The 72,089-nt window shown below is 46.2% G+C and overlaps 2 long non-coding RNA genes across 2 annotated transcripts; both read left to right on the plus strand.

Moving 5' to 3' along the window:
- Nucleotides 1-1,769: 1,769 nt before the first annotated feature.
- Nucleotides 1,770-5,540, plus strand: LOC122116001. Its single transcript, XR_006148857.1, has 3 exons — nt 1,770-1,832; nt 2,416-2,471; nt 5,305-5,540. It is a non-coding gene; the product is annotated as an uncharacterized LOC122116001 (long non-coding RNA).
- Nucleotides 5,541-17,377: 11,837 nt separating this feature from the next.
- On the plus strand, nt 17,378-29,150 carry LOC122115916. Its single transcript, XR_006148848.1, has 4 exons — nt 17,378-18,078; nt 19,785-20,143; nt 26,931-27,072; nt 28,676-29,150. It is a non-coding gene; the product is annotated as an uncharacterized LOC122115916 (long non-coding RNA).
- The last annotated feature ends 42,939 nt before the right edge of the window (nt 29,151-72,089 follow it).

The following is a 72,089-nucleotide window of genomic DNA, read 5'->3' on the forward strand; positions in this document are numbered from 1 at the left end:
ACTTTGGGCAAGTGATTGCTATTGGTCTTACAGATGAAGAAGCTGAGTTCTCATGGCCTATAATGTCATTTCTTTTCTTTTTTGCTGTTTGTAATTTGGATTTTTTAAAATTTTATTTTATTGTAAAGGTGCTGTAAAGAGGGGTTACTGTTACATGAGTACATTTCTTGTCCAGCATTGTTACCCCCTCCTTTGTTTTTCTCCTACTATCCCTTCCCTCCCCACCTCCCCAACTCATTATTTCTTTTGATTTCTCTCAAGTTCCATCATAGCAAGAGATCTCCATCCACCCATCCACCCATTTACACACATACACACACACACACACACACACACACACACACACACACTTGCCATGTGCCAGGACAGAAGCAAGAAGCAAGATCTCTGCATAGATCACTGGGTATGGTTGAACCGAATAATTGAAGATGTTGAAGCTGGTGAAACTACCAGAAAGGTGGACCTGGAAAAGTACAGAGTCCTAATTTCCCTGCAGCCTTCTATCTCTTAGATCTCTTTCAATCTTTTAGATCTCTTGAATAACACTGGCTTCTAATCCTCAGCCCCTCAGTCCCAAGCCTAAAGCTGGCAGAGTCCCTGACGGTGTACTTGGCCTCAGGTCCAGAAACTGCCTCACACCCAAGTTCTGTAAGGGAAAAAATTGCACGTAGGGGCAAGGATAGCAGAAGGTCAAGACCCTAAGAGAATCGGAGAAAGGATTTATGGTCACCCTGGCTGGCCCACTAATCCAACAAATTCTTAGTGAGGTCCTTGGCTCACAGGGCCTTACAAAGCAGAGTGAGGTCATTAGTAGCCTTCCAGAGAACAAGTACCCTCATACTGAGAATTTTTAGACAGTGCCCACTTCTGGGCACTTGGAGAATAAGCCCAACTAGTCTTCGAGGAGCAGAAAGCTGCTGGAGGAGTATTAGATATACCAGACACTAAGTCCAGGGCTAGGAATCAAAAGGCATTTTAGATTAGAGCAAGAAACTCCACAGTGCCCTTAATCAGGGTCAAGCCTAAGCATGAGGAACTTGTATCCATGGGCTAGGCAGGACGTGTTCAAGAAAAGAAATAAGGGACCTGGCACTGGTGACCCATGCCTGTAATCCTACCTATGCAGGAGGCTGAGATCTGAGGACTGCAGTTCAAAGCCAGCCCAGACAGAAAAGTCCCCATGAGACTCTTACCTCCAATAACCACTCAAAAACCAGAAATGGCACTGTGTCTCAAAGTGGTAGAGCACTAGCCTTGTGCAAAGAGCTTAGAGACAGCTCCCAGGCCCTGAGTTCAAGCCTAACAATCAAAGAAAGAAAGGAAGGAAGGAAGAAAGAAAGAAAGAAAGGAAGGAAAGAAGGAAGGAAGGAGGGAAGGAAGGAAGGAAGGAAGGAAGCAAGGAATGAAGGAAGGAAGGAAGGAAGGAAGGGGTACAGCAGATGACCCAGCCTCTTCTTCTTTCCTCATAATTCCTAGCTGTGTGATCAGGCAAATGACTCAACCGGCCTCAATGTCTCTTTCTGTAAATAGTCACAATTGCACAATTGCACATATGCTTTTTCCTTCTGAGGATGATTCTGAAGCTCAATTGTAGCAGTCGGTGGACAGGTAAGGTGGCAGGCGCTTTCATACACACTGATGTAATAATCATCGACTCTATGTCTTCCTTTTTCTCCACTCCTCATACAGCCACATTGGGGCCTTCCTGTCCACTGTGTAAGGCCTCCCAGCACAGAGACCACAGGGACAGCGTGGAGGTAGGGTGGGAGCCCTGGCCTGATCACCACCCATGAGTGGCAGGGTCCATCCAGAGCTGGCAGACACCCTACCGGGTGAGTAGACAAGCTGGTACTAGTGTGGGCATCATTACTGAGGGTGCACATCCACCCTGAAGCCCATTAAACCAGTGCCTTGTGTATGGGCTCCTCCCAGCCACCAGGCCTAGGGCCTTGAGGTGATCTGCACGGTGGCTGCCATGGTTCTCAGAGCGTTCCCGGGCTCCTCGGGTGGAGAGGCCACCCGGCACCCTATGGGCTTCTGGGTGGGAACTAGGGAGTCCTGGGGAACAATAGGGACCTGGAGATCTGAAGACACAGTTCCTTCTGGTTGACATATGCTGGCCAGCTTGGGCAAGTCACCTCACCTTTCCCGGCAGATTTGTGCTCAGTGTCAATCCTATGCGTTGCTTTTTAAAAATTATTATTTAAGGATTTATGGTCATGTAAAAGTTGAATATGACATAAGAGGATAAAGTAGAAATGGCTTTTTGTTATAATCCTACAGTCATTGATTAACACTGTAAAAAATGGTCCTAACTATAAATCACTGTGTTTACTTCTTAAGCAGAATTAGACTACAGAGGTAAGTTGTTTCCTTGTTTACTTGCCAATATTTTCTTGCTTTTCCTTCCCTCAGTGAATAGTTCTGGAACATTCACTCGGCCACCTACGCTACCACAGCCTCTGTCTAGAGTAAGTCTTCACACAGGGTTTACTCCCTGAGTGGAAATCCTTGCATCTGATGTATTTCTACACACTCACAATATGCTGAATATTAGCACCTTCTTTTAAAATTTGACAATTGGGAAAGACAATGATGCTCGGTTGTCCTAATTTCTAATGGTTTATTTTAATAGTATGCTTGGTTAAAAAAAGTTTTCCTGTATTTTCCAATTTTTTTGGGGGGGGGGAATGGTAGCTACTCTCTGTTTTCTGTCTGTTGTGGTTTTTTGGTTCTGGGAGCAAACTTTTTTCTTATCTTAGAACAGCACTTTATATAGGAAAGCTCTTTCTCTATTGCTTGTCATAAAAGTTTCATTCCTCCTCTTCTTTGTAGTGAAGTTTAAATATAGAAATATATTATCTTTAATATTGTACTATATTCTGTTATTTGGAAGGAATTATTGGTGTTTTTCTCTCTGCAACTCCTGAAGTTTATCTAATTTTCCAAGAAAAGCCTTTCTTCTTCTCAGGATTATAGAACTACCATTCTTTAGCCTCTTTTAGAACTTTTATAATTTTAAACAATATGTACATCTTTATTGCATTTGGAATTTTTTTTCAATGAATGGCACATTAACAACTGTTCTTTTTTTCCCTCTCCAAATGAGTAACAAATTTTTCCAACATCATTTTGTGGATCATCTAGACATTTTTCCATTTATAGAAAAAACAATCTGTCAAGTGTGAGGCTCTCACTTTTTATTATATTAACCTATCTTTATTCTAGGTTCTATTTGATTCGTTAATGTACTTGGTTTCAACAACACTATGTGCTGTTTAATTAGTGTCACTTTGTAATACCTTTTAAATTGAGTAGGACAAGTCTGTCTCATTTTTCTTTTCGGAAAGTTATCTGTTTTCATGTATCTATTCTCTGAGGTGCTGTTTAGAAAATCAACTTGTCAATTATTCTTATGAGAAATTTTTACCAGAACTGGATAAAATGTACGAACCATTTCACGAGAAGACTACACTTTTACAACCATCAGTTTTCACAACCAGGAGCACAATAATTTATCTAGAACTTCTTTGATATACCTCATTATTCTACATAGGTGTTTTATACTTCTTGTATGAATGAGTCATCGTATTTTCAGTTCTAAAGATAATTTATATTTTTCTTTTTTGCTATTGTAAATGCAACAATTTTTCACTTTGTATTTCTAAGTTAGTACTCTTAGATGAGAAAACTAGTTTGTGTCAAATAATCCTTAGGAACTCTCTTATTGTTTCTATTATGTAATCAGCCACATCTCTCAGATTTTCCATTGAATAGTTGCTTTACTTATTACCAAAGGAAAGCATGACTTGTGTAGAAAATGAAAACATACAGGGCAGGGGGTGTGGCTCAAGTGGTACAGCTCCTGCCTGGCCAGCAGGCCAGGCTTCCCTGAGTTCAAACCCAAGTACTTCAAGAAGAAAAGAAAAGGGCTGGGAAGTTGGCTCAGTGGTAGAGTGCTTGCCTTGCATGCCTGAGGCCCTGGGTTCAATTCCTCAGCACCACATAAGCAAAAAGAAAAAAGCCGGAAGTGGTGCTGTGGCTCAAGTGGTAGAGCGATAGCCTTGAGCTGAAGAGCTGAGGGACAGCGCCCAGGCCCAGAGTTCAAGCCCCACGACTGGACCCAAAAACAAAAAAAAGAAGAAAAGAAAAGAAGGAAAAGGAAGGGGGGAGGGAAGGAGGGAGAGGAGGGAAGGGAAAAAGAGGAGAGGAGAGGAGAGAGGGGAGGAAGAAGAAGGAGAGGGAGAGGAGGGAGGGAAGGAAGACGAAAGGGATGGAAGGGAAGTAGGGGACAGAGGGAGGGAGGGGGCACTAGGAGGGAAGGAAGGAAGGGAGGGAGGGAGGGAGAGAGGGAGGAAGGGAGTGAGGAAGGAAGTGAAAACATACAAGAGGAAAGAAACAAGGAGTGCCTGTGAAATGTACTTTTCAAAGACAATCCCTCCCAGTGTTTCAGGAATATCACTCAAATATATACGTATACAGTGCAAGATATTATCAAAATATATACCTTATAATTATCTACTGCAGTAGGCATAGGTATATATGGTTTCTTGAGACGCAATGTAATCACAATGTTTTATAGTCAACTTTCCCTACTTAATACAACATTATAAACCTTTCCTCCATTAATCTTCTGTATCATAACAGCTGTATCAAACGAATGTATTTATTTAAACAATTCCCCAATCCCACCTTTCAGTTTATCTATGAAAATTATAAACAATCCCATAGGGAACGTCTTGCTGACTCTCTTGAGTATTGATGATTATTTCTTCCCAAGAAAGTTCTAGAGTTGAAATGTCTAAGGCTAAAGTCCCACAGCAATCTAAGTCTTTAGTAACACGTGGACAAAGTATCTCCTAGAAATCCTGTGCCCACATACTCTCCCTACCTCTAAATAGTTCCTCTATACACCCCACCTTCCTCAGGAAACATTTTACCACCGGAATCTCTGGGGTTGTTGCACTAAAGGGCTATAATATCCTGTCCAGGTTAACAATGTTTTGTTGGCTACCAACCCTCAGAAGTCCCCTGTGCAGCGCCATCTGCTGCCTGGGTTACATTTGAGAGTCTCTGGTCTGACCAAGGAGCTTCATTTGATGGTTGGGATCCTCAGTTTTGGGGACCATCATTTAAGACTGAAAATGGTTAACTCAGCCTCAGTCTTTGCTGCCTACAACCCAAAAGGTATTGGGAGGTCCTACGAGATGCCAATCATCTTGAGATTGCTACTTATGAATAGCAGAAGTTATGTGTGTGCTTTAAGTAAAAGATGTCCTTTCCTTGTCATTTTTTTTAAATCAGGGAAGACAATGTCAGATTTCTCCCCATCGGGTGCTGACTTGACAAGAAACTCACTTCATTCACAAACCCTCCTCTCTAGGGAAGGCATTTTTCTAAGCAGCAAATGAGGACAAAACACATCTGCATTGACAAGTCGAAACTTATATCCTTCTATGGTGTTTTTGCTCTTTTGAAAATGTTAATAAAAACTTAATGTGGAAAAAAAACAACTTTTTTTTTCCAAATATGTGTACCAATGGGCCCGAGGCAACTCATACTTTCTTATAAAATAAAGTAGGTCACTCACATCAATCATGTCGTCTTAGCACATTTTTTCCAAATTAGGAATTCTCCATCCATCATACCACGTTATGGCATCCGTTCTCCAAACATTTCCTTTTAATATGCTCTTTAACATGATAAGCAAATCTAATAGAATACATTAGTGTCACTTCCCAGTGATGGAGCACTTCCTTCTGCTGCAATCCTCCAGGAGCTCGGAGAAACATTTTTACTAGCTCTCTCTTTGACAGCATTCACTTACTCAAACTGTAACAGGGCTCCCAATGCTGTCAAAGCCACACTTGGATGGTAGCCTTAGAAAGATTGCAAAGAGGGGTAGCGCGGGAGATGATGTCCCTGCCTCACCCCTCCATACGCTGTACATGTAGAAAGGGAGACACTGTGCCCCAACATAGCTGTAAATCCAGATTCTGTGCACAGGCCAGGGTTGATGTGTCACCTCCACTCAGTGAAGTTGCACACAAACACATACCACCCCATGGAGATCCAAAGCTTCTGCTGGACTGCATTTTAAAACCATCGCTGCTCAGAGAACAAACACTTCCAAATCTAGGTGATGCAGAAGGGCGGGTCCTTGGCTTCCCTTGTGTGCGATTCCTCACTGCTTTCCAGCTCTGGTGTAAAGACATGCTCCGTTTGGAACCCATTTGAGATACGTATATTTGCATGTTTATCCATGATCATGTGACATTTACCTGGCAAAACCCAGGGATGGGTTTTCTCTTGGCTCGCTGGTTCTTCTATGCAGGTGTTCAGTGTTAGTGCTTGAGTCTCTGGTTTTTTTGTTTGTTTTTTGTGTTTGTTTTTTTTTTAATTTGGTTTTACTAGATTTTTTTTTTTTTTGGTACCAGCACTGGGGCTTAAACTCAGGGACTGGCTTTTCTAACTCAAGACTAGCACTCTATCACTTGAGCCATATCTCCACTTCTGGATTTGTGGTGGTTAATAGGAGATAAAGATCTCATGGACTTTTTTGTTCCTAGCTTGCTTTGATCTGTGATCTGCAGATCTCAGCCTCCTGAGTAGCTAGGATTACAATTGTGACCAATGCCTGGAAGTTTCAGACTTTTGGACACCTAGTAGGAAAAGATGAGAATGGAGAAGAGAAAGTGGGGGCTGTGTGGTGTGCCGAGGAGTCTTTTATCTAAAACCATGGGATCATGTGGACAGTGGTTTGGAATGCCCATCTGGGAACCACACCATTGCATCTGTTCAGAGTATGGAAATCTAAAGCTATGGTCTGAACGGCACAGCACTTGATGGCACACCATTTTTGCTCAGAGCTCATGACTTAGGCTTTGTGTCCCTAGTAATATCATCAACTCGTTCATCAACAAAAATGACAGTGCTCAGGGTAGCAGGAGACACAGAAATGAGGCACATTCCTGCCCTTAAGGCAGCTTAAAGTCAAGCTTGAGTCAAACAGGAAAGATGAGGAAAGGAAAAAAATTGCCCAGGGGGGTGGGTTTTGAGGAGGGAGAGGCAGCTGAGGTAGGGGTGGATGTGGTAGACAGTTGGGGAGATCGGCCCTTGATGGATGGTTGCTGGGATTTGGGCATGCACAGACAGGGAAGGGCATTTACCTAATAAGACTGAGGGGCTGGCATGTAAAACGGGAAGGGAAAGGGCAAAGGGCAAACACTCAATACCAGTGGCCAGCAGATGATGATAAGAGGCATGAAAAGGGCTCAGGGAGGGGGTACAAGAGGATCAAGTACAAGAAGAACCTCAAATGCCAAGCTAAGGAGCAAAGTATCTAAGGAGTACTCTCCTTCCATATCTCCAAACTGTTCCAAGGGCATCAGTACCACTTCCTGGAATGGGAGGATTTCATACGAGGGGACAGTGTTATGTAGATGCATTTGAGTCCCCCAACTCTTCTAGCAATTAAGCATTTTTCCTTCTGCAGTTTGGAGCACTCCCCAGGAAACCCCTCCTACACCTCAAATCATGACTCACCGAACTTTAAGGTTGTCCCCAGGTTTCAGAGTGTTCTGTAAGTTGGTTGAAATTTGTGGAAGCTACCACTTGCACAGCTTTTCCTAGAGGGGACAAGGCAGTGCTTTCATGAATTCCTTCATTTGTTCAGCAAATGTTTGCTGATCAGGTACTACGCAGCCAACGTTGTGCGTTAGGTATTAGAGACAATTGTAAACGATGAGTGGAGCCCTGCCTTTATGGGGTTTTGTTTTTGTTTTTGATGGACGAGAAGTAAGTTTTCAAGGAGTAAAAGAAATGATCTGGGTGGTGTGTTGGAGGAGCTACTTAGAGTAAAGGATAGCATGGAGACAGGCAAAGGCAGAGCTGGAAGAACTCACCAAGCAAGGCCCAGCAAGTGCATATGTGGTGTCAGCAGAGGTCAGCAAATGAGCGGAAACAGCTGGGGAGGTGGCAGGAGCCAAGTTGGGATTGGAGGGGCAATCAGCCCCCGCCTCCATTTCAATAGGGCAGTGAAAGAGCTATGAATTTTGGGGTCTCCGCTATAGAGCCACTGTGAGCCACCATATGTCCTTGGCCTTAGTCATACCCACTTTTCCTACAAAGTCAAAACAAGTGCTTTACAGTGCATCAGCTTTTATTTTTACAGCAATCTTTGTACCCAAACCACCGTAGCATTTTTAATAACAAACTGGCAGAGAGTCAGACATCTGTACTTGAAAAAAAAAAGCCCAAGCCAAGTATTTCTAAATGTTTTATATTTACTTGTAACATTAGAATAACCATGAGGTTGCTTTTTGCATAATCGGAACCATTCTCATTAAGGTTCGACAGATCTTCTCCTCTATGGGCCTGGGAGGTGGTTTTCATTATGGCAAAATGACATTGATCTGACAGGAGTGAATCTCTCCTTGAACATTCGTAGGGAAAGAGGCAAGAAGTTGAGAGAAGCCAGGGCAAGCTAGGAAAATGAGAGCTCTAGGAAGATAACCATCAGCTTGGCATGGGGGTACCATGGCAGGGGCTGAAGCTTTGAAGTCTGGTAGGGCTGGCCTAAAAGTCTAGCTGGAGAACCCTGAGCAAGTGACTTAACTGCTCTGAGATTCACTCACAAAATGGTGCTGATTCTGGAACCCTAGAGAAGTCTAAGGGGAACCACACAGGCAGAGGGGTCTGGTCCAAGGCTGCTTTCTGGTTGTCCTCTTGCAGAATTAGTATTTCACTTCACTATCAATTTCTATGTATTTAAGATTTCACCAATAAAAAGACACTCAGCTGAATCTGAACTTTAGATAAATAATAATTATCTTAGTATAATCATGTGTCGTGTAATATGCATGATCTATTTAGGGTCAAAGTATATATCAAGTATCTAAAATTTAAATTTGACCAGGAATCCTATGGTTTGTCTGGAAACTCTATTCGAAAATTTTCATTCTACCCCAAAACATTAAAAACTAGTTGTGAGAGCCAGCCCGGTCTTAACAACACAGACACTTGTATCAGATCTCGCATGAAGGAGACAGTCAGTAAAGATGTGTGGAATAAGTGCTAAGACCCTGTAATGAGCTGTGCACTGGTAGCTCACACCTGTAATCCTAGTTGCTCAGGAAGCAGAGATCTGAGGATCATGGTCCAAAGCCAGCCTAGATAGACAGAAAAGGCCATGAGACTCTCCAATTAATGAGTTGGTAGAGGACTAACCTTGAGCAGAAAAAGCCAAGCCAGAGTAAGAGGCCCCAGTACCAGCCTCTATCCCCAAACCCTGTGCTAAAAAAAAGAAAGAAAGGAAGGAAGGAAGGAAGGAGGGAAGGAGGAAGAAAGAGAAAACTCCAGCACACCATGTCATAAGTCAACAGACTTGGGAAATAAATGCCTTTTAAGTATGTCTTATAGGACAAGCATCAGAGGAAGGCAAGAGAGAGTTCCCCAGTCTGTACGCCCTGCTGCCAGAGTAACCCAGGAATCCAGAAAGACAGAGGTTCTCAGCTGTGACCTTCCCTCAGCCACCTGCAGCCAGGTGGAGCCTGGTTTGTACAATTCCCATCTCAAGTCTCTGAACGCCCCTCCACAACTCCCCTGCCACACCAGGCCAGGCCGCAGGAGTATTTCCTACCCTCCTCACTTCAGCCTTTCTTTTATTACAAAAAGAGATGAAACTTGCAAGGGCTGAGCCTGCTCCATTGGTCCCGTTCCTCTTAGTACACAGAAACATCTGGGCTAGGAGCAGGAGCCAGTGGGGTTTGAGCTGGGAGAAGCCACTGGGGAAGGAAGGACAAGTCAGGTGTCTTGATGTGCAGGGGAGACCATGAATGATATGGATGGCTTCCCCAGCACCCCAGACTGGGCTTGTGAAGAAAGGATTCCAACATCAAGAAAAGCAGCCGGCCAGTAAATTCCTACTTAGTTCATTTTCTAAGACTTCCGAATGTGTTTTGAATTTTCTCTAAATTAAGATAATCATAAAAGGTTAAGATATTTAAACAGAGCGCCACCTGATCCTGGGGCTTGATTTGTATGCTTAATTAGTTCCCGGACATATGGTTCAGAGCTTCTTATGAAAACAGGGTACTGACTCGAAGTATATTTGGGTAGTAGATGGAAGGATGTTAAAGGGACATTCAGACCCATCTCAAAGCTCTTAACCTGCCCTTGATCTGTGCTGGGAGCTTGGGCTGACATCTGTTTCAAAGAGATATTTTTTTTTTTTAAAAATCTTTCCGGGGGCCTCGTGATAAAACAAAACGCCATGTGGAGATAGATATCACGCATTTAAATACTTTGAGGAATGTGTGGCCCTAAAATCTGAGAGTGTGGAGGTGCAGAGATCCTGGGATACTGTTCTTTGCCTGAGCCTGGGAAGGAGCCGATGGGTCACCAATGTCCCCAGGTCCCTTTGTTCTTTGGTCTGTTTCGATCCCTGGTAAGACATCAGGCACTCCAGCATGTAGAACATAATCAGATCACCAAGGTCCTTTGCCAAGTTCCCATGGACCCAGGGACCCCCCCCCCAAAGGGTACTTCCCGGAAGTGAGGTGCTAAACGGACTGCCCCCTCCCTTGCCTGCCAGCTGTACGGCACAAGCCATTCTTCACTCTACATCTCCATTTTAAAAAGAATGTGCTTAGTGTCTAGACAAGCCTTCGCCCCAATTTCCATCAGATTTCTGTCCCTAGAACACTCTTCTCTGAGCACTCCTGTTGGTAAAACAAAAAAACAAACAAACAAAAAAAAAACAATTGAGGCTACACATTGGAAATGTGCCATCGAGGGCCAGTAAAGTGTCTCAGAGGAGATGGATCATCCTACCCCTTTGATGTTGGGACCTCCATACTTCCCCAGGTCACCCATTCATCCACATCCTACCCTGTCCTTTGAGCTAGGGTACTCTAGCAGGTGTCAGGTGAGGAATGGGATGCTATAGGAAGGTGATCTGAGAAGGGGAAAGCTCACTACTTCTCACAAGACAGTGTCTCACAAGACAGTGTATCCTGGGCTCCCAATGATACACCCATCTGGACAATGGTGACACCAGGTGACAGGACATTATAGAGGACCAAATGACCAAAGCCTCAAGAAAGGAGGTGCATGTGGTCCAAAACAAGAGTTGCTTTCCAGGGTACAAACAGCACACACTCGCGCTCATCTGATTCTCTGGCCGCTCTGTTAAGTCATCAGGCCGGATGATCCTTTCTGTTTGGTAAATAAGTAAACCAGAGTGCAGTGAGGTGATCTAGCTTTCCCAGATTCACACTCAGGCTCAGATTTCCCAGGCCCATTGAAGGCCAGGAAGTTCAGACAAAGGTCAGATGGCAAAGGAGCTTTAATAGAGCCTGAAGGAGACCAACTATTTCTTCCACACTCAAGATCCTCAGGGGATGCTGCTGAGCAGAACTGAGGATCAGGAGCTGGAGTGAGGGAAGCTGAGGGTAGAAGTTTAAAGAAGCAGGTATGAGAGGCCCTTTGAGATCTAGAGCAAACTGAGCCAGGGACAGGGAGGGAAATAAGAGGGGTGGAGCCCTGTCGGGCAACCAGGAAGTGGGCTCCCAGGCCCCATGCCGCTTTGTGTCCACAGGACTGACTCCACTCCTTCCACAGCCAGCCAACACCGCAGTGTGGGCAAGAGACACAGTTCCGAGAGGTAGGACACACCGGCTGCGTTCATAAGACCTCATCAACTTCCCACAGCCACCCCCTAACATGAAAATCTTAATGCCCCCATTTCACTGATGAGCAAACTGAGCCACAAAGCGGCTCATGAACTCAGTCATGGTGTGGAGTGGAATGTGTGTGCTACAGCTTGTGTTTCTGACCATGACCTACCTATCACCCGTGAGGCCTCACCTGCCCCTCAGGTGGCCAGCAAGGACTGGCTCCCTACCACCTTTCCAAGTGAGTCTGTCTAGCTCCCCCTAGCTGTAAAACGCTCCCCACTCCAGCCCAAAGTTACCCCTCTCTTTTTCTATTCCCGCCCCAGGCCCCAGAGGGCTGTTGCTGCCCCAGCAAAGCAAGCAGGAGGCCAGATCAGGGCTGTGATAAAGTGAGGGAAAGAGTCCCCGTGAGCTGGAGAGCCATCCCGGGGCTTCACAGCGGGAGACCTCTGAGCTGGGCCAAGCAGAGAGGGGGGCGGGGAGATCAAAGCCAGCAGGGGGTGGCGGAGCAACAAGGAACAGAAGTGCGCAGAGGCAAGGCTGCTCCACTATCATTCCTGTGGCTGGCTGATCTTTGAAGATCGAGGACACCCTGACCCAGGGTGCAGGGTGGAGAGGCTTGAGGCCCCAGCCTTAGCATGGCCGCCTTGCCATCCTGGGCCCAGGCCTAAGACCAGGCGAAGGAGATCAACTTCTTCTTCTGCAGTCCCAGATCCCAGAGATTTCCCCCCCACACATACACACACAAATGGGGGAAGGGAGGGAGAAGCAATAGGAGCTGAGAAGTTGTGAATCAAAGCCTTCCCTCTTCTAGCCCGGCTGTCAGTCTCTTTCCTGGGCACCCCTCCATCCCATCTTGGGGCTCCATGTCCAGCATCTCTGAGATGGCTGCTTTCAGTGTCCTGTGTGGGTATGGGTCCCGCATAGTGGTGTCTGTCACTCTTAATGGCTCTGAGCAGAGTGCTGTCCACTTTGCTGGACTTGCGGAAATCCTCACGCCTGCCAGATGGAGACATACCTCTCTGTAAGGCTCTAGAAGGCTCACTGGGAGTGTCTCATGAGAGGCAGCTCCACAGCCTGGGGTGAGAAATATGAGATGGGGCATGTCACCTCAGTTTCCTCATCTGTGGCCCTAAGGAAAGGCTAGCCTGTCCTAACATTCTGCAGAGCTCTGGGACTAGGCATGATGTCTCGGCATAAATCAGGATTCCTTATTTTTTAACTTGACTCTTGAAATTAAAACAATCAAGGGCAGGGGTTCCTCACCTCTGTCAGCTGACTGCCTCTAGCTCAAGTCTTAGCTCTGTGTTACTTCCCCCAAGCCTTCCTGAGGCACCTGCTCCAACAGCTCCCTCTTGTCTGCCTAACAGTCTCCCACCCACACTGCTGGTTTCTACTGCTCTTACCCAGGGCCCCATGCGTGACTAGTAACTGTTGAATGGGTTTATGGATGGATGGATAAATGGATGGATGGATGAATGAATGAATGAATGAATGAACCATGAGAACATTTCTGTTCTCACATTCTTTAGCAGTGGTAGTCAGATGGGTACATGACAACCCAAAGTGTGGGTATATTAAACCAAGTCCAGATGACGAGATACTCCTATTGTTTCCAGTTCATAGGTACTATTTATTAAGTGCTAGAAAGGTCTCTTTTGCATCCCTACGTACTGTCTCTCTTATTGAATCCATTGTCCAGGGTCTGAGCTTAGCAGACATTTTATTTAAAGGTATTGCAGAAGCCAAATAAAGGGTTTTCCTCTCCCCAAGAATGTATTCCATTATTTTTTTGTGCCCCACCCCCAGTTCTACATCTTCAAGATTATTTGTCTGCTAAATAGCTACCAGTTTCCTAGTGTACGAAGTCAATTCCAGCTATCTTCTGGGCAGCTCTGGCCACTGCAGGAGAATTGATATCTCCATGCCCGGCTGATATCATTTCAGATCACCACAAAGGAATGTGACAGCTCAAGTGAGCTTGCTGGAGGTGGCTACACCATCACCATCAGACTCAGAAATTGCAAACGTTCCTAGGAATCCACGGAACTACTGTTAGCCCTATAATTGTGGGGGCTTGAATAGGTGCATCCTTAGCTAGAAGTCCAAGGTCATTTGCTTCATTCTGAAGGAAAAATCTGTGTCCTATAATTCTCCTAGCTATCAACAGTCACTGGCAAGCCTTGGGTTCCTTGTGGCACTATTATTCTGATCTCTGCCTCAGTTTTCATGTGACCATTTCTTCTCTGTGTCTCTATGTGTCTTCCAAATTCCCTCTTCTGAGAAGGAGCCCGATCATTAGATGAGAGGACACCCTGATGATCACATCTTTACTGGAATACATCTCCACAGACCCTATTTCTCTAACCACAATGTACATGAATTTGTGGGGAGATAACACCTCACCCCAGTATCTCCAGCTCCCAGAGGAGGAAGGAATCGCATGAAGAACTGGATGATGGCAAGGTTCTTCTCCAGCCAGTCTCTTGTGAGATTTCTCCCATGATTCTAGGACCCAAGAGCCTTTGACTAGAAGACATTTGTTCCAGGCTATCAGAGACATCCCTCAGAACAGTCCAGTCTGGCTCATGCGGCTGGCGCCATGAACTGGACCATTGTCTGGCTTCTTTCACTTGAATTACATCAACATCAGACATTACAGTCTTCTGAGCTAATCCACACTGTAGAACAAATCAGTATGTCACTGAGTGAATAGTATTCCATTTATGGATATACCATGTTAGGAACATTTCAGAAAGCCGCTCCTACAACACAAACCAACAGCTCTACTCAACAAATGATGTTTGGTTAACGAAACTCCTTAAGAGGTATTATCTGAAGCCAATAAAACCCTCATAGCTCAGGATCCATTTCACTTAAGTCTGTATTTGTGATCTTTCGAGAAGCTGTGATGGGTGGGCTGCAGTAGGATTTGACTGGCAAATCTTTCTTCACAGAGAAGTAGAAATCAAGTAGAAACAGGACTAGAGCAGGCATTAAGTGTTTTCAAATCTTGGAAATATCAGAATGAGCCAGGTATAGCAATACATGCCTGTAATCCCAGCACTTGGAAGGCAGAGGTAAGAGGCTCACAACTTCAAGACCGGTCAGGACTATATAATCAGACTGTTTCCTCAGATAAATAGATAAATAAACAAAAATTTAAAAGTGTGGAAACAGCTAGGAGCAGGCATGGACAGTCTTAAGGATTCTTGAATCAGGTCTGCTTTGACACAGTAGGCAGCTTTGTTGAGCTGGTCAGTGAGAACACACTCATTTCTGAGTGAACTGTGATGGCGTCCCTAGGAAGTACTCAGGTCTCAGACTATCCCCTCCGATCCTCTGGACACAATGCACATCCCCGAAAGGCTGTTTCTGACCAGCAGTGCTAGGAAGCAAGCGCCCAGTTCTTCCTGAGCCACCCCGGCGGAGAAGCAGAAACCCTAAAATTCTAGAAAGGACCAGCAGGACAAGAGCTCCACTGGAGAGAATTCTGGAGGAGGAGGCAGATGTCTTCTTCCTCTCACAAAACCCTGTTGTTCTTTCCCAGGAGAAATTCTTCCCAGCAGAAAAGTCTGAGGCTGCAGCTGGACAAAAGCCCTCAATACCTTCAGCCTGTTGAGTCCTGGCTGCCTTTGATTCAGGCATTTCCTGTGATCCAGCAAGGGAGAGACAGGGGGGTGTCTACCAGGATCCCAGTCTCCACAGGGGAACTTTCTACTTTCTAAGAATCTGGCTCATAACATGCTATGGGTAGTAGCTATCCCATCCCATTCTGGTATGGGAGTTAATTATTTAAAACTAACAAAGAGACCTGAATCTTCTACAGTCTTCCAAGAGATGCCTTCTATCCTATCTTCAAGCAGCTTCAGTGATATTCAGTTGGGGAAGGGAAGAGACCTAGCAATATACAGAAGTTTATGACCCACTGTGCCTAGCTTGGATGTAAAGGCTACTGGGAAAGGCTTGAGAACTGAGGCTTGAGACCGAGTTCCTGACTGATTTGTTACCAACTTTCTCCCTCTGGGCTCCTGTTTGTTTCTGTTTACAAAATGAAACCTTCAGCTGGAAGGGACTACAACCATCTTTCAACTCATTATGGTGATCCATTGCCTGGAGGGCTATGTTGAGAAGATTTCTGAAGACAAACAGGAGATCTGGGATCGATTAGCAATGTCTACACTGTAGAAGGAATAGAAAACATGCACACATTTACTTGCTACCTATTTGCCATTGCTGGCATTGATATGAAAGTTCTCTTGGGCTCAAGTCCCGTCTGATTTTATGAATCCTCTTGCCTTTGTTGTGTTCGTCCTTCCTTTCTTCCTTCCTTCCTTCCTTCCTTCCTTCCTTCCTTCCTTCCTTCCTTCCTTCCTTCCTTCCTTCCTTTCTTTCTCTCTCTCTCTCTCTCTCTCTCTCTTTGGTCGGTTGTGGGGCCTGAACACTGGGCCTGGGCACTGTTCCTCAGCTCTTCAGCTCAAGGCTAGCACTCTACCACTTGAGCCATAGCACCACTTCTGGCTTTTTCTGCTTATGATGTGCTGAGGAATCAAACCCAGGGCCTCATGCATGCAAGGCAAGCACTCTACCACTGAGCCACCTTCCCAGCCTGCTTTGCTGTTTTCTTTGCCTTGTACAAGCTCCTAGTTAGTTCCCATCCCTGAGTAAGTGACAGATAATTGCTTATAGGGTTGTGCCATGAAGCTACAGACAACTAAGGCCAGAGAAGCTAAACTAGAAATGAGCCTAAAAGAGAAGCTTTTTCTGCTCTAAACTGAAACCCTCAGAGCATGAAGCAGCCAATGTGGAAACGTCTTCCTCGGTTATCTTCCACAAGACAAGTACAATATGTAACCTCCATCCACCTGGCTCAGCCATGGAGAACGGAGAAAGCAAAGAGCCATCTTAAAAAAATGAAAAGCATTTGAAGGCATGTACAAAATGGGGTAGTTTCCCTGTCTGTGAGGTGACAATAACAACTTATCCTCTTGGGGCCATTGTGACCATAGGATGACAAAACCTTGCAAAGTGTGCAACAGGGTGCTTGACACCCAGTGTCCTGTTGCATCCATGTGACCCAGTGATCTGGTACTGTTCTTCGGGCCATTCGGATAGCACTGGGCCACAGAATATGAAACATCATGTGCTGGTGGCTCATGCCTTTAGTCTTAGCTACTCAGGAGACTGAGATCTAAAGAGGATAGTTCAAAACCAGTCTAGGCAGACAAGTCCCTGAGACTCTTTTATTTCCTATTAACCAGCAAAAAGCCAGAAGGGGAGCTGGAGTGTTCAACTAGTAGAGTACCAGACGAGCAAAAAAGCTAAACAATAGCTCCAGGGCCTCAATTCAAGACCCAGAACCGACACTCACACACACACACACACACACACACACACACACACACACACACACACACACACACACACACAATAAAACCAGCTCTTCTCTCTTGTAGGGCAGGAACAAACACGGCCACGTGTTTGCCAGTTCTGATATTATGATTAATCATTTTTCATTCCTGAGATATCTATCCGTGTGTGTGTGTGTGTGTGTGTGTGTGTGTGTGTGTGTGTGTGTGTGTGTGTGTTTGCATGTGTGAGGGTGTATGTGCCTTTCCAAGAAGGGGAAAATCCATATTCTCTCTCTTCTGACCGAATTAATCAAATAAATCTTCAGCAAGGAGCTGCTAAATGAATCACAGATGGCTCTGCCCTTTTTACAGGTTGCAGAAAGCACCCGTTACAGTTCTTTTAATTTATCAGAGAAAAAAACGAGATGCCCTCATGTGCCCCTTCCCTCTCACAGTAATAATCAGAACCAGTCTATTTTCCAAGGGTCCGAGACTTATTTTCAAAAAAATGTATATCAATAGATGTAACAGCGAGAAGATTATTTTGCCAAGTTCCAACCCCCAGCACAAGGAAGGTGCCCTGGCTGAGGAGAGCATTTATAAAACCACATTTAATAAAAGAGAGTGTTATATTAAGTATGTTTGCTAGTGTATTTAAGCATATGGTTTCCATATCAGGCAGAAAGATGGCAAACACATGCTTTTACCTTCCTGCTAACCTTTCCTGGTAACGTCCATTTCTGGTGGGTTGGTAGAATAGTGGGATTTGGGGGTGGGGGTGAGTATGTTGTTTTGTTTTGCTTTTTTTTTTTTTTACAACCCTAGTTCACGTGGAAAAGCCCAGAAGAACATCCAGCCAACACGTGGAGACTGCTTTTTCTACTTATGTAATTAGCCCAGGAAGCTTGCTCTGCTAACTTTCTGCAACAGTCCCAGCATTCTTCCTGGCTCCCTGGCCCTCTCCAAGGCACGAGGGTCTGGCCAACTTGAAAGTGTGAATCAAGTTCAGCTGCAAAGAACTGAGCTCCTGGATTTTAAGTGTGAGCGCTTGGGTAAGATCTAGAGTTCCAAGGACAGCTATCTAACTGTGTGTCCTCCCCAGTCCTGTCCGCCAGCCAGCCAGATACTCGCCCAGAAGACACCCCCTTCAGCCCTTGAACTGAATATTTAGGGATATGTTTCCTGTAGATCAGAAGCATTTGGCTGTAGCCCTATAGTCATGGCTCCCTAGAAAGGCAGTGAAGAAAGGCCATGGCCCACCATGAAACAATCTACACATCCTCCCATTCTGAGATGATCCCAAAAGCCAAGAGGCCAAACGATGAAGGGATTGGTACAGGGAGGAGGCTCTGCAGAGTGGCCATCTCTCCCCCCACTCCAACGCCCCCCAGCCCAAGCAGATCTGCCTGAGCAAGTTATAAATCTACCAGTACCATTTCTTTTTCGTCACTTGCCTAATCCTGTGCCCTTCGTTTCATGTGCTGTAATTATTAACATCTGCTTTCTGAGCCTGGCCCGCGAGGAGTTTGCAAAGGCAGTTCTTGGTCCCGAACAATGGTGACAGCTGTTTCATTTAGCCTAGGGCCAGCACTTCCTGTTCAGTCTACATCTGCCCTTCTGTGTCCAATTTCTGCTTCAGGGTTTTGTGTTTTGTTTTCTATTTTTTCCCCTTCTTCTGACCTTGCTATATGTTTAAGAAGAACTTCTAACATAGCACTGTAGTTAGTATTTCTAGCGTATATGCTTATTCAGTTGGCATTAGCCAAAGGAAGACAAGAGAATGCCAGATTTCCTCCAGCAGCTAATGCAGGTGAGGCCAGGGGTAGAGCTGAGGGCCAGCCTGGGACCCAGTTACCAGACTCTCGGAACCTCCCTGGATCTTAGACATAGGGAAAATGGGCTTATTAGCTCATAGGTCCCCAGCATGGGGTCAACTCCAGCTTCTTCCATAAGGGAATCATTCAAGTGTCCCCCTAGGGAGCCATTGAATGGGGGGGGGGGTGGCCATCTATATTCAAAGTCTCTCTTATCTGAATATCAAACATGCTGATCAGATGAATTATGAGTAAGAAGCCCAGCCTGGGCACCTGTGGCTCACACCTGTAATCCTAGCTGCTCAAGAGACTGAGATCTAAGGATTATGGTTCAAAGCAGGGAAGTCCATGAGACTTTTATCTCTAACTAACTAGCAAAAATCTGGAAGTGGAGCTGTAGCCCAAGTGGTAGCATGCCAGCCTTGAACAAAATAAGCTAAGGACAGCACCCAGACTCCAAGTTAAAGCCACAGTAATAAAACCCCATTCTGATTTGCACAGGGAGGTAAATTCAAATCCAGCCTTGCTTGCTCTGCCTGGATCCATAAGAATAGTATACACTGGTGGCAGGGACACAGAGACTTCTACCCACCTCTCCTAGTCTAATTCCAGCTGACCACACTCGGGGTCCCTGGCTCAACGGAGATCCCACCATAAGCAGCAGGCTGAAGATCTCAACATTTATGCAACCCCTCCCCACCAGGTCTTGCTGGATATCTACCATCATGAATAGAGCAAAACCCAGTCTCTGTATGGATAAATATTCATTGGAAGGCACAAGTGTCCTGTGAAGGTGTATAGCAGAAAATCTGAGGTCAGGACACAAAGGTGCAGTACTCAGAGGGGGACATGAAGAGGCTGTGTCTGCTTTAGGTTAGATCTGAGGGTATCCAGCTGGCAGCAACCCTGAAACCTACCACCACCCTTCTTTATTTTTCTAACAGGTTGAAGACATTGAGCGCCCAAGGAAGGAAGCAACTTGTGCATTCCCAGCTGTTCCTTGTGTGTGCTTGACCCTGGCAATGAAGAAGGAAAAGTAGATCAGTCTCCTGTGGCTCTGAGAGCCAGAGGCATTTCTCTGCCATACAAAATGTCTGCTTTACCCCCAGCCCTTCTCCAGCCTTCTAGCTCCCATGAAAAGAACTCAGGACCCCTCACCCAGAGAGAACCATGATACAGGCCAGGGAAGCCAGCATGGTTTTCTGCCTGAATACCCTCCTCTCCTGGCTGCCGGTGGATGACTGGACCCCAGCAGCTCCTAAGACAAGAGTCAGTGCCCGCCTGGCATGGAAGGTCCTGACAGGTAAAAGGGAAAGAAGACATGGGGCAGGTGGTATGTGGAGTGTGGAGAGTCCCCAGATGCAAGGAGAAGAATCTCTTCCTGTCCTTGGCAGGGTCTAAAGTGGCGCAAAGGCCCAGCTTTCCCAGGCAGAAGCTCCTAAGCTGGAGCAGAACTGCAGCCTTCCTGAGGTTGGCCTGGCCCCTCCACCTGTGGCCAGCCAGCCTCCTCCACACCCAGCCGGTACTGTCTCCCCACCCCCACACTTCCTGCTTTCTCACTCACTCTTTTTCTTCTTAAAGTTAATTGCAACTTTTTTTCTCAGCGGCCTGATCTGGATAAACCACATCTCATTAGAAAAAGATTTAGCCAGAGCCAAAGCAGGCTGGAGAAGGAATCCCTAATCAACAGAGAAAAGATTTGGGTGTAATTGCTCTCTCCCGCCATTCTCGCCCCTCCCTCCTCCAATCCCTTTCTGCTCATTAATCTGAAAAGAAAGCCGCAGTCTAATGTCGTGGTGTTCAAGTATCTGCTGCTGCAGCCAGCAAATCCAAGTGCTTGGGGGCCTGGGGAAAGCACAGCATGGGTAGCTGAGGTTGTTGGGGTGCGTATGAGTGAAATATATGGGTCACCGGGGGCTGGCTTTGAAGCACTTTGGTTGGGGGAGTAAAGCTGTTTGGGTGTCCATGTTTGTAAGATTGTCAGAGTGCTCTGTGTGTGTGTGTGTGTGTGTGTGTGTGTGTGTTGCTCTCATTTTTGGATGAGTGTGTGTAGCCCTTTTCATTATTGGGGATGTGTGAGCTTTTGCTGTTGGGTGTCTGGTGGGCTGTGTGTTTTTGAGTGTGAAATACTTTGGGGGCTGGAATATGGGTAGATGCAGTGTGGGGAACCCCTCTATTGCTGGTCTGTGAGGGCCAAGTGGTTTGGCTGCTAAGGGGTGTGTGTGTATAGCCTTTAGGTTGCATTGCCTCTGTGTGTGTGCACAGTGCACATTCGTATGAAACTCTGCTTGTCGAGTGTGTGTAATGTGCACAAAAGGCCCCTTTAGTGTTTCCTCTTGCCAGCATTACACCCAACAGGAGCTTTAATGGTGAGGCGTGGTGGCTGGGATTGCTGTAGCTGCCGGCATAGCACATGCCTGGCATGCACACCATCCTGGTTTCCATCCCCAGCATCCCTCTCCCTTTCCCCACCCTTGCCAAAACAACCAGAGTCTCAGAACCAGAATGATGATCCATGGAAAATGAGCAACCCATCTTCTCAGGTACCCACAGGAAGGAAATAGCACCAGATTGTCATGCTCTTCCTTCAGAATGTGGACATTTTCCACAATGATGACCTGCAACTGGTGGCAGGAAGGAGGTGTATTATAAATTAAAATTGCAATGCACTCTGAAAAAGATTTTGCTTAAATGTAAACATGCATACTCCTGGTAAAATATGAATACTCCAAAGGGCCCCCAGCCCCATGTTCCCTCCCCAGGAACCCCTGCCTGGTACTTTCTGTGCTCTCCCAAGTACAGGTCACACACGCACTCCATGTTGTTTTTTTTAAATATTAGACACTCATCTGCATTGCTCCTTCCTCTATAAGTATGTGTCCTCTATAGTATTAATTTTCATTCATCTTCTCTTTATAACACATTAAATGAGTTCATTAATAAAAAAAAGAATAAGACACTTCACCTCTGCACTGATGAGCTGGAGTACTGGAGAGCCAGCCCTCTCCCTAATAAAGTATCATCACAGTAGCCTGGCAGGAGCTAAGTCTCACATATACTGCTCAGCAAACCCCTGCAAACCCGCAGAAGTAGTCAGTACCCTGCTCCTAGTTGACACCAGTGCAAGGAGAGCTACTTGCCAATGTACACAGTAAATGGCAGAGCCAGAACTTGAACCTAGGCAGTCTGGGTGCAGAGGTTTGGCCCCCAACCACTGTCTTTCAGCCCAAAAGAAGGGAAAGCTGGGAGCTGGAATTGAGGGGAGGGTGGTTGGGTCTCTGCTGCCCTGGGAACCACCAGAGAGGCAGTGTCTGACCCACCTGCTTGCCTTGTGTTGTCCAGCCTTTACTGGACAGTTTGAGCCCATTTGTTTATCTAAGCACAGTCCATACACAATTGCTGCTCTTCTACCTAGTAACTATCCAATGTGGATAATTGGGGCTCTCTGGCAATGAGGGCATTTTGTTTAGGGCTTGAAAGGCAGGTTCAGTGCCCACAGCTCTCAGTGACCAGAGTCCTGGATCCAGACTCCCCCAGGGCCAGGACTCTCTCCTCATTCCTCAGAAAGAATCCAGTCCTTCCAGTTGTCCTACTGTCTCACCCTCCTCCGCATTCTTCCCCATTGTCCATCATCCTTGTTAGAAACAATCCCACTTTAGCAGGACAAAAGACAAAAGGAATATTCTCAGAGAATGTAATGGTCTAGATGGTCAAAAAGTGACCTGTGCTGGGAAAGTTCTTAGAGTCAGCCCAGTGGTCTGCTGAGACTGGGAAAAAGCCTAGAATGGGACTGTATATGGTATAGTACTTAGTATAGTAGCCACTGGCCATGTGTTGCTCCAGAGCATTTGAAATAAGGCTAATGGAAATTGAGATTATGCTATAGGTTTGAAAAGCTGTACAGAGGTGGTACAGAGTTAACATAACATTCAAATGTAAAAGGCCTATTGTTGATGCCTATTGACCCAACATTGACCTGATTCTATTTTGAAGACACTGGGTTACATGAAACAAATCATGAAGATGAACAATGATGTGTGCACACCCAATTGTTTGGTTCACCTGTTCCCTTTGCCTCTTTTTAACATGGCTGAGGGCAACTTTCCAGTTGCATAGGTGGCTTCTCCACGAATATCATTTTCTCCATTTCCACCATGTGCTTAGAGCTTGTCTGTCTTGACCAAGGACAGCTAACAGCTTCAGAAGGCAGAAATCATGTCATGAAAGGCCAGTAAGTGGTTCTACCTGGACACTACTAGTCAACAGAACTCCTAAATTGTTGCTATCATCATATCCTACAAGGAAGTATTTTATGTAAGGCAGCCAGAACTGGTGTAGATTTGGGTCTAGGGAAGACAAAATAAAAGCCTGTAATTTGACCTCCCAACACTAGCAGGGGAGGTAAAGGTACAGGATATGTCTTTGGGTATAGAGGTTGGGCAGGTTTCAGAGTGAAATTGGGTGTGAACTTGGGAAGATCCTTCAGCTTTCCATTGTCAGCATCCCTCTCTCACATCTGAGAGTGCACCACAGAGCACCTAGCCCAGTCCTTGTTGACAACCCCTCTTATGAGGATAGAACAAGAAGAGGGTAGACTTGAGAGAGGTGCTCTGAGCATCAATGCAGATAAAATACCAAACAAGTGGCAGCAGGAAGGAGGTCGACCAGTTGGCTGAACAGTTCTGACTCAATAGACTCAAAGCCTTCTTCTATTTTAGTACACTCTGAATTTGATCTAAGGCAGCCACATCTTGAACTTGGCTCAGGAAGGGTTCACTACCCCCACAATTCAGTCTCCTGATGGAGTGGGGAACCAAAGCACCCAGGAAGAGAATTGTCTCACAGAAGCCCAGGAGAGGAACATCTTTAGTGATACTATCAATGCTCTGAGTAGTACTAGAAAATTCCATGCCTCAGTGATAGGATAGGGGCTGGCTTCATTTTCACAGTAGTAGTGAAAAAAATGTGTTTTTTTTTCCCAGACTTTCAAGAACTGAGGCAAACCCAAAGCCACGGGCCTTCTCTACTTCCTTGTTCCCACTGTGGGAACACTGACCTCATTTTTTTTCTCAACACTGCTTCACATTTTCTAAGCCTACACTTTGGTAAACAGCCTCCTGTGCTAGATAAAAGCCTTATCAGTTCCCTGGCCCGCCTCCTACACTCAACTCCTTTGTCAGAGGGAAAAGTCTGCTTTTGGAGAAAGTGGAGCACGATTTTGTCTCCCACTTTATCTCCCACTTCACTGGGAGAACCTTGAGTTCAAAGTGCCGCTCCTCCTGTCTCATGTGTTCATTGGCTGCCATCTGCTGGATAGTCCTGGTATGGCATGGCCTCCTGGCTGGCAGGCTAAGTCACCAGGGATCAAGATCCAGTCACTCAAGAAATATTTATTGAAAAGGAAAATTAACTGTGCGTCAGTCATAGTCCTGGGCGCTTGGGATTTATCACTGAGAAGAATAGACAAAGTCCCTTGTTCTTCTGCATTGCATTATTGCAAAACAGTAAGTACGTGGAAAGAATTTAAAAGTAGAACATGAGAGAAGAATGGTAGGTAGTGGGAAGCAGATAGAGTGAAATTTTAAGTAATTTTCAGGGTTAGCTTCATTGAGAAGGTGACTTCTGAGGAAAGACTTGAAGGCAGTGAGATTTCCATTTACCATACAGGAAGAACATAGCTGGCAGAAGAGAAGAAAGTTCAAAGGCCTGGGGTAGGAATGTGTTCTTGCATCAAGAACAGCAACACACACACACACACACACACACACACACACACATACACACACACACACACAAGGCCCTTCTGTTGGGTCACTTCAATTATTACTGAACATGTAAATACAATCTGGGGTAAAATTTAAGTCAATTTTTATGTGTACTGAAGATTATGTGTATGTGGGAGAGAGAGCATGAATATGTGTGTAGTGTGAGTGTATGTTTTGTGGACATTTTACACATATAAGACTGAGCAGACACTGCCAGACTGACAGGGTGCTTTGTCCAGCACCTAACTGTCCTCTACCCTCCCCCTCCATCCTCCTGCACAACTCTGAGGGCGGGCAGGGTAGAAGCCAGCCTTGCTCCTAGGCTCCATTTTGGCTGGAACACAAGGCTGGAGAGGATCTGTGGGGCCGAAAGAGAAAGAAAGAGAGGCGGGGGGCGGGGGGGAACAGAACAGACTCAGGTATTAGCTATATCCACAAATATTATTGCTCTTTAAGATTAAAAAAGACATCATAAGGAAAATGATATTTCCAATCGACAAACCATTCCTTATTAAATACCCATATTAATTCTAAAAGATAAATGGTATTCTTGGATTAAAGGTAAGTAAGCTAAAGTTCAGGGAGTTACTCTGTGCATGGGAAGCTAGTCTAAATTGGAAGTCTCAGCTCACTGCATGAATTCACCACACACACCCCTACTTTAATTTAATTTTGATTATTGATTTGAAATGTTTCTTCTTTCCGAATATTAGCATTTTAGTGCTATTAATTTCCCTCATGGCACTGCTTTATCTGTACCTCAGAGTGCTATATATTTATTTCCTTTGAGATGCCCTTCTTTGACTTAATGGCAGGCTATTTAACTCCCAAGTGTTTGGGGATTTTTCCTTCTGTTTTCTAGTCCTAGAATAACTGTCTTTGATATTATATCTCCATAAGAACAAAAACGTGGGGGCTGGGAAGGTGGCTCAGTGGTAGAGTGCTTGCCTTGCATGCATGAGGCCCTGGGTTCGATTCCTCAGCACCACATAAGCAAAAAGCCGGAAGTGGCACTGTGGCTCAAGTGGTAGAGCACTAGCCTTGAGCTGAAGAGCTGAGGGACAGTGCCCAGGCCCAGAGTTCAGGCCCCATGACCGGACCCCCCCCCCCAAAAAAAAGAACAACAATGTGTCCTCAATAAGAAAAAGATGAATAATTGAAAGTTTTAATCTACATAAAAAGAAAACTACAGGTTAAAGCGAGGGAGGGAGACATCAGAAAGCCAATGGAAATGATCGCTGGGAGTGGAAGTACAATGGCTTCTCATTTTCTTTTTTATATTTTGTTATCTCCCCAATTCTCCACAGTAAGTACCTCTACATCCCCTTCTTGGGCAAAAGTTATCATTAGAATTCCAAGCACTGTATTCAACTTGAACCCAAGGGCCTAGGCCTCATTTCTCATGCTCGAGGAAAATTCTACCCTTTCTTTTGAGTCCCAAACAGAGCACCAAGCTGCCTCCATCTTGCCCTGTGGGACTTCGCTTTGTCCTGCCTCCTGTCTCAGGATTTCTCCATTCCTTGGCTGGTTTTCCTCGTGGAAAGAGCTGGGTTTGGAGATCTGGGCCCATCTGCACCCCCAGCCCCTGACCTGCATCTTAGCTGAGCCCTGCTCTCGGCAGGTACAGCAGGTTGGGGCCTCCCTGAGCCACCCCTACCCCCAGCAGCTGAAAGAGCAGATACCTGATGGCTGTGCTGAGACCGAACCCAAGGAGTGGGTCTGGGCATGCCGGGATGTAGAAAGGAAGTGCAAGCAGTAATTTGGAAAACTTAGGCATTCTGGGCAATCATCAGATTTTACTGCATTGCCATTGACATGTGTCTGTATTCTCTCCAAAATGGGAAAGAGGAAGGCAGGGCTGCTGGGTGCCAGCTGTGCACAGCTGGACAGATGAAGCAAGGTGCGGAGGCGGGAGGCGGGGATGATCTGGAAGGCTAAGGATGGCGCCTGCTCATTGGGTGCCAGGAGATGCCTGCCAGGACCTGGGCTGGTACCCACCAGGCAGGAGGAAAGGGTGATAAAACACCCCGCAGTATAACTTGCCTTAACAACCCCTCCAGTGGAAATACAAGCAAGCTTGCTCAGAAAACAAATACTGAACCTGTCGGCAAACAGCAGAACATTTCTCATTATTATTGTGAAGAATGTCAGCCTACTGACCAATAAAGAGTTTGTGAGAAGGAGGGATGAGAAAGCCTGGGGCAGAGGGCAGGGCATGGACCTGTCCAGGCAGCTGGTCCCCACTGGTCAGCTCCTGGACATACATTTTAGAGTAAGGGAAACTACAGACTTCTAAATGCTAGGTTTTCTTTTTGTCTTTTGGAGATTGCCAAGCTGGAGGTGCTTGAAGAAGTTCAAGTTACACACACTAGGGCTTGTTGAGTCCCCAGACCTGGCCTGAGACTCTGAATTTCTAACAAGCCTCTCGTGAAGATGGATTTTTGCTGGCCTGGAGACCACAGTGAGAGTGAGTAGTAGTAAGGCATGGGAGCACACCGGCCTTCATCAAAGACATCTCTATTCTGTCTAAATTAACGCAAAACTACAGCAGGTCCAAGTGATTCAGTCCAGCAGCCTGGGAGACTTTTGTAAGAATGACTCAGCCTTGACCTGGTGATCAGGGGAGCACCAGCTCCCACTTCCGCCCCTCCCTCTCCAGCTAGGTACTGGGTAGATTGGGGTCAGTGATTGTAAGGAGGGGGTGTGGCCTGGTCACCAGGTGTAAGCTCATTGAGTGGCTTGTCTTCGCAAAGCTACCATCATTCTGGTCCTAAGGCCCCATGAATGTGACTCGTCACTCATGAACCCATCACATCCATCATTTGTGTCCTAGCCACATACTCCCTGAGCATCTGCCACATGCTGGGGAACTGTGATTATCCTGCCAGACCACACTGGACAGGCTAACTGTGTGCCCTTTCCCCGCACATGGAGCACTGTACTGGCAATCCCCTACCCCACTCCCACCCCCAGAGTGGGTGCACTTCTCAAAGGACTCATATAAAAAGTCATGCAGAATGATGGCTTACACCTGCAATCCCAGCACTCAGGCAGGAGGCTGAGGCAGGAGGATCACCAACTCCAGGCCAACCAGGTCTACATAGAGAAACCCTGCCTCAAAAAAGTGTGGTGTTTTAATGTCTGGTCATTTTAATGTCTGCTAAGGGAGTGATGGTAGCTTTGACCATCTTTGCAAGGGTGAGCCATGCAAGGTACTAGGTAGTGCCCATTGTGCTAGGTACTGTACATAGATCACCTGCTTAATTCTTACAACAGCCCAGATAGCAGGGGCTATTAGTAAACCTGCTTCACAGATGAGGAAACTGAAGGTCAGAGAGGGTAAGTCCCATCCCCAGGGGCGCCAGCTGTGGACACCAGGAAAGGAGCTGGGCTGAAGGGCCAGGCAGGCAGGTCTGCAGTCCACGCCCTCACGTCTGTCCCCACCCACATCTGCTCATGGCCACACTCCCTCCCTGGAAGACAGCGAGCCCCTGAGAAACCAGTGACAGCCAGTGCCCAGTTAGTTTGGAATGGGGGTTGTCCTTGGCTGAAGCCAGTGACACTGGCACAAGCGGCGTCATCTTACACTTACACTCCCCAACAGACACAGACACAGCACGGGACATTTTCCCCTTTCCCATGGGGACAGCCAAGGACATGCTGCTTGGCTTTTGCTTTAGTTTGCTGAGCAGAGGCACTATCCTCTTTCTTGGGTCCTCTAGCTGCGCGCGCGTACACATACACACACACACACACACAATTATAAGCTCACACAATGCACACACATAAAAATCAGGCATGTTCACATACACATGAGTATAATTGGCACCATCACAAAAACTCACTCTCATACACAATGCATTAATGCACACATGCAAATTTGCACACTTTACACATGCACACTTGCTCACATTGCACATACACGTGTGCATGCATACACATGTACAGTCATGCATGTGGCACACACACATTCCAAGCTCATTTTCTTCCTGGGTGTGTTAGTGGCTCTAGAGCTCGTGGTTGTCTTACGGCTTAACTCTGAAGACAACTTTATGTTTTCCTAAATCTAGGTACCAAAGGGGTGTCTTGCTGTGGCCAGAACTCCTGCCCAACTTCTAAAGCTACAAATGGTTCCGTGGAGCCACTCATCTGGACACCTAAGAGGCAAACAAGTCTACTTCTAATTGTTACGGATGCGCCCTCCTTGGGAGGCTCTGCCAGCCTTCACAGTTGCCTTGGGACTCTAGCCAGCCTCCCGTTGCCTCACGAGTGTGACCTTGGCTCTCTACCCCTCCACCCCCGTGTGAATCTGTTGCCCAGTAACACAGAAAGAAGAAACACAGGAACAGAGCTCTCACTACAGATACTGTAGTGAGCAGGGCCATGCTTTTGCAAGGCAGGAAATGCTAAAGGGTGCTAGCTACACCCCAGAAGCTGGAAGGACAGGTTGGGTCCCATTCTGCCCTCAGGAAAGAGGGGGAGGCAGAGGGGCTCAGAAGCAGGCAGCTCTGCCCACCTTCGCTTCAAACTTCATCCTCCAGAACTAAGACAATACACTCCTGTGAATAAAATGTTCGTTTGTGATTCTTTGCCACAGCATCTGTAACACACAGATGCAGTCCCGAGGGACAGCAGGGACACCGTGGTGCACACAGAAAGCAACTTTGCTGCCAGTGGCTGAACTTGGCAGAATCTGAGCCCCTACTCTCCCCACCCCCACCCCGTTACTTACAGAGTGGTTGAAAATGTTGGAAATTGTGTAGCTGGAGGCAGAGCTCTGGGAGCCAGGCTGGAGAGACAGGGGGCTTTGGTGGAGGGGCGGGCGGCACTGTCTGTAGAACCAGCTGTTCCCTGCCTGTTTGCAGAGGAGATCCCAGAGTCCAGGCAGAGAAGTAGAAAGGGAAAATTGGCCACCTCCCTGCCTGCTTCCCGAGCCCTAGCCTGGCCTTCTGCTTCCTTGCCAGCTGGCCTGGCTTCCCAGCACATACCTGGCGTGTGTTTGTAGGGCCTGCACTGGGAGGGTTGGATCAAGGCAAAGCTAATAAATCAGCAAGAAATGGGATCTGTTGATTTGCTGGTAGCAAGAGCTACAAGACAAAGTGTCCTTTCCACAGCCCAGGACTGGCTCTAGTTGCGTCCAATGGGGAAACATCCTGTTGATGGCTTAGGTTGATGGCCTAGCCACGGTGAATGTGACCTCAATCTGGAGCGGGGCCTTTGAAGTGTAGAATGTAGACCAGTCACTAGGCTCACACTCTGAAGATGAGAGGAGCAGAGGCAGACACGCTGAAGAAAGGCCCATGGGAAGACACACACCCATACACACGGACACACACATGCATAGAGACAGCACTGGACTTTGGGGGCGGCTAGAGTGATGCATCTGAAGTCCAGCAGCACCAAGGATCATCCGCACCCTTCCCCCCGCCACCAGAGGGGGAAGAGGCAGGAAGTGCACCCCCCACATACACACATGCACACCTGGAGTCCAGACTTCCAGCCTCCACAGCTGGAGAGACACACGTCTGGTGTTTTCAGCCCTACAAGGCCTTTCTCTGTGGTGGGTGGAGCAGACTCCAAATTTCCCAGCGCTACCTTGAGAGAAGGAGTCTAAGGGGCAGAGAGACCTTATTGCACCACTGCTGAAGAGGTGCGTGGAGGCAGCCCAGGGAGGGGGTGCTGGTGACCGAGCTGTGTAACTTGCCAAGGGCTGCTTGCTCTGGGGTGTCCCAGCGGAGGAAGCCTGGATTCCTACAAAGGGCAGACAGAGGGCAGGAGCAGGGGACAGAGAGGCCTGCATTCCACCGCTGGCTCCGGTCTTTCTGTTTCTAAAGCTGTTCCCTCCCACTGCATCACAGAGAAGCTGCTTCTTCTGCGTCTCTTCTTCCCCTGCACTCAGCCTTCCCCCGGACCACTCGGGGCCCAGGCTCCCTCTTTTCAGTGTTCCCCTATCTCTCATCACCACCAGATGCTGCAGCCAGTGTCACCACCTCCAAGCCCAGGTTCTAGCCCCGTGTTCTGTCATCATTATTTGCCGAGAATGTGTGTCCCCTGACTTTGAACTTACTGACAGCAGGAACCTCAACCCTTCTCTACTCCCAGCCTCTTCCAGGCCTCCCATCTGATTCAGGTGGATCTAGGGTTAATTGCAAGCAGTCTTCACATTGAACTAGCCCTGCCTGGCTCTGGCCCATCTGGATTCTACAATCACCAAAGACTCAGTTTACCTGCGCATGATCTATAGAATACCAATTCTGTAAATTGCTTCACACACACAGACCAATCCGATAATTCATGCATTTTGAAAGGCTAGATACAGCCTCTTTTGTGGCCATTTGCACTAAAGAAACTCTGCAATGGTTTCACTTTTCCCAGCCAAGTGTTTCTCAAATTTATTTGCTCATACACAATAGAAAATGTCATGTCTTGCATATTCCGTTTCTCCTTCTTCCTACAATATACCACCCCACATTCTTTTAGCCTGGCAGGTGACTACCCAAAATAAACATTACACTTCCTCATTTTCCCCAAAGCTGGATACAATCTTGTGATACATTCTGGGCAATGAAATGCAAACAGAAGTAAACTCTATCTGACTTCCAGGAAGGGACCTTAAAGAAAGGGGTGTGTCCTTCTTTCCCACACATTCCTCTTTCTGCTTGAACTGTAGATATGATTGTAGGTTTTTGAGCAGCCATATTGTACCTCACGGTAGAACCCTATGGTTGGTCTTGGATTTATTTTGGAGTCCAGGGTTACCACCAGACTTCTTCACCTAAAAAAATTAAATTCTATCACAGTTTTATCTTGTTTAAATGTGCGATCTGTTATTTTTTCCGTCCCTTATGGTCCAGTTAACAATAAACCTCTGTTGACAGCACCAATTGTACAAGGAGTTCATGCAGAAGTCATTTAGAATGTAAATCTGATAACGAGCAAAGCCTGCAGTCAGGGCGGGAACTAATCAAAGGGTATCCAACTTCCTTGAAGTGCTGGAGCATTTGTACCCAATCAGATGAAATTCAGAAAAGACCACCAGGAAAGCTGGTGAAAGACCCACAGCTCCGACGGATACAGCAGTGTTCCCGAGCCAGGGCCACAACAGCCCGGTGTCCCTGCCACCTGGCCATCAATCATGAAGTCTCTGGCTGCTTTTCAGTCCCTCCAAATTCCACCTTCTAGGGTCTGTCCATCTGACCCCCTAGCCTGACCCTCAGCCTGTATTGCTGTCCCAGTGAATCTCATTCTTCAGATCTCAGCCTGAACACTGCATCCATGCACAGCCTGGACACTGTTCCCTGCCACCACAGTGTGCTGAGCAGTGCTAACCATGTCCATGCTTTCCCACTTAATCCCTGCCAGTCTCACTCACTTGCTGTGCACATTGCTGCGTCCTGCAAAGCCATGCAAAGCCATCAAAAGTGAACCCCACAGGTCTCAGGACTCAGGATGAGTCTGCACCACACCACAATTCCACTGCACTCTTACAAAATCAACACCAGCACATCTGTTCACACAAAGCAGAGGCCAGGACAGCTGGACAGGATGTAGGGGAGTTGGGGGACACTGGGCTGAGGCTGCCATTCCTTGTCTTGCTGCAATAAGAGAGCAGGCAGGAGTTAACTGAGGAGAAATGGAGCTTCCCGTGCATGGTAACAGTGCTACCAGTGATGAAAAGGCCAACTATGGAAAGCAAGTCTTCCTCCTACCCGTGCTGAGCCTCCTCTTCCCTTCCTGGGAAACAGCTGCTGTCCCTGATATCTGGTGGCCTTCCAGAGACACATTTGTGTACTCAACGCACTAGCATCAATAGATCTTTTTTTTTGGGGGGGGGAGGGATATGTGGGTTTGACCCCCAGCAAATACTCTGTCTCACCTGCTCTGTGTGCATCTGTGGGGTTTGAATTTTGCAAAGAGCTTCCTGCTTCATGATAAGGATGCCTTAGTACCTAACACACAGTAGGTAACTTTTAAAATTTCAACAGAAACAAACAGAACCTCACACATCCAAGCAGAACCATAGGTAAAGCACCCTCCAGCCACTTGCACCCTAGGGAGAGCCCCACCCACATGAAGGACACATCTGGAACAGCTGTCTGGGGACCACAGGGGAGCACCTGCTTGGCCAGGGCTCAGCTTGGCCCACCTCTGGGAAAAGATACCCCTCTGGGAGATGCTCAGTCCCCAGGCTGGGAGGCCTGAAGAGGAATCAGCTCAAAAGCAAAGGGATCCAAGCTTTTGTACCTAGGAGGGAGGTGCCTGGTGTCGGTCTTGGATTCTTTCTTTGGCTGAGTTTTTCATCATGACTGGTTTTCATTAGCTTTTTCAAGTAGAAAACAAAATTTCCCACATATTGGCAAGGTCATTGCTCTTTAATTTTTTTTTAATCAAATGACACAAGCTCAAGTCTACAGATACTCTGTCTAGGACCCTAGGGAGTATAGCTTTAAAACAATCCTGTGGGCATGGTTTGAGGAGACAGTGTCCAGAGCTGAGACCCCCCCCCCCCAAACCTTAGTAACCTTCACCTCTACTCCAGCCTTCCCTTCCAGTTCAAGATGTAGGTATGGTATGACTTGATGGAGAAGCTTTTCAATCCTTCCTCTGCCTACTAAGAAAAGAGGTGAGCAAAAACCTGGGCCCACTTAGGCATAACTCTCCCTCTAAGGAGCTAAGTCTTCAGGAACTAAGACCAAGGGGAACTGAGCTCTGAGGCAAATCTATGGCATCTATGAGGTTTAGATAGAGATAGAGAGAGAAAAGGAAGCCAAGAAATAGAGCAACAGGAAGTGGAAGCTAAGAAAGAAGCAAAGAAGCAGGAAGTAGGAAGAGAGAGACAGGAAGTAGAAAGATGTCTAATAGGGAGTCAATGTTGCGGGGCACATTTTTGCCAAAGTGGGTTCCTTATGCAAAGGGATGAAGAGAATTTGAGCCCCTACCAGGAAAACTGAAGTCTGGAGATAATTTAAGCTTTTCTGGGTCTCTGCCAGCCAGCTTTAGAGTTTGTCAAATTTTCCACCTACTTCCTTTGCATGTGGAAACTCGGCTTCATATTACAAACCCCATCTGCAGCCCTGGTCTTTTCCATTTTATCTATCTATCTATCTATCTATCTATCTATCTATCTATCTATCTATTCATTCATTTCCTGACATTTAAAGTTTTGTTTTTGTTTTTGTTTTTGGGGGGTTCGGTTGTGGGGCCTGAACTCTGGGCCTGGGCGCTATCCCCCAGCTCTTCAGCTCAAGGTTAGTGCTCTACCACTTGAGCCACAGCACCACTTCCAGCTTTTTTCTTTTTGCTTATGTAGTGCTGAGGAATCGAACCCAGGGCCTCATGCATGCAAGGCAAGCACTCTACCACTGAGCCACCCTCCCAGCCCCCATTTTAAGTTTTTTCTATCTATTTATTAGGAAGGTTTGTGAGTGAAGATGTGAGATAGGAATTCACAGGCCTAGCTGGAGCAGTGCCTTCTCCTTCATAACACACACACACACACACACACACACACACACACACACACACACACTCCTGTGGAAGAGATATATCTTAAAGGGCAGAAGAGCAGAGAGCCAGGTAGCAAAGCACCAGACATCCACAGAGCTGCAGAATATATTTTCCCACTGCTTAGATTGGCAGCTCATCTACAGAGTAAGTTACAATGTTTTCCTCCTTTGTGTAAATAAAGAGCCCAATCACAATCTCTAAAGCATTTCATTGATAGCATGGTAAGTGTGTGTTTTCTCCTTTTCTCCCTATATGACCTCTTAGGTTTACTGTTTTGTTGTATATTTTATTTATTTTGCTTAATTCTTATAAGTACACATTAATCTGTTGGCTCTCCGCCCCCACCCCGCCCAGACAAAACTGGAGCACATATTATCTCTAAACTTGTGTTTTTAAAAAATGTAACTGCTGAGCAGCCTAGAAGTAGTTGCAATGTGGGTCTGACTCTCCCTTCAGCAGCCATGTGAGGCCCTCATGTGTGGAGATGCCATAGTTTTATAAAACAGATGCCTACAGACAGATGCTCAGATTGTTTCTTGGTTGGGCTTTTGGTTTGCTTGCTTAGTTCTTTCGTTGTTTCTGTTTAGGTTTTTTATTATTATTATTATAAATGACCCACAGTAATTACTGTTGATTTCTTTCACTATGTTAGGGGTTTTATTTTGGAGGACAGAGTCCAACAAGTGACATGACTGAGCCCGAGGCAAAGTGGGTTTAAATTGTGCTAGGCACTGCCAAAGAGCAGCTCAGAAAGGTCTTGTGCTGTCTTCAGCATAATACTTGAAATTATTCTGCTGAATCCAAGACAGAGGGTGGAAATCCTCAGAGAAAATTCTTTTAAATGTCATATATAACAAGTGAAATTGCTTTATAAACTCAAGCATTTACAGCTCTCTTGTCAGCTAGCGATAGCTGTCTCTCGATTTCCAAGTTCTAATGGTTCCAATCTCATTCTGCAGATTTCCTGAGTTGGTGCCCCATGGAAGTTTCTAGGAGTTCCAGAGGGAGGGAGGAGTTAGTAGTTTTAGGATTGCAAGTTGAACACGCCTGTATATGGAATGATTCAGGGCTTTAAATTGAGATCTTCCTGTCTCTACCACCTGAAAATATGGAAGTATAGACATGAGGACATGAGTCACTATGGCTAGATAAGGCCTTTTTCTATAGTATATGCGTATATATGTAGTGTTTCTCTCTCTCTCTCCCTCTCTCTCTCCATGGCACAGTTACCCTACATTCCACAATGTGTGGACTCCTGTTGTTTTGGAGAAGGAGGGAGCTGTAACGATTCAAAGTTCAATAGTCATGTTTCTAAAAATTCCCTAACAGTTCAGAAACACAAGCCAGCCTTCTGATTTTTACTTGGCCCTTCTCTTTCTCTCTTCTCATTCCCATCCCCTCTCTCCAAGAACTGCCAAAAATAACCATAAATTCTCCCATTTCATACATGTCTAAGTTCAGTTTTGCCTAGTCTGTGTGCCCAGATTTAGCCAGAACAGGAGAAAGGGTCTTTCATACAACAACATCCACTCTTTTTTTTTTTTAATTTTATTTTATTTTATTTGTGAACATACTGTACAGAGGGGTTACAATTACATGGGCAGGATAATGCGTACATTTCTTACCAAGCATTGCAGCCTCCTCCTTTGGTTTACCCTTCACATCCCTTCCCAGCCTCCCCTCTCCCCCCCAATCCCAATCCTTCTCCTCCTTCTCCTTCCCCCTCCTACCCCCCCCCCCCCCCCGCACCGACATTGTAAAGCTCGTTTTGGACATGACAACTTGTACTTCTCATTGTTGCAACAGGTCCACCTGTATCCTTAAACAACTGGTTTTTCCCCATCTCCTTCACAAGTTATACTGACATCAAATATAGTGAAAGCAGGGGTTATACTGTGGGGGAGGGACATACAAAGCAACAAAGAGATAGTCTTATAAATGCATTAGAAACACATGCATGAAAGAAAAAAACATTAAAATACATATCTAAGGGTTCATTTTCCTGACATCACATTATCTGACGTTTTCCGCTTGACTCATACATATACTAGATATTGCAAATAAGGGAAACCATGGGACCTATGTTTCTTTGGGCCTGGCTTACTTCACTTTTTTCCAAGTTTTTCCATTTCCTAACAAATGGGGCAATGTCATTCTTTCTGATGGAGGCATAGAATTCCATTGTGTATATATACCACATTTTCTTGATCCATTCATCTAAACATCCACTCTTTTATAAAGAACCAGGGGTGAAAAGCTTTTCATTCCTTTATGCCAAAAGTTTTGTTGGTTGAATCTCTTGTCCACACTTAGGAGAGTGTCTCATCTGACCATCTCCTGCACCACATCTCCCTCTACTTCTCTTCATTTATGGTTCACTTTGGCACCAATTATCAGCTCAAAGAACCTAAGTGGATCCAATCAGAGCAAACCTCAGGCTTTGTTCAATAGAAGAGAAATGCAACCTCCTTTTTTTCCTGTCACCCTCAAATTTGAACAAGGAAACATGGAACATTTTGTCACCATGAGCTGAAAACAACCACCATATAGGAAAGAGTGCAAAACCAAGAGAATAAGAAATAGGGCTATATCCTGATGCCCAGAGAACTTCTGGATCATGCTGTACCTGAAGACCATCTTAGCATTGACCTTTTTATTTACATGGGCCGATACATTCTATGACTTCAGCCAAGTGGAGTGATGTTTTCTATTCTGTGTGAGAGGCATCCTACATGATACACAGAATTTTTCTCTGCCTCGTGAGTCCTCCTGAGGAGAGAATGAGGGATGTCTAGCCTTCATTTATCATCTCCTATGTAGACACACCATCCACGATACATCCACCAGACATAGGCAGCTCTAGAGTCCTACTGTTTCCCAGGTATATACCTCCTTTGCATTCAGCTCCCCAAGCCTACAGTTAGGTTCTGTTGTGTCTACCACCTCCCCTCTCCCTGCTCGGAGCACACACAAGGAGCACAAGGAATTGGCAAGGGAAGAGGAGCCCTACTACTAGGGCTTCATGACTCCCTTTCTGCTCTCCGTTCACCCTTGTTGGCTTGGATAGATCACGGCCTAATGGAGTTTTTAAAATGCTGTACTCAGATCTTAATTTTCAACTTGTCTGCCTGGTTCTGTGACCATCCCTCTAGAGATGATGGCCCAACTGCCCAAAGAGGGGAGAGCCATGGGGTCAGCAGACATTAGGAACTTCTATGCTCCTAGTGGAGACACCCAATGAGGTAGGAGCATACATTATTGGCATCCTTGTGGAAAAGGCTAGCTGTGGCTAAGCCCTGGGCTCAGGCCATGTGAGGAATGAGTACAAGCAGAAGGCTCGGGGTGGACATGGGGGCAATGGTCAAGAAGCCTTTAGATGCTGCGGGTTGAAAGGAATAGCTGGGACACCGAACACACAAAACTTTCCAAAAGGAAAGATCAAAGATGTGTCAAGGGACTTCCGTGGCATTTTTGCCATCTTCCATGGCATTCTGCCATCTTTCAGTGAGGCTACTACAGAATTTCCTCCTTGGTCCCCATTTGTCCCCCAACAAGGCACTCCCCATGAATAGCTAAATGAGCAGAGTGACCTCCCAAATCTGATGGTCCTGCTGCCCATGGCTTTCAGTGGCTCCGCCCACCCTTCATGTTGTGGCGGCTCAGCTTCTTTCTCACTGCTCATCATCCTCCACTCCACACTTGACAAACTGAACTTCTGCCATCTGGTTATGTCCCCAAACCTTCCAGAACTACTGATTTGTGCACAATTATGTCCCATCCACAATCACCTTGCCTTCTCCTCCCTGAGCTTTTTGTTTGTTTGCTTGCTTGCTTGTTTATGCCAGTACTGGGGCTTGAACTCAGGACCTCCTCTTTGCTTAATTTCTCACTCAAGGCTGATTCTCTACCACTCTAGCCACACCTCTACTTCTGGCTTCTGGCTGGTTACTCGTAAATAAGGGTCTCATGGCCTTTTCTACTCAGGCTGGCTTTGAATCATGATCCTCAGATCACAGCCTCCTAAGGAGCTAGGCTTCCAGTTGTGAGCCACTGGTGCTTGGCGATGCATAAGTTCTGTTAATCTTCACTCTTTCCCAGGAGAAAATTCTGACTGTGGAGTTGTGGAAACTAGGGCCTGGTGCACTTAAGTCTACAGAGACCACATAGCTTCAACCAGGGGAGCCAGATTTTAGGACCACGCCTGTCTGTAGATGGAGCTCATTCCAGCTGCTGCTGCCAGGGGAAGGAGGAAGTTGGTCATGATTCATCTTTACAGGCAAAAGTATCTTAGCTCCAGTTCTTGTCACCTGAGGTCAGGTAAGAAAGAATCGGGAAAGACCTAGAAAGGCAACCTCTGTATATTTCTGCCTACAGGAAGTACACAGAGTAGTCAGATTTACAGTCAGAGGCCAGAACTGGAGGATGGGGACTTAGTACTTAATGCATAAGGGTCAGGTCTGCAAGCTAAAGGAGCCCCGGAAATGGATGGTGGTCATAGGTCCATAGCAATGGGAATGTAGGTACTAACCACTGAACGGTGCACTGAGAAGCTGTTCAGGGTTATGTTTCTACATTTTGCCACAATTAAAAGTTTTTTGTAACCACACAATAAAAGTACAGGGCTTACAGGAAGCATGAAGCCATAGCCCACAAACTTTTTGCCCGCCCCCCCACAAAGATAAGATTCTAGGGTTGAAGGTATTGCTCAAATGGTAGATCTGCCTAGCAAATAAAAAAGACCCTAGTTCAAACACTAATACAGATAAAAAATTAAAAATTTGGGGCTGGGAAGGTGGCTCAGTGGTAGAGCGCTTGCCTTGAATGCATGAGGCCCTGGGTTTGATTCATCAGCACCACATAAGCAAAATGAAAAAAGCTGGAAGTGGTGCTGTGGCTCAAGTGGTAGAGCACTAGCCTTGAGCTGAAGAGCTGAGGGATAGCACCCAGGCCCAGAGTTCAGGCCCCATGATTGGACCCCCCCAAAAAAAATAAAATAAAAATTCTAATTAAAAATGAAGTGCACAACTTTATGTATGTCAAACTTAAGAAATACATAAATATTTGAATATATGTGCCATTTCACCTTGAACTAAAAAGATCTAGAATAGAGGTTCTCAAATGGTTCGATCTTAAGTACCCTTTACCTTTTCAAAAAACATAGAGTACAAAGAACTTCTACTCATACAAGTACTATCTATCCACATTTTCCATATTCAAAATCAAAACGGAAATGTATAAGAACAGATGTATCCAGGCACAGGGCCATTAACCAAAGATAAAGAGCAATCGTGCGCAGTATATAGGACTTTGTAATTCTCTGAAAGATGTTCCAAGATCCCCAGAACACCCTGGGGAAACTTGTGCTCTATTTTAAAATGAAAGTGGTCACTCTGGAGGATCCAGGGAGAGAATCAAGAGGCTGGGAGGTCACCAACACGGGGCGGGGTCTGCCATGACAAATCAGAGCCTGGTGGCTGTAGAAAATGGCCACACCCTCTGATTGTGCAGAGAGGCCACACCCACCGCTGCTGCATAATGAGACCACGCCCACCCATGACCTGCCCCCGGTGGCCACGCCCACTTCCCTGCGTACCCCAGTGCAATCAATCAGGCCCAACGCTGCCGGCACCCAGACACCCCCACCCTCTTGACCAGGCTTCCGTGTTCCCATCCAAGGCCCCTGGAGACCAGCAAATCTTTCCGGAATATTCCCGAATTTGGAGCAGGAATACACTGGAGTGGTTGAGTGAAAGCAGCTTCGCAGTCTGCCAAGCCCAGGAAAGCACATCACCCTGTCCAGAGACATTCCCGCAGACGCTCCAGGAGCGGGAGGCGGTTTTTTAATAAGGCTTATTTAAAAACAAAAAACAAATCAGCTTATTTCCAGAGTGAAATGAGTTGTGCCCGGCCCTAATCCCCTGTGGTCAGACAGAGCTCGCGGCTGTGCCCGCTGCCTGCGTCCCCCGCAGACCGCCTCGGCGAAGGTTATGTCCCCTTCCTAATGACAAGAAGCAGAAATCCAGTAATGCATTCCGCGCAGCGAAAATTTAATCCCAACTGTAATTCTTACCCATATGAGGAGGTTAACCCGCTGAAGCGTCAGCTCAACAAACACTGTCTCCCACTGAGGTCATCCGTCTCCTCCACGCTCACGTTGCTGCTTCAACCAGGAGCCTCTGGCCGGGCAGCCAGGTCAATGCTCTTCTGATGGTGCTTCTTCATGGGATTTTTGTGGGTTCCTCCGGGTAAGCAGAGCCACAGCTGACAGCGATGGGCAGAATACCACGCAGAGCTCCTGGCATTCAGGCATTTACAAGTGAAGAGAGTTCTCCACACAGTTGTGTCAAGTTTGGAAGCCCTAAGATTCTGGAGGAGCCCTCTTTGCAGGGGCTCCTGGAACGCAGGGAAGGAGGAGGAGAGCCATGGCCTAAAAGGAAGACCCCAGATGCCCCACCATCCCCACCAGCAGATCACTGAATCCTCAGCGTCCCCCAGACACAGACCAACAGATGTCCAGAGGGCAAGAGGACAAGACTGAGCATAAGGAATCCACTGGCACCCTGTGTTGGGGATGAAGTCCTGTGATCTGCAGGGTAAGGGGGAAAATTAGAGACTCAAGAGATTCACCTTTCCATTCCAGTGAGAAAGGAGGAAAAACTAGGTGTTTCCACTCAAAGGTAGGCAGGGAGGGCTGCTCCCATACTTAGGGAAGTGGCTGCCTTCCTCTTTGATGCAGGCCCTTAACTGCTTCGGTGAGAGCCTCCCCCTCCCCCAAACCAAGGAGGGCCAGCTGCTCTTCTCAGTCTACCAGCGGAAACGTTCATTTCTTCCAAAAACACCCTGACAGACATGCCCAGAATTATGCTGGGCCAAGTGGCTAGGCTTCCCAGGGCTAGTCACCTGACAGAAAACTAACCATCAGAAGCATCCAAAGAGAAAGCAATCAGACATGGTCTTCAGAACAGAAGGGTAAGAGTGGTATCCAGTCTGAAGCCAGGAGAGCCTGCCCTAGGCTGGAGGGGGAAGAAAGCACCAGGGGGCATGATGTGAAGAAAGGCCAGCTCTACAGGACAAACATGAGTCTGTCTCACAGCAACAACTGTGACCACACAGGCTGCCCTCAGCTTCCGAGCGCCCTTCAAAACAAGGTTAGCCACTATGGAAATCAGTATGGAGATCCTCAAAACAAAAGTACAACTACCATACAATCCAGCTATACTATTCCTGGGCATTTATCCAAAGGAATTTAAGTCTGCCTATAATAGAGACACTTGTACCAACTCCTGTTTATTGCAGTACTATTCTCTAGCCAAGCTAGAGAACCAGCCTAGGTGCCCATCAGCTGATGAATGGATAAAATGTAGTGTGTATATGCAATGAGGCATTATTCAGCCATAGGAAGAACTGAATTGTCACTTGTAGGAAAATGAATAGAACTAGAGATCATTACACTGAGCCAGATACAGATTGAGAAAGACAAATTTGCATATTCTCTTATATAGAGAGTCTAGGGGGAAAAAAAAAAGACTAGACTGCTTTTACCTTTTAGACCTTCATGGCTTTCTTGGTTAGTGCTGAGTCTCAAAGATCCAATCTTAGAAGAAAAAGGAATGAGAATTCAGAGAGCTGCTGCCAATCCCATACCCAGCAATCATATAAGTATCTCATTTAATGAGTAAGAAAACTCAGAGAGTGCCTGTGGTCAGCCTAAGCCTTATGGTCTTAATGTTTTAATGGAATTAAGTAGAACATCTGCCCCTTCGTCTTCACTCTGCCCACTTTTTAGATGAAGAAAAGCATTTTGAAATCAATTATGTTGCCTGAGGTCATGCAGTCACAAGGAGGTACAGGTAGGATTTGGGTCCTTCTTAACTAGTGGGACACCCCCTCCCATGGGGAGGATCCTTTACATGTGGTCACCCAGGCTTGAAGTATATACTGGGTGCATAGGAGATAGTCTAAGCAATGTGAAAGCAGGCTTCCTATGGGCTTAGAAAGAGCCAAGTAGCTTTCCAATCCCTTTTCTGGCTCTCTCTGGCCTTCTCATGTTCCTCTTGATGGAAAGATACAATTTGCTGGGAGAGGGTGCCAACAAATGGAGAAATTCAGGTACCCACGTTGAAGCTAAGGGGGAAAGTCTTTATTTAGACAAGAAGAGAGGTGCCCTGCCAGGCAGGAGGGCTGTCTGTAGTATAGAACAGGAAGCTGCCCCTCTTTAAGGCCTCTTCAGCCTTCGGAGCCCTGTAGGCTCCCCTGTATTTGTTAACCCTATGATCCCAGGGCCTCTATCGCCTCGCAACTGGGTCCCTCACCCCCAACCTCCCCCCATCTGAACCCCCCTTTCAAATCAGCCTTGGACCTCTCTTTTCCCTGTGGAAGAGTTGGTTAAGTCTACCTTCCAGTCCAGAGCAAGCTCTGCATTTTAATTCTGGATTTAATTCCATGTGGGTCTAGTTGGGACATTCAGAGATGGATTAGCAGCCCTGACATTCAGCCTCTAGTCTTTGGAAAAAGCAATCTAGATCAGAACCCACCAGGCCCAGAGTCCCTGTGGCTCAGACCACCTTTCAGAGGGTGGCCCTGGGGAGCATGTCACCTCTGTCACCCTCATGCCAGCCAGCAGCAGGGCCTGGCTCCTGATGGGGAGGCAGCAAGAGAGGAAGAGCACGACAGAAATCAGAGGTTTAACGGTGGCATGGCTTCATGAGACGGGAGGTTTTTTTTTTTCCTGACCCTATCTGGGCACAAGCACGGACAGTAAACCCCTGGTTTCACACAGGTGCATGGTCCTTAGAAAACCAGACCTGAGGAAAAGCCATGAATGCTCAGGGTACAGATTCAGCACTCTAAAGTCACTCAAATCTATCTATACCATATATACCATATATATATACCTATACCATATATATGTATATGTATATATACATATATATGTATATATATCGTATATGTATAAGATATATATACTTTATACATATATATAAGATTTATATATATATATAAGATTTATATATATGTGTATATACATTCCAGAGATTCCTGCAATAGGAGAAAATCAGCAAAGTAGCAGCATTATATTTATTTATATATATTTTAAGGCTTTATAAACCTTTCCACTCTCCGATAAACCTTTCCCACTCTCTTATTAACCTTTCCCACATTCTTAAACACTTCATATGCTCTTAAACACTTTCTTCACTCTTAAACCTATGTAATTTTAGCAACATATGGAATTCTATATAGGTGAAGGATACTGCAATGATGGAGCCCGTGAGTGTTGTAGCTGTGCGGTACTGATGGTGATGGAGGCGATGATGAGACGAATGTACTGCACAGCCAAGCAGCGCAGTACAGCTCTTGTGAAGGCGCAACTTCCTCAGGTGGTACAGTAGTATCATCACTCTGGGTGCGTAACTTCTATTTCTGCTCATTCTAGAGCTCCTCTGTGGGCATTTGAAGTCTTGTTCTAGATTCCCAGGGCTGTCTCAGGCAGCCAGTCAGGAGAAGCTTTCTGCTCTGGACTCTGGTTTCACTAAAATTAAGTATATTGTATGCCTTGTTTGACTTGGGAGAATTACCAGGCTTTATACCTTTCTTTGGAGGCATCATTTGCCTTTGGGGAAGTAGATTTTCAACATTTTGAAAATGAACCACACTCAACAGATCACGCAATCATTTAAACACAGCTGTCAGTAATACAGGACTGACTGAGAGCTTCTCCAAGTCAACTGAGCTGTAGAGTGTATGTGCAGGAATTATACTTTTTTTTCTTTTTGAAATCTGATTCATTTTTTTCGTTTTTGTTTTGCTTATACTTGGTCAAAACTGTATGCAGTAAATCTGTGAAGAGGTTGGGCTTGCTGTACATGTTACAAGAGTGAAGGGTGGATCTCCAGAGAACCAGAACCAAGATGGAGTGAGGAGGAGGGAAAGAGCATGAGGAATTATCTATGTGAGGAAGTCGTTAGTTGAGATCTGGCAAGCTGGAGCCCCGGAAGGTTAGTGGCTCTCCAATCAGAGGTGAGAGACCTAGGGGAGAAGAGCCCCAATGCAAGCTCCAGTCCTGCAGCCCCAAGTCCTTGGGATCCACCGAGAACCCATGTTCCTGCAAGTAGAAAGGCAGGGAAGGGCTATTTCCAGCTCAGGCCAGCTGGTAGAGTTTCTTCTTCCTGTCGGAGCTGGATCACCGTTGTTCTATGCATGCCTTGGAGGAGTTGTAAGAGGCTCACTCAGGTGAGGGAGGGCCATTTCTTTTACCAACTACCAATTTAAATAGTTACCTCATGCAAAATGCCCTTACAGAAACAGCCAGAAGCGTGTGACTGAGCACTACAGGTGGCCCAGTCAAGTTGACACACAAAACTAGCTATCACAGGGCTCAAGCAGGGCAAAGGCTGAGATGTAGTATAATAATGCCCAAGTGTTATGTGAGAAAGGGCCGCCAGGGGGCCCTGCAGGCGCCATACCTGGGCAGGTGTAGCAGCTCAGACCCAGCTGGGGAGGGCCTGAGGACGAGGCTAGGGCAGGGGCCGGGGAAAGGGCTCACAAGGTAGGCTGATCCCATTAATTAATGTGTCTACCAAAAATGTAATGGACATTCTCTTTCTGTTCTCTAAGTAAACAGAGAAATGTATGCTGAAATCACTCGTCACACAAATCACTCATTGAATTCTTGTAAGTAATTACCAACTCAGTCATGAGTAATTTTTTTTCTTTGTTCTGACTGCCTCTAGCTGGGAGGCCTCTGTGCCTTCTCTCTCCCCCAAGGTCAGATGGAAGGTCACTAGCTCCCTGGCACCCGGTGTTTGCTTGCAGTCTCTGCTGCCTGGCACTGTGGCTACGTGAAGTGCCTGGGAATGCATATGTCTGCCGTGTGGTAGGGACACAGAGAACCTCCAGCCCGGGCTGTCTGCCCTGAGCTGTGACCCCGGCTTGGCACAGAGGACAGGCACGGCATCACCCTCAGAGCCCATCCTCTTTAGACTTCCATTCTCTCCTATCAATTCTGCCCAGGGACCTCTTCTGGAGTCAGTGTATTGGTGTCCCACAGTCTGCCCGATGCATGCGCTTGCTCATCTGGGGCAACAGGATTTCAATATTTTAATCACATCGAGGCCTTGGAAGGAAGTCCCCACTGCATGACAAGCCTGCCTGAGTCACAGAGACCAGGGGTCCCAGAAACGGCTGAAACCAGAGTCCAGAGCAGAAAGATGCTCCTGACTGGCTGCCTGGGACAGCCCTGGGAATCTAGAACAAGACTTCAAATGCCCACAGAGGAGCTCTAGAATGAGCTGGAAAGAGAAGCTGGAAGTGTAGGTCTACTTTGCACACTAGACTCTTTGTTCTTTACTGTCTGATGTTCTACCTTTGAGCACTTGGAATATACACTACACTACACTACACTACACACACACACACACACACACACACACACATTGATATACTTATGCAAACCTACACACACAAACACACGTAATACATCTTGTTTTGTTCATTCTCAGCATTGTTGAGACTTGTGGATGACATTGCATAAATATCCTTTGAATTTCTCCAAAACACTTCTAAAAAGAACACATGATGTAAGCTGGACATTGGTGGCTCATGTTTATAATACTACCTACTCAAAAGACTGGGAGTTGAAGATTTGCCATTAAGGTCGGCCTGTGCATTAAAGTTCATGAAATTCTACCTCCAAATTTCTGGTCCAGCAATAATGCTGGACAGGAGATGTGGTTCAAATGGTAGAGTACCAGCCATGAACATAAAAGCCAAGTAAGAGGTATGGAGTTCAAGCCCCAGGACACACACACACACACACACACACACACACAACCAATTCACAGAAGGAGCTAGAAGCATAGCTCAAGTGGCAGAGCATCTGCCCAGCAAAGCCCTGAGTTCAATCCTCATTGCCACAAGAAGAGTCCCCAGGTAGCTACTGCAAGGTTGGGCCGGGTCTAGTAAGAATACACATGACCAACCAGAAAGAGGGGTCCTTATGTCCTTGTACCAGAGACACCAGGAAGAGCTGTCCCGGAGGATCCCCCTCTTCATCTTCCTCACCCTAACCTGTACTGCTCCTGGCTGGGGAGGGGTCTTTTCCGCTCCATCCAGGCCTGCTGTAGTCACAGGTGGATGAAGTATACAGAGATTACATTCTGAGTTACAGCTAGAGACAAGAAGAGATATGTTTTCCTTAGAGACCAAGATGGAGTATGGGTCGGGGGTGGGCAGAGACCTAAGGACAGGAATCTAGGAATCTTAGGATTGAACTGCTTTAGCTCAGGGTTTGGGCTTCCATCTCTGGAAGTACCAGCAGCGACTCTGATCCATTCATCAGAGGATGCATCTCCTCCTGCTCCCTACTTCCCTACTTCACACTTAATTCCCCAAGCAGGTGTAGAGGACAAGACATCAAAATCAGATGACTTTGTCCTGGGTCAGACTGTCTCAAGTGGCAGCGGATATCTGCTTCCTACACTCTAAGTGTTCACTAATAGAGACTTGAGGACAATAAGGGACAGCTGTGTGGTTTACCAAAATACACCCCACCTCAGCCCTGTTGCCCCCTGGGTGCTGGGACTTGGCTCTGGAAGCCAGCTAAGCCCCGCCCACTCTGGGAGGGCGGGTGCCTCTCGCAGCTGAAGCAGCTGGGTCACAGCTTTGCTATGTGTTTGTTTCTGCACAGGCTGACTTCAGCACTGACTCAGCTTGGAATCATAAAGCTTGGTAATAAACCTGTCATGAGGCTGTCAGATGAGCCAGGCTGAAGTCCTGGGTGTCTTGTGAGGCAGGGAAGGCCTCTCTGCCTTCCAGAGTCCTGGTGGCCCTACCTGCAATGCACAGGAATCTGCATGGCTTCCAAGGCCTTTTTTTTTTTTTTTTTTTAACTGTGTCAGGAGCATCCTGGGTAGAGAGAGGGGCCAATGCCTGGAGGACTGGAGATCTGGACTCAGTCATACTCCGAAGCCCTTTCTGAATCTATGGGTTAGAAACCCTGGGCTGTCCTTTTGGGGACCTGCTTCTGGGAGATGGTGTCCTCATGGTGGATGCACTCTGCTCAGTCACGTGACCTGGGCAGGAAGCACCTCTCTCTAAGCCTCCGGTTTTTGTTTGTTTGTTTGTTTTAGGTGAACAATGGCAGTGATGACACAGCTTGCTTTGCTTGCCCCATGGGACTCAGGTAGGACTCAGATGGAAGGCGATATTCAGAGGATTTGGAAAAGTGTGGAATACAGCATAGCAATGAAGGATAGTGAGTTTTGAATTCAACCCATCAGACCTTCCCCATGTGCCAGCCATGTGTTAGGCAAAGTCTGGGCACCAAAGATGCAAAGATGAGTGAGGGAGACCCAGACCCCACCCTCTTGGATGCAGCACTTGGCGGTAAGCTCAGGGGAGACAAAAATGCCTGCCAGTGGTCCACTAACAACAGTACGGAAAGCAGCTCCTCACCAACTGCTCACCACAGACCAGGCTGGAACCAAACATACATTTCATCCTCCACGTGCACACATGCATCAGAAGGTAAGGAGATACGGGTCTCTGCTATTGAATCCTTGCCCAGATCAGAACATCCACCATTAAAGGCAAGCCCTCTGTGGACATTCCCCCAGCTTCCCCCCAGCTGGCCCTTTGTACTTGGACATATCATGATTCTTTCCACTTGTTCTCCTATACCTGAAGGACTTGGGTGAGGTGGTCTCCCCAGGACCCCTCCCCAATCCTGAAACAGTATGATACCAATCCTCTGCATGTACCAGCTTCCACTTGCAATTCTTAGAGTTGGAAAAAAATGACTTAGCCCATATGGGCTTCCATTTCTCTACCTCTGAATTGCGATTTAAATATATTGCTTTTCCCACATCACAGATCAAATTAAGTGTAAGAATATAGATCAAGTGAACAGAAGTCCTTAAGGTCGCAAGGTCCTTAACTACTCTAGCAATGTAGGTGGTGATACTATTTCCCACCAGGGGCTCTGGGCCATGGCCAGGAAGACAGGGAGCCTTCCTAGGCTAGTTAGAAGATTGGAAGGCCCACAGTGCAAGGCCAGTCTGGGCAAAAAGTTCATGAGATCCCATCTCAACCAATCATCGGGTACAATGGCACACACCTGTCATCATAGCTATGGTAGAAAGCATAACATAGGAGGATCATAGACCCTAGAAGAAACAGATCTTCACAGTCATGCAATAAAGGGGCTCAGAGTACTTCAGTGGGGTCCACGTAGGAACCCCAAGATGAAAGGAGTGGTCCCCAAAAGGACTCTCTTCCTTTAAGACTGGGAGAATCAGCTCCATGAGGAACAGCACACACTGAGGGAGCACCGAGTCCAGTGTGGTGGAGCCGGGGGCTGCCAGGCACCCAGGGTGAGGAGCCAGAACATCAGGTAGGTGAGATCCAGCAGAGAAGCTACGGGAGCAGGTCTGGGGACAGCGAATATCTATACTCATGGGAGCCCAGGACTCAGGGACAGGCTATTCGTCACTCCTGCAGACAGGAGTCTGGAAGTGTGGAAAGCTGAGCTACACACAGCTCTGACTTGCAAGTCACTACGTTTAGCATGAAGTCCAGTGAGTATTGCTTCTTGTACTTCATGAGACTTCTGAAGACCCCACCACCCCGCCCATCTATACCTTGTGTGCATGTGTATGCGCGCGCACGCACACACACACACACACACACACACACACACACACACACACACACACCATCCCTCCCAGTGGTGTCTCACAATGCTTCTCAGCTCCTCAGCGGCTTGTCAGGACCCCAAGCCTGGGCTGTGACCATTGACCCTTGAAGGTAACATGACAGGTACCTGCAAGGCCTTTGTCGGAGCTGTTTCCTTTTGGCTTGATGAGACAGCCTGAAGGCATTTCCACCCTCCCACGCCTGGCAGCAGCCATCCTTGCCCCTGCTGGGCGGCCACAGTTGCACCTGCAGGGAAACCCGCAGAGGACCCAAGGGCTGGGACCGCTGCCTGGTCTGACCTGGGGCTCATTCTGAGGTTGGCTCTCCATCCAAACATGAAAGCTCATCTAGGAGTGGAGCCTGCAAAGAAGCTCACCTTCAACCCTTTTCTCCATGAGACCCATGGTTTCACTCTGACACTAGCTCTACCCCCAGAAAGGTATCAAACTTCCAGCATCAGTGGCTCACATCTATAACCCTCGCTACTCAGGAGGTTGAGATCTAAGGATCACTGTTCAAATCTAACCTGATAGACAAACTCAAGAGAAGTATTTCCAATTAAACAGCAAATGAAAGAAACTAGAAGAATGGCTCAAGTGGTAGAGCAACAGCCAGGAGCAAAAAGGCCCAAGTGAGAGGCTCTGAGTTCAAGCTCCTGCACCGGCACACAGACAACGAAAATGCTTAAAAATAACCTAATACCCATGTGTCCCCTATCCAACTGAAGAACAAAGCATTTAACAACAGGACTAAAGCTGATTACACTTCCTCCTCCCCTCCCCTCCAACATGGGGATTTAGGCTTTATTATATATACTTGTTGGCATTAAGTCTGGCAATAAACAACTTCAAACAATTGCCCATGAGAGGGAAGTTCCTCTGCTTTGTGAGGAAGCGGAAGGAAAGTATTTCAGGGCGCTGAGGGAACCCCACGCTACTCAAGGGCCAGCCATCCTGTGAACCGACAGCTGAAGCATGGTCACTACCTCATGAAACATGAGGGCTGCTATGTCTCAGCCATCACATCTACTTTTATCAGCAAGAAGATCAAGGGGAAAAAAAGGCATGGTACATGCCTTGAGGTGCTCTTTTCAAAGCTTTACACTATGCATCCTTTATCTCCCATTGGCCACAATTTCAACACAGGGATCTCCAGAAACCAGAAGTTGTGATTTTTATTCCCATAGTCCATGTGCCCATTTGAAAATCAGAAGTCAGTATCTAACAGAGAAGGACACAATGAAATTGGTAGATTTATGTAGTTTATGCTATGTCACAATCTTAACTAACTTAAAACCTTAACTCGGTGAAGAAGACAAATGAAAATTTTTCTTTTCTTTTTTTGGGTCCAGTCGTGGGGTCTGAACTCTGAGCTGGGCGCTGTCCCTCAACTCTTCAGCTCAAGGCTAGTGCTCTACCACTTGAGCCACAGCGCCACTTACTTCTGGCTTTTTTCTTTTTGCTTATGTGGTGCTGAGGAATCGAACCCAGGGCCTCAGGCATGCAAAGCAAGTACTCTACCACTGAGCCACCTTCCCAGCCCAACAAAGAAAACTTTTCTATGTTAAGTATTCTCTAGTAAGATGGGCACCAGTGGTTCACATCTCTAATCCTGGCTACTTGGGAAACTAGGAATGAGAGGCTCAAAGTTCAAGGCCAGAGTTAGTAGAAAAGTTCATGAGATAACACCCCTCACACACACTTGACCCATAGCTAGATGCATTCATATGCACCTGGGCAGATCACACTCCAGCTGCTCTCCTGGGTAGGAAGTGAGAGCCACGCCTAAAATAAGCAATGGAAAACAGGGCTCTAGGCAAGGCTTTATGGTAAAGCATCAGCCTATCAAACATTAGACCTCGAGTTCAAACCCCATCCTGCCAATGACAACAAAAAAAATGTATATAAATAACAAAGATCAGTGGATTTTCACAAATGGAACTATGACCCCAGCCTCCTCTGTGACAAAAAATACGAGTTATAAGTCTTAAGTAATAAGTAATGAAGTTCTAGTCTTGAGTGGAGATTGAGAGTTCCAGCTAGGTAGGAGGTTTTAGGACAAGTGAAGTTCAAGGCTCATCATGCAAAAGCAAGAGACTCATCTGAAAACTAAAGTACAAAAGGGCCCAGAGGACATGGTTACAGTAGGCATGTTCACAGTGGGCATCGTGCGAGAGGGTCTGATGCAAAGGTGCCTGGCTCAAGCGAAAGAGTGCCTTTCTCGCAAGCATAAGGCCCTGAGTTCAAGCCCCAGTGGTGCCATTAATGAATTCATTAATAAAATTCCAGGGCAGTAACTATCTGATTCCACATTGGCTGATGATTAATTAGTCCTATCAGTCTTTAGCAAGAGAGAAATATATCCACAGTGTCTGTGGGCATTTCTCCTGACACTGACAGTAGACAGCCCTAAGAGAAGCACTGGCTGTCTGGGTTCAGGGCCCAGCTAATGTCCTGAGTGACAGCTCTGCATTAGAACACAGGAAGTACTTCCATGGTCGCCCTTACCACGTCCATTCCTGGATCTGGCTCTGACTGTGCTCTGTGACCACCGCTAAACCTAAGGTCACTTAGTTACAATCAACCCAGCTCTTAAAGGTCCAGCTTAGTGCTGAGTTCTTCAGCTCTGTTGGAGACAGAAATCACAGAGGGAAGAAATGGCATCTTGAGGAAAATGGCGTCTGGGAGAGAGACGCCGGGCTGGGCGGGGCTGGATTCAGAGGAAGTGGAGAGGGAAGCTCAGGGTGAGAGACCCTCACTCCGTCACTGTTGCCACCCCAGCAGCGGTCAGGCCCAGCTCAGTACAGGCAGAGGCTTCGGGAAGGAAGGCAGCCGGTGGTGTGGATACAGCCATCCTCAGATGCACTTTCTGTGAGAATCCATGTCTTGCTAAGGACAGAAACCATGGGTGGGAAACCAGGCCTTTCTGACTATGTTCCAACTTGAGCCAACCTACCTTAATTGTTCCATCTGCACAATGGGAGTGTCATTGAGACAATTCATACAACTATAACACCCTCACTCAACATTTCCACACAGGTATTTTCCAGCCACACCATAACCGAGGATAGCAAGGCCAACCTGGGCAAATATAAATAAATGGAAGGAGGAGCTATCTTCCCTCCTGCAGCCTTCTCCTGCTAGAACTACAGGTTCCCACTTCACCCTGCCTGCTGGCCCTTTCTGAGCTGGCTGTCTACTCCTATGAGCTTTAAAGGTAGGAGCCACACCCTCCTATGCCAGAGCAGAGGGAGAATTGAGCCCCAAGAAGATATTGGCTTGACAGAGTCCAGGGCTGGCTCTTTTTCATCTTTCCACTGGATCTGAAGGGTGATCCTTGGCTATGAGTAGCCGCAGGCCTCGCCTAGATTTCTGGAACACTCGGGGCTGTCTCTGTGTTTTACTTTCATGCTGTCTTCCTCCCTCCCTCCCTTTCCTGCCCTTTCCATACTGCGCCAGCCCAAATGCACTTAGCTCTTTTCATCTTGCTTCATAAATCATTCCTGCAAGTCAAGTCCCTGAAATGTCTCCAAACGTATCAAAAATACTCACCTCCTAGTAAACGCATCACAGAGCCCATGAGTCTGTTGGCGCCACCCTATTACCACGAGGAGACTGCGGATGAGCAGGAAGACAGAACTCTGTGCCCCCTTCCTTTGAAAGAGGTGAAGCAGCATTGAAGATCTGGGAGGTAATTCATTTCACCAGAAAGGTTTCCTCTGGTGGTTAGAGGTTTGGGCACAGCATCTGAGCATCTGAGTTAAAAATCCCTGCCTTCACCACTTATTTACTGTGCAATCTTAGCCAAGTTACTTAAATTCTCTGTGCTTGGACATGCTCAGCAGAAAGATGGGCATGATGAGTGTTTGTTTCACTAAGCAGTTATGAGAATTTAAGAATGTAGGGCAAGTTCTCAGCAGGCCGCCTGGTCCTCAGCAAGGGCTAGGAGCTACCCAGCATCCATTCTTTTCATCAATTTTATGCCAGAAGCCAATATACTCTACTGAAAGAAAGTAATGAAAACTTTTTCTGCTTTCTTTTGAAGCTAGAAGTTGTCGTATGATACAGTTTTTGCCAAAGAGATGTCAGCTGGAGACGGGGGAATGCTCCCAGGAAAGTTTCTTAAAGGGAGCAGTCTAAACTGCCAGGAACCTAGCTACCTTTCTCTCTCTTCTCTTTTCTCTGATTTAGAACATGAACATAATGTCTGGAGCTTCAGCAGCCATATCTGACTGTAAGTCCAATTTGAGCCCAATTCGAGTCCAATACAAGTGTGTTCAGGATGGAGACAGAAAGAGAAGAAGGCAAACTGTCTTTGCATTTCTTGTTACCAAACAGATGACCAAAGAGCCCCCAATCTTTGTAAGCCCCCTATTTGTCAGGATCCCATTATTAGCAGATACCCACAATTCCCTAGCTGCTACAAGCATTTCATTCCTTCTGATGAGGATTAACTACATGAAAGCTGGTCACAGGAGGCCTCATGCTTGTCCTACTGAGGAGGCTGAAATCTGAGGATCGATATTAGAAGCCCACCCAGGCAGGAAAGTCCGTGAGACACTATCTCCAGTTAACCACCAAAAAGCCAGAAGTGGAGCTGTGGCCCTAGTGGTAGAATGTTATTCTTGATAGAACCCAAGTCCTGAATTAAGTCACACACACACACACACACACACACACACACACACACACACACACACACACACACACACACACACACACACACACACACACACACACCTGAATGAGCAGAAGTGCAGAAGTTCCCCTGGCACCCTCTCTCAGCCTGCAGATCTGGGATGGGTGAGACTTGCTCCCTCTTTCCACCTTATTCTAGAGAGAAGTGGCCTGGTCAGCTTTTGTTTCCAGGAAGGTTTGAAGACCAAAAAATGAAAAGCTTAGGAACCCCTGCTCCCAAGTTCCCTGCCCAGTAAGCCCAAGAAGGCCAAGCCCTGAGGAACAGCCGGGCTCCTGCTCTTTCCAGAGCCCCTGCCAAGTGCTGGAACCTCCACAGAAAACAAAAAAAGCAGAAGAGGTTACAGTTGCTGCCCAGGCCCCAGCCAGAAAGCCTCACAATGCTGCCTGGAGCTGCCAGGCTCCACCAGTTTAGCCAGGGAGGCTGCAATGCCCGCCCCGGACTCTAGGTGGCCACACTGCCTGCCAACAGATAAAGTTGGATCCATTCCTCTTCTGCCTTACAGCGATTCATTCATTACTTGTTTTTTTTTTGTTTAAAGTATATACAGTGTGTGTGTGTGTGTGTGTGTGTGTGTGTGGTGTAAAGAGGGTGGGTGGAGTGAAAGATCCAGAGGGTGCCCCTGGACCCCCATCCTGCAGCAGGCAGGTTAGTGTCAGAGGGACTGGGTGTGGAAGGAATTATCATGGTATCTTCCGCAACCATCTACATTATTCTTGAGAGAAATAACTAGCTCATCTGGCCTGTCATTAGGGGAAGAAAACAGCAACTGAGACAAAGGTCAACATGGTGGGAAATCAAAGGCACAAATCACCTTTCTTGTTCCCAGTGGCCCATGTGCTCCAAGAATGATGCACACGCTTGTGAAAGGCAGGGCAAGGTGGAAAGCCAGCCCTTCCACTCCCACCCTGGCGCTCCAAGGTGGGAGGATCCAATCAGGAAAAACCTGGGTTCCCACTGGAGGGAAATCCAATCAAAAATGCCTCCAGCAGGCCATGGCTACCACCTAACCAATCAAACCAAAGATAATCTCCATCAAGATGGAAGAGACCAGGGACAGAATAGCCGGCAGGACTCGGACAAAGAGCCTCCGATACCCAACTCTTCTTTCCTTCCTTTCACTTCTAAATAAACTTACTCTATTTTTTAAATCTTTAATGGCCGAAGCAAACAAATCTATTCCCTAGACGGCATTGCTCTGTCCTGTGGATCTACCTGGTAGGGCTCAGTTGGCAAACTTGGTAGGAAATAAATGGCCATTTGGGAGGGAGCAGTAGATGTTCGAATTCAGAACATCTCATTCCAGGCCTTCAACTAGAAAAGTATCTTCGACCATCATTCCCCACCCCTCCACCAACCCACACTTACCCATTAAGCATTTCTCAAGGGTCTGAAGCTGTTACAAAAAGAAAACATGCAAGGTCCTCCCACTTGGGAGAGCCAGAGGGACACATGAGCAAGAAGACTGGGGCAGGGAGTCCCTAGTGAGCCCAGAAACCACACTGCAGCCCCTGAGGGGAGCCAGGACAGGGCCGCCCTGCCTCCTCACCCCCAGCCTTGATTTGGAGCTGATTTATTCCAGGTACCAGGGAAGGTGTTCTGTGTTTTCTGTAGATTCTTCTACCTAACTCTCTTTAGAAATGGGATTTTCCCCCATCCTTCCCCGTTCGTAAGAAAGAGGGGACCCACAAGCTGGCAGTGAAGCCAGGGGTCAGGTCGCTGAATTTCACTTCCCTCCTGGGCCACAAGCAAGGAAGGGCTCAGCTATCCAAGGACTGTTGTTTGCCAACTGCCAAGGTTAAGAACAGCTGCACGATCTAGAAGCAACACAGGCAACATGTGGTCTCTCACAGATTCCTGCATCACAGGGAGGCAGAGCAGGCTCTACACCTGGACCTGGAAGCCCAGGATCAAATATGCCAACCTGCTTCCTTCAGCAAGCCTGAACTTACTGAGACTCAGTTTCCAGGCCTGTAAAGTAGTGCGATAGCATCTTTCTGCCAATGAGCAGAAACTAGCAGGTGAGCTGCTATCTATATGTCAGCCTTGGACTGAGACATTACTGGTCCCAAACTTCTCTTTGAAACTATAAACACTTTGGGATTAGATAAGACCTTAATATGGTGTTCATTCTGAAAAGCAAACTATGGGTTCATTAGTTCACCAAGGTTTCTGGTTTCAAACAATAGAAACTACCTCTGGTCAACTAAAGAGATAACTCCAAGTCCCTACTAAAATAATATCTATATATACGTATACATACACATATGTATATTGTTGCTTACAAAATTGAACAAAGGTTCAGAGAAAAGGGGGAAAACCATAGAAGTTAAGTGACAACACACCACATTAGTGTCACAGAGAAGTCTGATTTAGGCACCAGTATTGGCATCACAAGGGCTAGCATCCCAACCCTGGTCACTGCCTCAGCAATTCTGCAGCTGTGATCCCAAATAACCTCTTCTTGAGCATCACACAAGTACCAGTCCTGTTGCCTAAGCATAGGTTAGGTGCTGCCCCCTTGTGGTAGAGACCAGAGAGACAGACTTTATTCCTATCCAACTTCCTCAGTGAGTTTGGAGGGGCACCCCATACCTTAAACCCACACAAGAGGGGACCCTCCCCATGCCAAGTAATTTCACCTCCCAGAGATGCTTAAAACTTTCTAAGGTCCCCTGCACTCAGAGAACTTACCACGGGATATTCCTGTCAAAAACTACTTTGGAGATTGACTAGTTCATCATTGCCATTCCAAGATCCCAGAGAGGATAGTTACTTATTATTGGAGCCAAGGCTGGCATGCAGACCTCCTAAGCTTCCCCTTCTGTGGTCTTTCTTGTATGGGACCAGGTATCAGAGATGGAGTGTTGCCATGACAACTAAAAGTCACAGCTTGCCCCAGACTGAATGATTTTCTTGAGCTTTTATACTTCTGTGAGAAGGGATAAGAAATGGCTCCATTAGTTCATTCGTGTCCGTTTGTAAACATAGCTTGAAGTGTATACATTTATAATGCAGAGAACCCAGCTTTTCCTGGGTTCTGTATTTCGGTGTGCATGTCTTTTTTTAAATAGCAGTGAGGGCAGCAGAGCTGTGGCGGGGAGAGGGGAAGCGTAGTATCTATGGTTAGAGGAGGAGGAGAAGGCAGAAAAGACTCCAAGCCAACTGGGCTGAAGCTGGAACTTCGAGCAACTTCATTATTTTTCAGCAGGCTGGCACAGCCCCACTCCATCTTGGCTGGACAGGGCAATTAACAGCTCCCCAAGCTTCTAATGAGTAGCTTTTTTGAGGTTTAAGCTGCCTGTGGAGTTTCCCAAGGGAATTTATTCCTGAAAGCCAAACTCTTCTGAAGTGGCCTCCCTTGGGTATACCTCGTCCTGTGCTACTGGATTTGGCCAGATGGTTGGAAACCAGGACTTCTGGGTCCAGAACCACAGCCAGTGATTTGCAAAGCAGCAACGCCAGCATTCCCAGTGGTGTCGACCAAGGACACGTTTTGTTTGTTTGTTTGTTTTTCCCCTGGGTTTGCTAGGAGGTCCAGCTTCACAAGCCGCTTCTCATAGCCTCTCCCCATAAAGGTTCCCCGTGCTCTGTACCTGATTCACAACCCCTAAACCTGTACTTTCCAATTTTCCTAGAGCCCAAATTCTATCCTAGATCAGAGCCCGAATCAGTATATCTCTGTCTCAGAGAACTTGAATTTGAAACCTTCAGAAAATCTATCCTGGGCAGTAGTAAGATTAGTGAACAAGAAGCTGAGAAGATGGGGGTCTCCAGGGAAGAAGAGCTGGTCCCTGCCCATGCAGCATGGCTGTTTTCTGGAGAGAGAGAGAGAGAGACAGAGAGAGACAGACAGACAGACAGACAGACAGAGAGACAGAGAGAGAGCGCACCTCACAGCCCTGCGACTTGAGAGTAAAAGGTAATCTCTGTTCTCTGTGGAGCAGAGGAAAGACCCCCCTCAGGCACATACTCAACATCCACCCAACCAAAAGAGCAAAGACACACTGCTATCTGATGACTGAAGCCATAGGACTCCTCTTGGTTTGACATTGGGAAGACATGAGACCTAGAAATCCCAAAACTTTTCTTTAGCTCCTCACTTTAATTTGTCTGTGAAACATAGACAGGGATTGATTCTTTCATAAAGAGGAAGCATCTCACGGAACAGCAGCCTTTCAAGTCTCCACACAGAATCTTCCATCTCAAGACAATGAAAAGTGGGGAGAGAGTGGGAAGCCTGTGGTTTGCACTGACTTAGGTTCCTGGAGCCATGGTCCCCTGGCTTGCACATCTGAGTGTGACCTAGTAGGTAGGGATAATGGTTCTTAGGTCCAGCAGCCTCAGCCTATCTTCTACATACAATTCCAGCCATACAGCTGCTGTCAGGGTGTTATTCTGCGCACCTGCCCAACAATTCTACCACACCAAAGCCCTCCCCAGCCTGAGTTGTAATCAAACTTCAGCCTTCAGCACAGAGTACAACGGGAGTTTGGGTTGTAAGATACAAAAACCAACTTTGAATCATTGAAAGAATTGGGAAAGTTTATGGATATACAAGTCCAACTAGAATAGTTCAACAAAGACAGGAACAGGTGGCTCATGGATTTGGGAGTGGTTATTTCTGTTTTGTTTTGTTTTTTTGGGTCCGTTCGTGGTGCCTGACCTCTGGGCTTGGGCACTGTCCCTAGCACTCTACCACTTGAGCCACAATGCCACTTCGAGCTTTTTTCTTTTTTGCTTATGTGGTGCTGAGGAATCGAACCCAGGGCCTCACGCATGAAGGCAAGCGCTCTACCACTGAGCCACCTTCCCAGCCCTGGGAGTGGTTATTTCTAAAAAAGTAAAGTCCACAATTAGAGGTGACTTTTCTCTCAGGGACATTGACAAAGTCTGGGGACATTTTTCATTGCCATGCCTAGTGATGGGAGGCTACTGGTATCGACTTTAGATTGCTGCTAATCATTCTACAATGTGGAAGACCACTCTCTCCACTCCAGTAGAGAATGAACCACCCATATGTCATCAAGGCCAAAGCTATGAAATCTACCTCTAAGAGGGCTGCTGTCACTATGATTGGGTTCCAATGATACCCATTCCCTGTGACTCTCCATTCTAAGTTCAACATACTGCTAGAAAACTTTTTTTCTTTTTTTTTTTTTTTTGGGTCCAGTCGTGGGGCCTGAACTCTGGGCCTGGGCACTGTCCCTCAGCTCTTCAGCTCAAGGCTAGCGCTCCACCACTTGAGCCACAGCACCACTTCCTGCTTTTTTCTTTTTTTTTTTTTGCTTATGTGGTGCTGAGGAATCGAACCCAGGGCCTCAGGCATGCAAGGCAAGCGCTCTACCACTGAGCCACCTTCCCAGCCCTAGAAAACTTTTTTAAACCACATCTTGAGTACTTGTCAACTCCCGACTCTTCCAGCTATGGCCAGAAAAATAGTCACTTAATTTAGACTTGGCCACTGGGACCTCTTCTCTCATTATAGATGTATTCCCAGAAAAATAAAACAGACTCCCTGTGAGTCATTGGGTCCTGTGGGTCATACATCTCAAGAGCAACAGCGTTGGAAGCCAGAGAGACATCACTCTTTAGAAAGATTTCCTAACCATTTAGAATCCGGTTTCACCAAATTATAATTTGTTGATTTATGTGTCCCTCTCTCCCAAGACTTACCAGTCACTCAATGTCCCAGAGAGTCTGGTTATGTAATACAACAAATCAGTCCCAAACTTTGTCTTTTCTAATCCTAATGTTTTCACTCAATGATTTTGTGAATCAGAAATGTAGGCAGGGTTCAGCTTGGTGAGTCCTCTGTTCTACACAGCCTCAAAATGAATAACTCAATAATATTCAGCTAGCTACTGGGCGGAGCCTGGGAGTCCAAGATGGCTTCTCACATAGCTGGTTGCCTTGGTGAGAGAGAACTGGGCTTAGCCATACTCTTTCCACTTGACTATGGGGCTCTCCACATGGTCTTTCTAGAAGGGTGACTTCTTACATGGCAGATCAGGGCTCCAAATACAAATGTTTCAGGAAGGCCTGGACTGACCTTTATTCGGGCTGGGAAGGTGGCTCAGTGGTAGAGTGCTTACCTTGCAAGCATGAGGCCCTGGGTTCGATTCTTCAGCACCACATAAGCAAAAAGAAAAAAGCCAGAAGTGGCGCTGTGGCTCAAGTGGTAGAGCACTAGCCTTTTTTTTTTTTTTTTTTTTTGAGCACTAGCCTTGAGCTGAAGAGCTGAGGGGCAGCGCCCAGGCCCAGAGTTCAGGCCCCACAACTGGACCCCCCCCCCCCCCCCCAGAGAAAAGACCTTTATTCGACAACCCAGAACATCACTTCACCTGTGGGTAAGCAAGTCGCTGAAAATCACCCAGACAGAGGGGAAATAAATTATACCCCATCTCTTGATGCGAAAAGCAGCATGTACAGAAGGATGGAAAAAAAGAAACTGGTGGCAGTCACCAGCAGATATTGCTCAGTGAACATTTAACAGATAAATTAGTTAGTAGGAAGAGAGATTACCCTTAGTGAATTTATCCAGTTGACAGAAGAGTTAAAAGAAAAGAGAGCACATAAATTGTTTCTCCAACTATCAAATGTCATACCGTCTCTATTAGGAGAAAATGTACTCTATTACAGATGAATGTTTTCTGGGTTCTCTGGACCACTTACTCTCCCCACCCACATGGGGACATGACAGACATCACTAATCAATCACAACTCTTTCCCACTGATAGGCATCAATATACTTTTTAACAACACATTCCCATCATCCACTCCTAATTGATCAAAGTTGACAAGGGAGGGAGTATGTAGTTATTACTGTACTCGGTTCTTGCCTGAATTCCTTAATATAAGGAATAAGCCAACCTCACAAAGCCCAGGCTGTTCGTTTCTTTAAACATATACTCACAGGCCTTTTTCTTTTATTTTTTTTAAAGGAAAATATATAATTGAAGCCCTGAGGAAGATGAAATGACAAACACCATCCCCCTCCAAAATTGGATTTATAATGGAAACAGAAACCGATTATGGTGGTGAGCTCTGCCATTATGAATTATTTTAAAAGAAAATCACTGCATGCAAGAACATTCATGTGACGTGTTGTGAAGGAGAGAGAAAGAGAGTCTGTCTACCTTGATACAGTTTCCTCTGCGAAAATTCCAATTTCAAGGTGAGACAAGCCAGAACTTGTACATTGGGAGGCAGGAAAATCATACCAGCTGACCACCACCTGGCTCCAAACTCATCGCCACACACGGGTCTTCCCACCACCCACCATGCTGGCCATTAAGCTGATTAACAAAATGAAAAAATACAACTCCACTGTCCCACTAATGTCCTCAAGGAAGGACAGAGGAAAATGACATGTGACTGCTGAAGACATCAGGCCAGCAGTGACCTTTTAAAAGCCTTTTCAGCTGGGCACTGGTGGCTCACGCCTGTAATCCTAACTACTTAGGAGGCAGAGATCTGAGGGTCGAGGTTCAAAGTCAGCCCAGGCAGGAAAGTCCATGAGACTCTTATCTTCAATTAACCACCAGAAAAATGGGAGTGACACTGGTTCAAGTGGTAGAGTGCTCACGTTGAGCTGAAGAGCTCAGAGACAATGCCCAGGCCCAAGGTTCAAGCCCCACAACTGACCAAAACACACACACACACACACACACACACACACACACACACGCACACATACAAACTTTTCTGAGCCTCTGAGTCCTGCCCTTACCCTCAAGCAAGAAAATGGCAGGCTGTAGATGAAAGCAGAGGCTGGGGAGGTCAACTCTATGGTTCAGACCCTCAGAAATTCATACGCTTGAGTTTGTCTTGTGGATATTCACCTTGCATCTCTGAACATGTTTACTCATGTGTGTGGTGGAAGCAATAGCAAGGCTGGTGTTGAGGAAGCCAGGCAGGTCCAAGAGGGGAAACATGAGAAAATGGGAGCTCTGTCTTCCTAGCTGAGCCAGAAAGAATGAAGAATGGGGTACAAACAGAACAATAGCACGTCAGCTTTGCAGCATTGTCAGATGTGGAAAACCCGAGGCTGTATGGCTGTCCCCAGGGGATAGAACTAGGACCTAGGGGCTGGAGTTAGGCATCCAGAGCTGAACCCCGCACCATCTGCTTCACTAACCTGCCTAAGAGGGCACTAGGTACCAGCCACTTCACTCCCTGTTTCAATAATCCTCTGAGGATGGTGTGAGGTAGTGTCATTCTTATGTTACAGTCAAGGAAACTGAGGCAGTGACAGATTAATTGGCCCAACACTTCCCCGCTAGCCTGTATATTTATGTATGTTTGAAGAAACCGACAGTCTAGGTTTTTAGAGTACTGCTTGACAATGGGAATTTAGGGAAGGACTAGATAACAGTTTTGTCAACTCCTTTGTTAACGTTGGTCAAGAGGGTTCAAAGCCACCAATCTGGGTCCAGAGGTCTGACCACAAGGCTATACCACCTCTCCAGAAGATGAGGATGACTGAAGAGAAGTCAGGACCAACCTGTTCAGATGAAAGAGCTGCTATCCTTCTACTTCCAACACTATGAGGGGAGGGCTTTTCAGATTTAACACTGCAAGGAAATAAATGAACAGGGGCTACAGGTTAAAAGTACGGGCAAATCTCACACTTGCTATCAAGCATTGTGTTCAGTGAGAAATGCTAGAGAATAATCCACTAGGCTGCCATTTACATAACATTGTAAGACCTGCAAAAGATGATATTCACTAGATATGTGTACATAGATAGCAACAGCACTGGAACATTGCTGGCAGTGATGAACCATCCCCTGTGAGGTCCACCTTGGAGTGGGGAAAGGCCTTGCAAGTATTTCTGTAAATTTATAGGTCAGGTTGGATGGTAAGAGCATTAGCTATCCAATAAATCTCTCTGTATGATTTTCTGCGTGTCTGGAATACTTCCTAATTTAGAAAATGGTTTCCCCATGCTAACATCTCAATAATGGCACCTGTTCCTTAGTTTACCCAGTCCCCACTCCTTCAAGTCCATCATCAGGAAGCTTTGAGCACCTGAAAATAGTAAGAATCACCAAGGGCAGGAATATACCTAAGTGCTGAGCACTTGCCTAGCATATGTGAGGCCCTGGGTTCCATCCCCAGCACCACACACACAGAAAGACAATAGCAAAACCAGAGAGCAGCCCATGTTTGTTGTAAGTTCACTGTGTACTAGACATCATTAAAACTCTGCATACCCCAGCTCACTTATATCCATACTAACTATGTTAGGCAGGTACCATCATATCTCTACTTATAAATGACAGGACTCAGGCCACCGGAGAGGTGGTACTTTTCCATAGTCCTCAGATAATATGTACAACATCTGGAATCTGACTTCATGTCCACCTGACCCCAAAGCCTGAATGGAAACCAACTGAGAAGCAAGAAGGTGACATGGGCACTACCTCAATGGGCCTCCAGCCCACAAAGACACCCCAGTGTCCCCGCTGTCCAGCTACTGAGAAAGCTGCTGGCTGCTAGCAGGCACTGAATCCCTCTCAGAACCTGTCTTTGCCGAGAGAGAGACAACTCACCCACGAACAGCACCTCTGTCTCTGCCTAGAGCAGCTGCATCCCAAGGCTGTTGAGTGTTGATGTGGGTGACCAAAGCCCAGCCCTCACCTAACCCTAAGTACTGTCTCAGTTCCAGAGCTTCTGGAACTTTGCTGAACACACTACAGCTCAGCTGCTTCCTTCACCACTCCTGTATCTAATGTCCCTTCTGGTCACAAAGTGACCCAAGTACTCTGTTTAATAAGCTTCTGGAACACAAGTACTGGACTGTGAGGTAGTTCAATAGGGAAGAAAGGCTCTGGAATGATCTCATACTATACATAAAATGCCCTAAGAAACAATCAGGAGGATCTAAGGAGTTACAAGGGCTTCCGGGAGGAGGTAAGGATGAAGCTGAACCTTGCAACGTAGGACAAATCTTCAAAACGAAGTGCCCAGCGGAAGACTCTAGACATCAATGACCATGTCTGTGATTCCATTATTATGAAATGTCTAGAACAGGGAAACCTATAAAGACAGAAAGTACATGCCTATGTCTGGAAGTGAGGAGGTTGGGGAGTTAGGAGGTGAGGGCTAAAGGCTGCAGCATCTGTTTTTCAAGGGATGAGATGTTCTAATGTGGACTCTGGTAAAAGTTGAATTCATCTGTGAGTATACTAAAATCCATTGAACATTACATTTTAGATATATGTCACACACACACACACGCGCAATGACATTATATGTCTTCTACATTGTTCTCAACTCCTTGGTCTTATTCCCAAGCCCCTCCCAACCAGACCACCTTAGCAGTCAACCACACCAGTTCCCACCACAATGAAACTTCCATGAATCCTCTTTGCCTCTGAATTTGAAAGTGATGACATTTCACCTCTATGGTGCCCACTCACCACCTAAGTCACAGCTGGATGTGGGCAGGGATTTTTGTTTGGTGAATAACAGAAGTCATGTTGCCCCTCCCTCTAGGACTTCATCCACTGTCTGAGGCTTCACTAAATCACACTGACCCATAATCCAAGGTGAGCTAGGCCTCTGCCCACCTTGTCATTGTGTGTGAAATTGGCCAAAGTAATTGCTTAGATCATGCTCCAGCTTCAACTTACCTTACAGGGTACTGGAGGCAGATGGCGTGATGGCTCCTCCTTGTCATTTGTCGGGGAGGTGATAAGGACCTCCACCTATTGCTAACCAGGGGACAGAGTTGCTTCTCCTCTCTCAGAGTTCCACACATGAACCACTCGGCTATTTGAGGAACATGGACCTCATAGTCCAGTCTGGAGTCATCCAGGGTCCACCTGGATGGTGACCACCTCAGGTTTCACTAGGCAAGTGGTTGCCATGGCACCTGCTAGATGTGTACACCTTGTTGCTAAGGTTTAGCCTACCAGGAAAGAGTGCCCTGGTAGTTTGTGTAGGAGGAGGAGGGCTGGGGGAGACAAGGGATCATTTGCCCATGTGTGTGGGGAGGGCGGGGGGGTGGGGGATGGGAGAATGGGGTTGCAGGCTTGCAAAAGAAAGAGGAGAGGGGAAAGGGAAAGGAAGGGGAAAAGGTAAGGGAAAGGGAGAAAGAAGGAAGTACACGAGGTTAATCAGAAAACCTCAATACTTAGTCCTACTCCATTCCTCCATTCCCCCCTCCCAAACACCATGTGATCTCAGACAGGTCACCTGTGTGCAAAGGTAAGGGGGACAGGAGAAGAGAGCAGACAATGGGAGAGCAGTAAGGACAGACAAAACTGGGTAGAAAGCCCAGTTACCACCTCTACTAGCTTCACCAATGTAACTTCTCAGTTTCCTCATCTAGAACTGCACAGAGAAGCTGAAGTGCTAAGAGGAGAAAAAGGAGATTCCAACTCAAATTCCAACACCCAATGCCCTGAGTCCAGCCCAGAAGCTCACCCCATCTCCTTCTTCCCCCTGTAATGGCTGCTAACACTTAGTTTTTTTTTTAATTCAAGCTACACTTTCCCAGTGATTAATCTCATCATTTGCCAAGATTATCCTTCCCAATTTTGCCCATTTCAAAAGTAGTGAAGTCAGTTCTGCTTTCTAGCATTTTCTGTACTACTAGAGTTGAATCTTCCTCAAGGACATTAAATAAGGACATTAAGAAGGGCACTAAGGTAAGCCTGTGTTTGGAAGGTTGGTTCTTTTCTAATACTTGCTAGATCAGAATCTGAATACCTAGAGAAGGAATGTCTAGAGAAAGGAGCATGGGGTCAGAGAAACCCAACTGTTCATGTTAAAACATGTAGTCAGTGCACTTTGCTTCTGGTCAAGCTACCTCTCTGGTTCCAGTAGGAAGCCTGGTGCACAGAGGGCTGTCTGGAAAGAGGTTCGCTTATCAAGTACAGATCAGTACTGACATCCAGTGGTCACAGAGTTACCTGCCTGAGCTCCGCATCTCTCAGATGTCAGTGGGTATTCAGATAAAAGAGTAGAAGGGGGAGCTGGAGGTGTGGCCAAATGGAAGAGCACCTGCCAGCAAACTGAGGCCCTGAATTCAAACACTAGTACTGGCACACACACACAAATACACACACATACACATATTCACACATACTTATATCTCAAGTCAATTTTAAGAAGTAGAATGTAAATCCAAAGAAAAGGTGAGTTATTTATTTGTAGGGTAAAAGGAGCTATTGTTAATACTAGTTAGAATTGTAATTGAACAATCAGATCCCTCTCGGCCTTGTGTCCCAAGATATTGGCTCTCTTTTCTTGTTCTTGCCTTCTTCTTCCTCTTCCTCCTCCTCCTCTCTCCTCCTCCTCTTCCTCTTGAGGTAATCAGAAAACCTCCTCGTCTTCCTCCTCCTCTTCCTCCTCCTCCTCTCTTCTCTACTTCTTTCTTCTTCTGTGTATGTGTACACACAACTACTAGGGCTTTTCCATTTCCTTATTTTTTTCCCTATGTTTCCATTTGTCTTTGGTCTAGGAAGAGTAGTTGTACAAAATGACTATAAATGAAATTCTGGGATGTCAGAGATAGTGTGTGCACAGGAAATAAAATGTAGACAGATGGTGTTGGAGGCTCCCAGAGTGTTTTCTTGGCTCTTTCAACTTGTACCTTCAGAACTCACAAATTGTTGGAGTAGGATTTTATAGAGTGGTGTCCCTAGTGGAGCTTAATCAACAAATTAGGTATGGTTGCACACACTTGCAATCCCAGAACCTAGGAAACTAAGGTAGGAAGATCTTGAGTTCAAAGCCAGCCTTAACTATATAGCAAAACCCTAGTATTAAAAAAGGAGAAAGAGCTAGGCAGTGGTGGCTCACATCTGTAATCCTAGTTACTTGGAAGGCTGAATTAGGCAGAGAAGCCCAAGTCTTCATCTCTGTGGAGGGAAGGACATGTGGTATATGCTTGTGATCCCATTAGACTAGAGCTCAGGGACCTTCTGGGGCCAGAAGTAAGACCCTATCTCAAAAACAGTCAACAAAAACAAGGCTGGAGGCAAGGTTCAAGTGATAGCCCACATGCCTAGAAAATGTGAAACCTTGACTTCAAAACCTAACACTGGTGGCTCACACCTGCAATTTTAGCTACTCAGGAGATCTGAAGATCATTGTTTGAAGCCAGCCTGGGTTGGACAGTCTATGAGAATCATCTCCAATTAATGGCAAAAAAACAGAAGTGGAGCTGTGGCTCAAGTGGCTGTGTACTAACTAGCCTTGAGCAAAAAAACTCAGGGACAGCATCTATACCCTGAGTTAGGGCCCCAAAACTGGCACAAAAAAATTAAAAAGCCCCGGTACCATCAAAATATATTTTTCAAATCTCTCATGCCTCCTAAATGTATCAGAGGGCTTTGAAACCATAGGAATAATGCTTCCCCACCACACCCAGATCTCCATCTAAATTTGCCAAGAAAAAACTATGCTAGTTCATTTAAAAGTGTTCATTATGGGCAGTTTATTAAATTATAAGAAGGGTTGGATAAAGATAAAATATCTAGTCATATGGCAAACTCAGGCTCCGGGACCAGCCACTTATCCTTTCTCTCTTCCAGAATCCAATGAGAGTCCAGATAAAAGAGAACTAGAGGAAGACAAGAGCTACCAACGTTGTTGATTTTGAAGAACTGTGCCACTCGTAGACAGAGGAAAGCTGGTATCACAGCTTGCCACAGAACCATACCACTGCTACATGACTGCAAACCAGCAAGTGGTGCCCCACACCTGTACTCTCAAATTAGTAATCAATCCTGAGGCTTCTGCCAACACTGCCTTAGTAAAGCCCAAACCCTGAGGCTGCACTGGCCAACATACACAGTCTCTATGTCTCTCATACAGATACCTGCAGCAAGGTAGTCTGGGAAACATGCCCACTGACTAACTTCTGCAGTTTGAAAAGGGCACCTAGATAGGGTAAGGAATAGTAAGCAATGCTCACCGATACCTTGCTTTTCTTTTACTTAAGAGTTGTTTCTATTTTGATTTTTTTAACTGAAAAGGCAATACATACTTGCTAACAAGAACAATGTAAAATAAAGTAAAAAGACACATGTCTGCTGTTCAATCCCATTCTTCAAAGAAAATGACTGTTACCAAATAGGAGTGTCGCTTGTCCAGGAGTTCTGGGTATTATTCAGGCAGTAAGGACAGGGAGTATTCTACAAACTGCTGTCTAATACATTTGGTCTCTTAAATACATATCCTAGTCCTTGTTCCATGAGTTCCCTTTCTGTGTAACTCTGACCCACGTTTGAAAAAAGACCTTCCAGTGTCCTGTCAGAGAAACACACTGTCAATGAACAGTGAGGCTGTCTCTAATTATTATTCTCTCTATTCATAATGCAAAGGAACAGCTGTTTGGTTATTTGGAAAGGTCAGATCTCTGGAAGAAAGAAACATTGGCTAAATATTGAAGTATGTAGTCAGAAGAACTTGCTTAGATGGTTTTGTTTGCTGTTATTGCTTTTTGTGCCAGTACTGGGTCTTCAACTCAGGGTCTGGGTGCTGTTTTTTAGATCTTTAGAGTAAGCTCTTTAGAGCCATTTAGAAGGAATCATACTACTAATATGGAAAGCCTGATGTTTCTGGGGATCATTGTGTGAAACCCAAGAAGGGCAGATGAAGGGGTAACTTCCAGAACATCATTAGAGCCTGGATCAAGCATCATCTAAAGACAGAGTTTTCTCTGAACTTCTAAATTAGATAAGCTACTTTACTGCCTAAAGTTTCAGTTTAAGTGAGGAGTTTGTTGTCATGTGCATCATACTGAGGGTTGATGAATAGAACCTTTTTTGCATGTCATTCTCAGACTTTTCATGTAGCCTCTAAAAGCCACCTATATGTGGCCTCTGCCTCTGACTTCTGTCTCCAGTCTAGTTCCTGCTGGCTCTCGGTGAGAATGCTCAGAACACACATCCTAGAACCACCACCAAACTGGTAGACTGTGCTCTTGGAGATGTTGGGAAGATCAAATGGGAAGAGGAGCTACAGAGCCTCAATAGAGTGGCTTTACATAGCACACTAGGTAATGCTTGCTTTCCTCTGGACAGAGTCACTGGTAAAGGTTGAGAGTCCAGGCGAGCCCATCCAGGACTTGGAAGCAGGTGTTCCCCCTTCTCACTAGCTTTGGGACTTAGTCCCTACATCCTCTCCAAGCTCAGTTCTTTCAGAATCACATGATGTCATGCTTCCAGCACAATGATAAAGCTGCATTCCTCCCCATACCTAGAATTCTCATGCAAGCCAACTTTGAAGAAATCTTTTTCTAAAGATGTCAATAGCAGGAAACACCATGTGGAGCCACAAAATTGAAGCCTGACTGTCCAAAAAAAAAAAAGCTGGTACTAATTCAGCCTTGATCTGGAAGGTTCTCCAAATATTAACCATGGCAAAGGAATACCAAGGGAAAGAAGAAAATGGAAACTCACAGTGTGCACTTTTTGCTACGTGAGGTATACAATCTGTTCTTTTGCTAAAGTCCCAAACTGACTGGCTGATGTGTCTGGGGAGTTTTTTAGTCATTCACGTAGGTTATTCATTGGCTGTGGCCTGCCGTTAGCATGCTGGGTATATGACCTAATAAGATGGACTTACATGAATCGTGTGCCCTACATGTTATAGGACTAGCCCAGTTTCAATGCCCTGCCTTCCTCCCTTCTCAAGAATACACCTCACTGGCTTTGTGCCCCATTTTGTTTTCTTCATAAGGTTTCCCTGCATTCAGAGCTTTCACAGCCACTTATCTCTTGATTTGCCTGTGTGTTCTATTGTCTCCATCAGAACATAAGCTGCAAACTACTCTCATCTCTTTTGCTCCTTACAGGATCTGTAGCTCTTACAAGAACTGGTACCGAGAGGCCACTCCACCATATTTCTTGACTTGGAATTAAACCAAATTATTGAAGAGCTGTCAGACCATGTGGTCTGCTTTCATTTTATAACAGATAGTTACAACACTTTTTGGAACCTCGCACTCAGGTGAGTAGGTCTCCCAGGAGATCCATGAGGTAGGTATTAAGATTCTCCCCATTTTACTTCTGAGAAAACAAACCCTCATTAAGAGTGGTTTGCCTGACACAAGACTGGAAGGGAGATAATCAAACTTCCTAGTCCAGTATTCCTTCATCCCCACATAGGCATACCAAGGTCAGATGAAGGGCAGCAGAGCAGAAAAGCCAATGAGGAGGTTTTGAACAGAAGAGATTAGGAAAAGCCAAATGTTTCACTTGGTCTATTTGTTGAGTTGTGATAGCTCTTCCAGGAAGCTTCATACTATTTCGATACAGATACTTCAGAGTTGCTAAACTCCCTTGTGACCTCAGAAATAAAGGTCTTCTGGGGGCTGGGGAGGGGAAAGGTGAAGGACAGCCTCCCAGCTTGTCAAATGCTTCATGGGATTTTGTTTCTGTGAATCAGTATTTTATGATTCAGCTCTTATTTTTTAATTAACTTTTTAAAAAATTTAGTAGTTGTACAAAAGGATTTCAATTCAACATGTCAGTCTATGAGGACTGTGAATCTCAATCAATGTCACCAGATTTACGGTTCAGATCTTCACATACTCCAAAAATCCATCTGTTGAAGGGTTGGGCCCAACTGATGGCACTTTGGGAGGTGGTAGAGACTTTGAAATGTGAGGCCTAGCTGAACATAGTTGGACCATTGGGGACACACTCTTGAAGTGGTATTGGGACCCTGGCCCCTTCCCTGCCCTCTCTTTGCTTCCTGGCTGCCAGAGGTGAATAGCTTTGTTCCACCACATACTTCCCACTGTGATGTTCTACCTCACCACAGAACCAAAACAATGGCACCAAGTGACCATGAGTTGGAACTTCTGAAACCCTGAGCCAAGATAAACCCTTTCCTCCTGTAAGTTGTTTTTCTGATAGTGTCCCAGTGATAGAAAACTGATAATATGGCACATTTCAGTCACAAGTGACAAAACACAATTCAAATTCATTCAGACATAAAGGTATCTCACCTAAAATGGGAGAGCTGGAACTGTAGAACTGAGGCGAGAGACTCAAATACCTCTATGGACTTCACTCTCCATCAAAACAATTTTTTTCATATGACTAAGATCAAACCAACCCATAGCTCCTATCTCACTTCTAAATGGTTCCCATTTAACCTAAAAAGTTAACAGAAAAGCACTTGGCTGGCTCAGCTCTCATCAGCCGCTCACCAATGGACCAGTCAATTGCATGGTGGTGGGCTCACATAGCTGTAGATGTCTTTTTCTATCAAAGTCTGTTACATTCCTTTGTAAGACTACATTTTTACTTGCCCCATTCAGGGTTCTTTATCTAGACTCTTTTTCTAGATTCTTGCTTTGCTAAGCCCTCCTTCCTTTGTGAAATTTGCCATCTAAAATGTAAAGCCAATGAGATTTGCCCAGACTCTTCACACAAGACCCTTTGTTCATTCCCTGACCTTTTGGTTTCAGTGTTGGGTGTTAGCCAATCATAAGAGACTGTGAATCCTGAGCCTGACCAATCTAGGTAAGAGGGCAGAGCATCACAGTGGGGTGGGGGGTATGTATGGCTGTACCCCTTTATAACGTGGTGTAAACATTGCTTTGCTGAGTTCCTTTCAAGTTGGTGTCCTCATTCCTATATGACACCCTAATATCCTGAAATATCTCTAACAGCCTAGATAGACTTGGTCCTGTTCCTGCATAGTTGAACTTCCTTGGAGATGGACCAGTTATTAAGATCCAGGCATCTGTCCATCCAAATCACTGATCACTTTACTTGCCATGTTACCACTTCAGTTACCTTCCTAGCAATAAGAGTTTTTTCTCTTTGTATATTAAATCAAACAAACTCTTCAAAGCTCTTAGCATCATTGAATGGGAAGGCAGAAACAGGCTGACCAGACTCTTAAGTCCTTGCCAACTCCTCCCTTATATAGTTTCAAAACAATAGTTTCTTTATGGTCCCAGCTTCTTCATGAGAGCAGAACCCTCCTCTGCTCTCTCATCATCAAGCAGAAAAGTAGGAACTCAAGAGAACCAATGGACCTAGAGAATAAGCTTAATCAGAAAGGATACAGTTTGGTTGTATCATGTCCGGCCCAGTAGCAACTACAGGCCTAACAGGCACAGGCCTGAACAAAATCCAGATTTTCTCACTCACACAGATTACAACACCTCTAAGTCCAGAGCTCAGGCCTCACGACCGAGAAGGGGGTGTTTGGATGTGGAAGGCATACCTCTCCTGACAGAAATGTGAGTATCTTCTCTTCAGAGAAACCCAGGCGCTTCTTTCTTTTCCAAATAGGCGTATTTCCATCTAAATGGTTCCAGTGCTGCCTGTACTTCACTCCATGAAGGAAAATAAAGAAGCAACTGATGCTCCCTACCAATAGGGGGCAACACTCAGAGCAATTACTGTTGTGTCTTAAGGTTGAGCCATGAGTGAAACCAAATGTTCCTAATGATGACTATGAATAACTAGAAACACACCCCTTTGCTTCCAGGCTTCTATAGGTGAATAGTCTTGGTGAGTGCATATGCAACACGATTACAGAGACAAAAATGAAGTCAGTGCATGCCACTGCCACCTCTCCACTCCTCCCCCACAGCCTTGGCTG

The sequence above is a fragment of the Dipodomys spectabilis genome, unplaced genomic scaffold (assembly GCF_019054845.1).
Source record: "Dipodomys spectabilis isolate Male_0828 unplaced genomic scaffold, ASM1905484v1 ptg000125l, whole genome shotgun sequence".
Lineage (NCBI taxonomy): Eukaryota > Metazoa > Chordata > Mammalia > Rodentia > Heteromyidae > Dipodomys > Dipodomys spectabilis.